At 36.4% G+C, this 72,089-nt stretch overlaps 1 protein-coding gene across 1 annotated transcript; it reads right to left on the bottom strand.

Annotated features, from left to right (window-relative positions):
• Positions 1-55,426: 55,426 nt before the first annotated feature.
• On the bottom strand, positions 55,427-57,049 carry LOC127795977 (acyl-CoA--sterol O-acyltransferase 1-like). Its single transcript, XM_052327982.1, has one exon. It carries the CDS (start codon positions 56,873-56,875, stop codon positions 55,766-55,768), a length of 1,110 nt encoding a protein of 369 aa, XP_052183942.1. The 5' UTR covers positions 56,876-57,049; the 3' UTR covers positions 55,427-55,765.
• Positions 57,050-72,089: the final 15,040 nt, after the last annotated feature.

Here is a 72,089-nt window from a genome sequence, read left to right as displayed (position 1 = left end):
AGTGTAAGTGGGACACTTGGCATGATCTTGTGAAACAAGAGTGAGATTAAAGTAAGTCAAAAAGAAAAGGGAAATAACCTCTCAAGCATTAAGTGAGAGTCATCATTAAAGTAATTAAAGAAAATGAAAAAGGAAATTAGAAATTAGTCAATCTTGAAATTAGTCAATATTTCTTAATTTTGAAAAGTGGGAATTATGGGAATTGGAGCTTTGATCCAATGGTTGAGGATTTAGCTTGGAAAGGATCAAGATCTAATGGCTACAATTGATTCTTGAAAGTGGCATGATTACTAAATTTGCAAATAAATAAATATCTAATAATCCTAACAAAGGAAAGGATGATGGAGATTTAGTCTCTAGTTTATTATCAAGGGTTGAGATTTAAAGAGGCTAGATAACAAGGATTGTGTTTTTCTAGAGAGTAGAGATTAGTTCTTTCTAAATCAAAGGCTAGGATTAAGTTTATCAAAAGCACAAGGATTGTGCTAGTTTCAAGAGTTAGGATTTGTTCTTCAAAAGATTGATCAAGGGCTAGAAATTAGTATTGAACTTGTGAGATGTCAAGACATTATATATAAAGGAAGAGAAATTTCTAAGATGAGGTTTTGCCTGGTAGAAGAAATTAGAGATCAAGGAGAGTTCTCTTCTGAGCTTCCAAATGAGAGAAAGGTAAGTCTTGATTTAAATCTCTTTTAGAAAGTAAGTAAGTCTTCATTCTCCTTTCATTTCTCTAGTCTTCAAGATCATTAATGCTTTAAGAATTCTTTTCTTAAGGTGGTTGAAAGCCAAAGAGAGAGTCTTGGCAAGTGAGGGCTTAAAGTTTCAAGGAAAAAAAGGTAAGGGATGACCCCTACTGGTGGGGTTTGCTTGCATTTGTAATTGTTTGTATGAGTTGCATGTAATGTTCATATTTGCATGATTTGTGTTCTAGTATACCTATGGCCATATGGGGGACTAGTGATGTGGGAGGGGTTGGTTGGTGCCTTAACCTATGTGGTTATGAGGGCATGGAAGACTACCCATTATATGCATTGCATTTGCATTACATATTTATTTCTCATGTTACATTTACTTTTGCATAGCACCTTTACTAAGCATTGGCTCATAAGCTCCTTTGACCTCTATGTAGGTGGGGAATCTTCTAAAGGAAAAGGAATTTTGGAAGGTTGAAGGTAATGAAGCAAGAAGAATGTATATGTTGGTGTATGGTTTGTGTATAATGTATTTATTTTGTTAAATATGTATGAATGCTTAATGTGGATGAATAGTGGCAAACTTGGATGTTTTAGAAGGTATTTAATGTATTTAAGCATTTTGGAAAGTTTGAGTTAAAAAAATATATATATATATTTTTTTTTAAAAAAAAAAAAACAAAATTTGGAGGCAGTGTGCTGGGCACCAGGGAGCGCATGGCAGCCAGCCAGCGCACTCACGGCCAGGTCGTGCCCGCACGCTGGGCGCGGTTGGCTGTCGCTGCCCGCCCCCCTGTTGCTGTTGATATTTTTTTATTATTTTATTTTCATTTTCTATTTATTTAATTATTTATGATATTATGGGAATTTCTGAAATAAAGTATGTTTAAATAATTAAATAAATGAGTATTTAAGCCTTCAAATTAATTATTAAATTAATATAAATTTTGAGGCAATTGTGGAAAAATTCCTATATTTTGGAAAATAAATAATGGAGTATTTTCCTTAAATTTTGAGAAATGGATGAGGATGCTTGATGTTTGTATTTCAAAAATTTATTTCCTAAGGGTTGAAAATTTGAGGTATTTTGAAATAATTAAAAAGAATAATCTTTGGAGATTTGATAAGGAAAATTTTATTAAATTTTTCCAAAGAAATATTAATCCAAATATTTTCTAAAGGATTTGGAAGTGAGAAAATGGATTAATAGTTGGGGCAAAGAAAAATTATTTTCTTATAATTAATAGTTGCCATAATTTATATGAAGCAAGTGAGTTAGTTTATTTTGTCAAATCATGGGAAGTCATCCTTAGCTCTTTATTAAGAGCTTGAGAAGGGGTGACACTTTGCGAGGTTTCGGGTTTTATTTTCGCGAGGTCGTTTCGGTATTTCCCAGATCCTTGAGTGGAGCAAAGAAAGGGCAAGGTCTAGTTCTCACCTAAGTCGTTTCTCATTGAAACGTAGCTGTCTCTTTATCTTTGCCCTAGCGTGTGAATAGTAAGTTAATTATTCACGAATAATACCCGTAAGTGGGAGCGGGGGGTTACAACCGGCGGCTAGAATAATTCGGAGAAGACAATTGAATTCGAGCGCGTGGTGGGGGTGCGTGCTAGTCGTGCAACTTGAGGAAAAATAGGAAAACAATATGCAAAAGGGCATAATATATAAAAGAACAGGAAAAAGTATGAAATATTAATGAATATAATTTTTTTTATTTTCCTTGAATTTTGGTCATGAAAGATATCAGGGCATGAGCCTTGGCAATTATTATATTGTATTGCTCATAATATTGTGGGCATATTGATATTTATGTCATCCATGTTAACCATGGTGAGATGGGATGTTCCCCTAACTAGTAGTGAGACCTACATTTCCCCAAGTAAGTTTTGCCAGAATTATCGTAGAAGTATCTCGTGCCATGTGTGTTTAAAGACTGACTATCGAGGGTTCTGTGTTTGGGCTACAATGCTACCGAAAGCTGCTCTAGTGTCTTAGTTGATTTATGTCCATGCATCATACAATTATGAATTTTTTTTTAAACCCTTATTGAGAAGATTTTAATCTTATAATTTGGACGTTGTCCATAAAATATTCAACATTGCACCTACGTCGAGCATTAGAAAAGTAAAGGAGGTTGTCGATACATGAATTCAATTGCATTTATATCCTACACTCATAACAGGAAGAGTCATGGGATTTCTCCATGGATGGTGTTTGTTAACTAAGATATAGGGAGAAAAAGCCTAAATTATGGAAATCATTCCGGAGTTTGTCTTTTCTAATTAATGTCAGTTAATACATTTTTAAATTACCATATGATTAGGCAATTTTTAAAATTTAAATGACATTATTCCTGTCACTAATTTTAAAATATTCTCTCTCTATACATATGTTATTATCTAATTCAATTTCATTTCATCAATTTTTTTAAATGATTTGCTTCAAATTTATATTTTATTATATATAATGAAAATATGTTTGGGTAATTTTTAATTATTTAGGTGAAATTATTGCAATTCCACCAATAATTATTTATATTTTTGGAGTTTTGTTAGAATTTATGTTTGAACATAGATTTAGCAACAAAAAAAAAAAAATACTATTTATATGCCCTATTACCAAATTTATCTATTGACAATTCACGTTATTCATAAAATATTTTTTTAATCATAAATTTGTTATTGAAGTTAACATATAGTTTTAAATGAATTTGGTAATAGGGATTATTTTGTTAAAAAAAAACCTTATCTTTGTGCTTATCACATGCATTTCACAAACACATGAAAAGAAAAAGTATAATTATTAATTAATTATAAAAAATTTGACAAACAATCTAATAAAAATCTCAGAATACTTTTCCATATCTTCGTCTGAAATGCTTTCCAACCTTATATTCATAATCCCTTATATTGCTCATTTTAACAAACGCTACCTTGGGAAAAAAGTGTCGGTGGAAGGCTTGTATGTTGTCGCTAGGTAAGCTTCAAGTTAATGAAATTAAGGAAAAATCGTGTGACAACTGCGGGATTACCAGAAGTACAGGCAAAAATGAGTAATTGTTTGATATTTAATCATACACTTGTTGATGTTGTTCATATTTCATATGTTATCTCCCAAAATTAAATGTTATTTGGAATGTCACGACATGATGATGACTTATAATGAGCATTGTTTCAATTTTTCATCGAGATATGCTATAGGTTACCAAATTTATCTTTTTAAAATTGTTCATTTACAATCCTCAATGTCCCGCTCAATGTTATCCCTAAGAGACCCCAATCTCTCGTCTAATGTTATCCCTCCACTCTCTCTCTCTCTCTCTCTCTCACCTCCTCTGATGACCCATATACCCATCTCCCGCTAGCCACCCGCAGTCCCTCACACGACTGTTATCCCTCTAGGCTATCCCTATGACAGCTCGTGTTTGTCTTTCTCGATCATGCCCTCCACCAATGTCACCCTCACTCGCCATCTGTGTCTCTATTTTTTGCAAAAGCCCTATCGGCTCTCCCTCTGACAATAGTGTATGTCTCCGACAGGCTACGGTGGACGCTTTCAGTTAATATAACAGCTCTTTAACAGCGTCAACGGTGACAGTCGTCCCATATGGTGTACTTCAAAAGTATTTGGATAAGCCTTGCTTCAGCAAATGGGCTTACAATATAGATATGGCATCTCATCCTTTAAGGTCATTTGTTGTATCAAGGCTTCTCTAACCCTGTGGGAGGTTTGTGAAGAATTTTAGTACTATTCTTGCTCCATTAATTGAATGCATCAAAAAATGTGGTGAATTTAGGTGGAATGAGGCTACCCAAAGAAGTTTTGAGTTGATCAAGGAGAAATTATGCTCCGTTTCTATTTTAGCTTTCCCTGATTTTTTGAAAACATTTGAAGTGGAGTGTGATGCTTCGGGAGTTGGAATTGGGGTTATTTTTATGAAAGATAGGCGTCCCATAGCCTATTTTAGTGAAAAGTTAAATGGAGGAAGTTTAAATTATTCCATATATGATAAGGAGTTCTATGCATTGATTAGAGCATTAAAGGCTTTGTAGCATTACTTACTACCCAAAGAATTTGTCATTCACACGAACCATGAATCTTTGAAGCACTTAAAGGGGCAAAACAAGTTTAATCAAAGGCATACCAAATGGGTGGAGTTCTTAGAAGCCTTTCCCTATGTCATCAAGTACAAAAAGGGAAATTCAAATGTAGTGGAAGATGCATTATCATGGAGGTATTCTCTAATCACCATGGTGAATGCTAAACTACTAGGGTTTGAATTGATTAAAAATCAGTATGTGGATGATTCAACCTTTGCTTCTACTTACTTGGCTTGTGAGAAATGGGTTGTTAATGGTTACTATAGGCATGAACGGTACTTGTTTAGATCTGGGAGACTTTGTATTCCTAATGGGTCTATAAGGGAACTCTTGGTGAGGAAAGCACATGGGGGAGGTTTAGTTGGTCATTTCGGTGAGAAGAAGACTTTGGAACTGGTTAAAGAACACTTCTATTGGCCGAGAATGATTAGGATGTGCATTGAGTGCTAGAAAGGTGTGTAGCTTGTAAGAAGGCAAGAAACAAGGAAGTTGCTCATGGGTTATACATGCCATTTCCTATTCCGGATCAACCTTGGGTTGATATGAGCATGGATTTTGTGCTTGGACTGCCAAGAACACAAAGAGGAAATGATTCAATCATGGTGGCCGTTGATAGGTTCTCAAAGATGTCTCACTTTTTGTCTTGTCACAAAACTGATGATGCTTCTCATGTAATGAACTTATTCTTTCAAGACATTGTAAGATTGCATGGAATACAAAGGAATATAGTGTCTGATCAGGACACAAAATTCTTGAGTTACTTTTGGAAGACATTCTGGAATAAGCTTGACACAAGGTTGCTCTTTAGTACACTTTCTTCTTTACTTAGAGCTGTTATTAATAAAAATTTGAAGAATTGAGATGAGTGCTTGGCTTTTGTTGAGTTTGCATATAATAGGAGTGTGCAAAATGCAACCAAATATTCTCAATTCGAAGTGGTTTATGGATTTAATCCCATTACACCACTTGATTTAACACTACTTTCGCTTAATGAGCGAACGTGTTTGGATGGAGAAAGGAAGGCTGACTTGATCAAGAAGTTGCATGAAAGTGTGAAACAACAAGTAGAGAATAAACGAAAGGCAACCTATGAGAAGGTAGCAAATAAAGGAAGAGAGCAAGTTCCATTTGCTCCAGGTGATCTTGTGCGGATTCATCTTCGAAAAAAATGATTTCCAAGCAAACGGAGGTCCAAACTTATGCCACGAGCAAATGGTCCTTTCAAATTATTAGAAAAGGTGAATGACAATGCATACAAAATTGACTTACCAGATGATTATCAAGTATCAATTACATTCAATGTAAGGGATTTAACACCGTATTTGGAGGAAACCAAAGAGTTGATTTGAGGGCAAATCCTATTCATTAATTAAAATGTGTTGCAGTTGTGGAATTTTTGTGTTTGGTTTGGTTGGGTAGAATTAAAGATTTATTCTTTATTTTGTGTTGTCTTGAGGTTCATTATTGATGAGAAAAGACTACATTCCTAATTTGTTCTCTGGTTCCAAACTAGGGTTTAGCTTCCGACTTCATTTATAATCAACTGATATGCATGATTTATGTTAATCTATGTAAAATTAAAAGAACTCACTAGAACTAGAATACATTTAATTGAAAGAAAAGAACTCACTAGAATTAGAAATTAGGGTTTTCTCTTCTGCTTCTGTTTTCTTTTTTGGTTCTCTTTCTCTCTCTCTAGGTTATCATAACAAAATACATTTAATTAACAACACTATTTAATTAAGTTATTAATAGTAGAATAATTTAATTAACAACAGTATTTTAATTAATAGCATCATCAATTTATAACAGCAGAATATCCTTGCACAGTTGCACAAAATAGACTAAATAGTATACCACTTATGAATATAGGTTTCTATGGATGCTAGTGGTGTATTATTTAAACCCCACTAAGGTTATCCTTCCAATGTCATTCAAATAATAGTAATGACAACATTAATATTATTTGAAAGAGACTAATTTTGATAATATTATTGTAATATAACAAGGAGTATAAGTGTTATTACACTGTTACTTCATTCGAAATGGTAGCCTCAATGTCCTCATCTTGCAATGTACGTAAAGTCATACTCCTATATGATATTTTTGTAATTGATCCTTGTTTTCATGTGTTGGGTTTCCTAATTTATGTACATAGATGCCCCTTCCAACTATAGTCTTTAGTCTTTAAAAATATTTAAATTAAATTAAAATTACAATTGTTAATTGTATTAATCTCATTTTAGATGGCAAGAGAATAAGACATGACTCACACCACAAATATCCCTAGTGTGGATGATAGTTCAAGGCCTACACCAATAGCACCAACCCAAGATAGCATACTAGAAAATGATAGAGGTACAACATCACTTGGGAAGGTAAAGAGAAAACTAATAAGAGCTAGGTCAGAGGTTTGGGTTCATTTTACCAAGTTTACAAATTCAGAGGGTGAGATTAAAGGGAGATGTAGCTATTGTTCTAAGGAGTTCCACTGTGATCCAAAAAAATGGGACCACAGCTTTAAGGAATCATATGGGAAATTGTAAAAAACACCCTCATGCTGTAGAATCTTGTCAAATGGAATTATATTTTCAATCAACTACAACAGGGGGTGAGAGAGAAGGGTGGTGATAATGTTGCTTCAGTGGTTAATTGGAAATTTGATCAAGTGCTCGCAAGAAAGGCTTTAGGTCATATGCTGATGGTAGATGAGCTACCTTTCAAATTTGTTGAGCGTGAGGGGTTTAGACACTTCATGAATGTTATTTGTCAAAAATTTTGGTTTCCTTCACGTTGGACTATGGCACGTGATTGTTTTGAGTTATTTAATGAAGAGAGGTTGAACATGATGAATGAGTTAAAAAATTCTTGTCAAAGAGTTTACTTAACCACTAACACTTAGACTTCAATTCAAAGGATGAATTATATGTGCTTGACAGCGCACTATATTGACAACACTTGGAGTTTGAAAAAAAAAAACTTAAACTTTTGTCCAATATCTAGTCATAAGGGTGATGCCATTGCTATGGCAATTGAGAAATGTCTCATAGGATAGGAACTTGATAGAGTTTTTACTTTGACAATGGATAATGCTAGTTCAAATGATGTTGTTGTGGCTAATTTCAAGAAAAAAAATGGCAAAATGAGATACTAGCATTATGAATGGGCAATATTTGCATATGAGGTGTGTGACTCACATTATAAATCTAGTTGTACAAAATGGGTTGAAAGACCTAAATGAATAGGTAACAAGAGTTAGGGATGCAATGAGATATGTTAGACAATCCCCAACAAGATTGAGAAAATTCAAACAATGTGCTGAAATGGAAAAAAATGAATATAAGGGCTTGTTATCGTTGGACGTTGCAACTAAATGGAACTCTACCTACTTGATGTTAGAGACTGCTCAAAATTTTGAGAGGGCGTTTGAGAGATTTGATGAAGAAGATCCTTGTTTTAAACTTGATCTTAGTACAAGTAATTGGAATACTGATTTGAACCAAGTTATTGCTATAGATGGGAGACCGAAGCCAAAGGATTGGAATAAGGTCAAACTTTTTGTAAAAGTGTTGAAACATTTTTATGAGCTAACTTTGCGAGTATCGGGTTCATCATATTTCACCTCCAACACTTTTTTTTTATGAGCTTGGTAAGATGCATTGTCTCTTACAAGGGTGGTTGGAGAGTAACAATTTTGAAATGGTGGAAATTGCGATAAAAATGAAAGAAAAGTTTGATAAATATTGTGGGGATCCTCACAAAACAAATCACTTAATTTATATTTTTGTGGTGCTTGATCCGAGGTACAAGTTATAATATATGGAATATGTACTGAAAGAGATGTATCAGGGTGAGAGAGGAGTTGGTATAGTTTTGTTATTAAAAAATTCCCTACATGCTTTATATGAGGAATATAAGAAAAAGTTGGGACCTCGTGGTGATGCTGGAGAGCCATCTGAAGTGTCTACTCCAACTATTGTGGTGGATGACGAGGATGACTTTGAAAATTTATTTTTTTCTCACTTCAAAAAACATAAATGTGGCGGTGGTAGTGGACCTAAATTTGTGCCTTCGAAATTGGATAAGTATTTTAGTGAAGTGTGTGTGTAACGCCCTACTTTCTCAGGCGCGATATAAATTAGGACAATTCCGGGACAATAAAATTTTTCTTTTCAAACTTAATTCTAAATCACATCATACCTCGAATCTGTCCAAAAATTCCCAATCATTTTTCTAGAAAGAGAATCATTATATACATCAAACACGGAAGCAAAGATCGAAACCTGATATCTTAACATTAATCATAAATAAATTCTTACATCTTCAACATTCCTCAAAACGTTCAGAATTTAAAGTAGCAGAACTTAAATACATGGCTACATAACATACATTTCATTCTTCATGCACTATGTTAAGTGTCTTATCATGCCTCATTTATCCTTGTATCAGCTACAATCTCCACCTGGAACGTTTGAATATTCCAGGGGCAAAGCCCAAGTTAGATAATGAATCATCTAAGTAAGGGTACATAATGTTATGTCATGTGTGTATGCAATGTATTTCATCGTAGGTGTCAACTGCACCCCTCATGCTACCTACCATTTTGCGGCCCCCTCTTTCAAAGCTGAGGTGTATGGGTGCACCCTTGGTAAAGTAGCGGTGCCAGTTCGTACTCCCTACGGCCTCAAATGCGAGTGATCAATAATATCAACGTGCATTCATACATTTCATAGTCATGTTATGTATGCAGTCTATGTGATAGATACATATCAGGGCATGTCAATAAGATGAAAACATTTTCGAGGAATATAAACCAAGCATTTTCCATAAAACTAACTTTAATTGGGGAGTACCACTTACCTTCTAGAGCTTATTGGGCTACCTCGATATTCGTGCCTTACCTAGTTCATCGCCTCGACTTGCGTGCCAAACTCAAAATTTAACAAGTCACTTCAACTTATTCCTCAAAGCATCCTAATCATCATAATTATTTGAATAAACATTAAAATCTATTTTTCCATAATTTCTGGTATTTTCTATAATTTTCTCTCTATTTCCTCCTATTTTTCCTCAATAATTCCAAATTAAATATTTCTAAAATATTTTCTCAAATATTTCTCTACGAAAATTCATAAAATAATATTCTTGAATTTCTGAAATTTTCTAGAGAATTTTACTCACCTTAACTTAGCATCTCTGGCTTCCTCGGTATCCATGCCCTAATCTCGAAATGCGTGCCCGAGCTGTTTTTCTCACCAAAATCTCCGGGATATCACCGAAACATAATTTCCTATTTTTTGAAATTTTCTAGGATTTTTCCCATCAATTTCCCCTTTTTTTTCTTCTTTTTTTCTTCATTTTCTTTCTTTTTTTCCTCTTTTTCTTTTTCTTTTTCTTTTTCCTTTTCCCTCCACTTCATCTTCTTCCTCCAGCTGCTCTCTCTCGCCTGCAACTCCCTCTCCTCTTTTCTTTCTTCTTCTTCTTCTTCTTCTTCTTCTTCCTCTTCCTTCTCTTCTCTTCCTCCCCTGCACCTGTGCGAACCAGCCTCCGCCTGCGCGCTGCCGCTGCCCATGAGCCGCCGCCGCCTTCGCCAACTCCCTCGGCCAACCTCGCCATCGCCGAACCCCGCAGCCTCCACCCGCATAGCCTCCGTATCGCGGCCAGCCTCCCTGCGTCGCGACGACCTGCTGGAGCCGCGGCCATGGCTGCCATGGCCGCGGCTTCTCTTCTTCTAGCTGCTTCCTGAGCTGCCTTAGGCACCAACGAACCCTGATGCAGCTGCTTCAAGTGTTGGCTGCCCTCCGCTTGCCGACCAGTCGTTTGAGAGCTTCAAGCTCGGGCTACCATGGCCGCGGCTTGCGGCCATGATTGCTGTTCGCCTCTTGCGGCTAGCTTCGGCCGCCTTCACTGCTTCCTTGCGCCTCCCCGAACCCTCTTCCATCTCTCTCGAGCTCGAGCTCGAGCTTCCTCTGCCTTTCTCTCGGCCGAATGCATCCTATTTATACACCCCCTGCCTTAGCCACCACTCCACTGTGTACATATATATATATATATATATTACTGTTATAAGCTTGCTCCCCATGCACTTCATTTAATCACAAATCTTGCTCTAATCCCTCAAATCTCGCTGACATTTTCTTCCAGATTGCAGCAAAATCTCGGCCAAGAGATGGCCTCACACGCACACGCGCACAGCCACTTATATCTATATAAACTATATATTACATCTAATATATATATAAATTATGCACTAACCCCAAATTTTATCTTAAATTCATTAGAATAATTATCTAATTACAATAATATCCTCAAACACTGAATTAATTGACATTACGATACCGAAAACACAAAATTAATAACTTGAAGCCTAGTTAAAAAGGACGATTTCGCCCCAGTGTCCTCACCGGTCTATCGATTAATCCCGAAACCACAGAAGGGTTATTCACTACGCAAAACTGGAGCCCCCCTTGGGTTCCGTTGATTTTTCGGGAGTCTCCTACGACAATTCGGTTTTATGGCCTAAATGACAGTTGTATTTTAGCTATACCAAAAACTGTTCCCGATCTGATTTCTTTCGATACCATAAATCTATCTCGATACGCTCGTCGAGACCATATAATTTTCCTTAGATAATTTCACTTCGAGGCATTCCCTCCCTACAGTCGATTCGATACTTGTAACCAATATTTCGGTATTCCAACTTATCGAAATTACGTGGCAACCTCCTACGAATATGGGGTATTACATTCTCCCCTCCTTACAAAAATTTCGTCCTCGAAATTTGCCACATATTCTAAACATCAAAGTTAGAACTCTTAGGCTGACCACATTTATCAATCCCTAGACAACCCACTTGTCAATCTCCCATTCTTTCGGATTTCTCTTTCAAAGCCACTAACCACATAACTTGGTCCTTGGCCATGAGTCTTAACCTGAACTCCTATCCAAGTCAGTACACATATCCTCGTAATGAGCCTGCAACTCTCATATCCACATCATCAATTTTTAATTTTCTTTTCACTAAGTCATCCAATCAATATCCTTAATCACGGCACTTTTCTAATTCAAATTTCCTACGATGTCATCTATCCTAAACTAATCAACCATGCTTTGATGATCTTCCAACCTTAGCACAAAAGTCCCTGATCTCGATACATCTTGACCTTTATCAAATTGATCCTCAAAGAAGTATCAAATTATTTCACGTACCCTTGGATCCTATCACGAATATACGTCATCACATATCTTGTCATCACTAAATTATTTCATAGGATTCCAAACTGCCACAACAAGTCAGTGGTTCTATCTCATCACCTTAGTTATTACATGTCCTCGAATGATTGATTTTTTTTTTTTTTTTGTCCTCAAAACTAGTTATGCCTCACCTTAGGTATCTTGAACTTAGTCATCTTTACTTGTGCTAATCTATCCGAGATTTCTATTGTTTCCTCATTCTTGTAGGTATTCATCACTCGATATAATCTCAAGTTCCTGCCAATTGACCACAATCATCTTCTAATCATGTGACTATTTCCTCAACAATTTAATAAATTCTATTTGTCTCCAAAACTTCCTTCCTTTAATATCGACCGAATTCTAACGTTGTCTTCCAAGTCTAGCAATACTAATATCTTTGCATCACTTGCTCCTTTCTTACTTGGTCACCTATTCATTCATATACCCATAACTCAAATAACTTCTCGCACTTTTCGAAGTGATCTTCAAATAACATTTTATATCATACGATTAATCATTTGATCCTCAAATTTGCTTGAATTTAATCCTCGAGTAATAACGTTTCATGCCAACTAACTTTAATCATGCTCGATCCTTAAGACACCATCCCATGCCAATTGATTATAATCATACTTTATCATAAATAAATCATCTAATTACTTTCCTCGTATCTGACCATCGGCTCCTTTGACTCCTAGTCAACCATAACACAAGTTCACTTGCCAACTCACAATCTCTAGATTTGCTCCCTGACTCTAATGTCTAATCGTCTTGACAATAGTGCTATCAACTTTATTCGTACTATTCTGGACTCTTAGTTCACACAATCTGTGACATCGTTATCATCTAATCAAAATCTCGGAACCATTTACCCTCAAGCATCACAATGAAGAGCGTCACACGTAACCTTAATATTACAAGGGTTTACTTTACTCCTTGATCGAGCATCAACCCTAGAAAATATCATAGTCTCTTGCAGCTAGTTAATAATTCATCAAGTTCGAGGTAAAGATATTGACTCTTAATTATCACCATTTTCAAATCCTGATAATTTATGTCCTCAATCAAGCTATTTATAGTCAAGTATTTAATAACCTTAAGCTATTATTGACAATTTCATCATTAAGAAATAATCCCAATAAATCTTCCGAGAGCACATTCTGATATTTCTCTCAATTCCTCAACTTTCTCATGGCTTCTCATTAACCGCAAGTGCCCGTACCACATATTGACAGGCTCCTTATTTTCATATCTTGCTTATATCACTTTAGTGATCGTCTAGCTACACATCTCCCGATTTGCCCATCAGGGTTATCTAGACTAACCGTTTAACCTAACAGGAGTTTTATTCTCCCAAAATTGAAAATTCTAGATCTCCAATAGATTTCGATCTATTACTAACATCCTGACACATCTGTCATTACCTGTCTCTCTCAAACACGCCAAATATTTTCAAGACATCAATCCGTAACCATCCCGCTAATTGGAGTGGGTAGGTACTTACGTCTCCCATGGTACCCCGATTCTTACTGATTCATGACTTTCACAGCTTAAGAAAATCAATCTCTATTTCCTTAACGAGATTACCTAAGGACCTTCCAAATCTTTTTTGGAAAACTTTAAAGTCTCATCACAAATCCTTAGATTCTCGTCCCTTAGGGGAAATTCCTCGAAAATTCCAAATCAATTCATCTTTGAAGATCCCGGATCAGATCGTGTTAATTGGCTCCAATCATTTCTTATAAAGAACCGAGCCTCAAAAACATCCCGGGACTCTTTACCTAAGGATACCTTAAACCTCAAATAATGATTCAGGTCCCCACACAACCCATTCACATGTCCCTTCTCACAAACTTTCGAATCCTCAAGCCCACTCGGCACACTGAACCGTAGTCACAACCTCTATTAACTAGGTCTCTCATCATTTATTTAGGGTCGATACGACCTATTAAGCAACTTTTTTTTTCCGAACTCTACTTTAAACTGAGGCTACCATCTCATGATCCCATTATCATACTAAATATTGCGGTATTCTATTCCTCGAGCTTCATACTATTCGTCGTGTCACCTACTCTCAAGATGACTGCGAACCACGATACAATTCTTTAAATACGACACTCGGCCATATTCAATCCATTTTATTTTAGGTTAATTCTCGAGTCTCAATGAATCACAGCTAGTGGTACACCTCGCTCCTAAACCATTGGGACTTAGACCCATACAAGGTACAGACTCTACTGGGTTGTCACAGATCTTCAGCATCTGATCGTCTCCCAGGCAGTCTGCGATGGGCTTTCCGTACCTTATTGTAAGCCATCCATCAACTATCTGCACGTGAGTCCCTAGATCCAGATCTGTCACTGCAAACACTGAACCAATAGTGTCATTACGCTGCTAGAGTTCCTTATCCCATCTCTACGAGTCATATCGATTGTACCACCGTCACCTCATCAATTGATGCAACTCATACACCATCATTTGGCCATCTTTGGCATCTTACTTGACCAAGTCCATTGGATCCCTGATCTTTACATCTCATTTTCGAGACATTAATTGATCTTCGAATATCCATTATCATTTGATCCTAACTTAACAACTACGCTATGTCACGCCAGACTAGTAATCCATGACTCAATCATTTTTTATAACTACCAGCTATTCTATCATTTCTCGTAATGATTTCAACTAATGACCTCAAATCGACAGTCTCTAAATCTCTCGGATCCATAATCATGGTTACCGAGTCAACCTTACACCCGAACCAAACTTCAATAGCTAGATCATTCCGCTTGTACTAGCCCCCATCAGGCTTTTACTATTCATCGAGAATAGTAATCGTATACTAAAATAGTGTCTGTACATAAATAGTACACCAGGTAAGTTCCCAGGAAAGAGAGGTGGGTCACAAATGGACACACTTAAATACCAAGTCTTTCCTTAGCTAGAACTTATCTAGACATGCACTTCCACTACACAACACTTAAATCTAATAACCTCTAAGCCTTCAATTGACAATCTTCGAACCTCCAAGCAGGGATTTCGTCTTCCGAACCATTAATTTCTTTCCCCTAAGCCTACACTTGGGGTTCCTACTAACTGGTTCTATCAATATCGGATCCTCTTAAGTCTCCAATTTGCTTTCCCTAATTTCCAAATAGGGTTTAACTCTGACATCAACTACATCAGAATCATTTAAGTCTTCCATTAACTTAAGCTCTGATACCAACTGTAACGCCCCGCTTTCTCAGGCGCGATATAAGACAATTCCGGGACAATAAAATTTTTCTTTTCAAACTTAATTCTAACCCACATCATACCTCGAATCCGTCCCAGAATTCCCAATCATTTTTCTCCAAAGAGAATCATTATATACATCAAATGCGGAAGCAAAGATCGAAACCTGATATCTTAACATTAATCATAAATAAATTCTTACATTTTCAACATTCCTCAAAACGTTCAAAATTTAAAGTAGCAGAACTTAAATACATGGCTACATAACATACATTTCATTCTTCATACACTATGCTAAGTGTCTTATCATGCCTCATTTATCCTTGTATCTGCTACAATCTCCACCTGGAACGTTTGAATATTCCAGGGGCAAAGCCCAAGTTAGATGATGAACCATCTAAGTAAGGGTACATAATATTATGTCATGTGTGTATGCAATGTCTTTCATCGTAGGTGTCAACTGCACCCCTTATGCTACCTACCATTTTTGCGGCCCCCTCTTGCGAAACCGAGGTGTATGGGTGCAACCTTGGTAAAATAGCGGTGCCAGTTCGTACTCCCTAGGGCCTCAAATGCAAGTGATCAATGATATCAACGTGTATTCATACATTTCATAGTCATGTCATGTATGCAGTCTACGTGATAGATACATATCAGGGCATGTCAATATGATGAAAACATTTTCGAAGAACATAAACCAAGCATTTTTCATAAAACTAACTTTAATTGGGGAGTACCACTTACCTTCTAGAGCTTATCGGGCTACCTCGATATTCATGTCTTATCTCGTTCATCACCTCGACTTGCGTGCCAACCTCAAAATTTGACAAGTCACTTCAACTTATTCCTCAAAGCATCCTAATCATCATAATTATTTGAATAAATATTAAAATCTATTTTTCCATAATTTCTGGCATTTTCTATAATTTTCTCTCTATTTCCTCCTATTTTTCCTCAATAATTCCAAATTAAATATTTCTAAAATATTTTCTCAAATATTTCTCTACGAAAATTCATAAAATAATATTCTTGAATTTTTGAAATTTTCTAGAGAATTTTACTCACCTTAACTTAGCATCTCTAGCTTCCTCGGTATGCATGCCCTGATCTCGAAATGCGTGCCCGAGCCATTTTTCTCACCAAAATCTTTGGAATATCACTGAAACATAATTTCCTATTTTTCAGAATTTTCTAGGAATTTTCCAATCATTTTCCCTTTTTTTTTTCTTCTTTTTTTCTTCATTTTCTTTCTTTTTTTCCTTTTTTTCTTTTTCTTTTTCCTTTTCCCTCCACTTCATCTTCTTCCTCCAGCTGCTCTTTCCCGCCTGCAACTCCCTCTCCTCTTTTCTTTCTTCTTTCTTTTTCTTTCTTCTTCTTCTTCTTCTTTCCCTCCTTCTTCTTCTTCTTCTTCTTCTTCTTCTTCTTCTTCTTCCTTCTCTTCTCTTCCTCCCCTGCACCTGCGCAAACCAACCTCTGCCCACGTGCCACCGCCGCCACCTTTGCCGACTGCCTCGGCCAGCCTCGCCATCGTCGGACCCCGTAGCCTCCACCCGCACAGCCTCCGTACTACGGCCAACCTCCCTGCATCGTGACGGCCTACTGGAGCCGCGGCCATGGCTGTGGCTTCTCTTCTTCTAACTGCTTCCCGAGCTGCCTCAGGCACTAACGAACCCTGATGCAGCTGCTTCGAGTGTTGGCTGCCCTCCGCTTGTCGACCAGTCGTTTGAGAGCTTCAAGCTCGAGCTGCCATGGCTGCGACTTGCGGCCATGGTTGTTGTTTGCCTCTTACGGCTAGCTTCGGTCGCCTCCGCTGCTTCCTTGCGCCTCCCCGAACCCTCTTCCATCTCTCTCGAGCTCGAGCTCGAGCTTCCTCTGCCTTTCTCTCGGCCGAATGCATCCTATTTATACACCCCCTGCCTTGGCCACCACTCCACTGTGTACATATATATATATATATATTACTGTTATAAGCTTGCTCCCCACGCACTTCATTTAATCACAAATCTTACTCTAATCCCTCAAATCTCGCTGACATTTTCTTCCAGATTGCAGCAAAATCTCGGCCAAGAGATGGCCTCACACGCACACGCGCACAGCCACTTATATCTATATATACTATATATTACATCTAATATATATAAAAATTATGCACTAACCCCAAATTTTATCTTAAATTCATTAGAATAATTATCTAATTACAATAATATTATCAAACACTGAATTAATTGACATTACAATACCGAAAAAACAAAATTAATAACTTGAAGCTAAGTTAAAAAGGACGATTTCGCCCCAGTGTTCTCACCGGACTATCGATTAATCCCAAAACCACTGAAGGGTTATTCATTACGCAAAACCGGAGCCCCTTGGGTTCCGTTGATTTTTTGGGAGTCTCCTACGACAATTCTCTTTTATAGCCTAAATGGCAGTTGTATTTTAGCTGTACCAAAAACTGTTCTCGATCTGATTTCTTTCGATACCATAAATCCTATCTTGGTACGCTCGTCGAGACCATATAATTTTCCTTAGATAATTTCACTCCGAGACATTCTATGCAGTCGATTTGGTACTTGTAACCAATTTTTCGGTATTCCAACTTATCGAAATTACGTGGCAACCTCCTACGAATATGGGGTATTACAGTGTGAGCCTCCAACTAAAGAATTCAACATTTTGAAATGGTGGGAAGCAAATTGTCATAGGTTTCCTATTCTGTCTTCAATGGCTCGAGATGTATTGGCAATTTCAGTTTCTACTGTTACGTCTAAGTCTGCATTTAGCACTGAGGGTCGAGTACTTGATCCATTTAGGAGCTCTTTCTCTCCTAAAGTGGTTGAAAGCTTGATTTGTACACAACATTGGCTTCAGTCATCTACCACCCTAATAAATGTTGGAGAAGATTTGGAGCATGTTGAACAACTTGAAGAAGGTAAAACTCAGTTTTATTCTTTTTTAAATTTACTCAAGAGTTTGTTCAACACATGTTATTTTGATATTAACTAATTTATTTTGCATATTGATTTTAGAATTGTCAAAGGTTATCATAAACAACAACAGCTCAACGTCCAATAGGGAAATTTAGATTTTTTATTTTGAAGATCTCGTGCATTTGTAAGTATACATGTTTTTTGTGTTTTTTGTTTTCATATATGTTTTTTGTTTCAGTGTTATGGCATGTAAAAGTTGTATTCTTCTAGCACCAATATTTGTTTTTTGTTTCAGTCTTGTGCCATTTTTCTCATCTTGCGCACCAGAATTGGTGTTAATAATTTGAGGTACTGTTATATGCTTTTCCTGCACTTCACATGCCTCTTTTCCTGAAACATCTAATTGATATTGTTCTTAAACTGTTGTTTGTAGTTGTTTCTTATTCTTATTCAAGCTTAGATACTGGATTTGGTTGGAAAAGCTGGAGATAAGGTTTGTTTCGATGTTATGCCATTTTTAATTTTGTAGTTGGCCAATTGCTGCTTATTCTGAAACATTTAACTAATATTGTTATCATTCCATGGTTAAGAGTAATGGGTTCCATAATTTGTTTGTTTAAATATTTGGATGGTTAAATATTTCTGGCTACCAATATATTTGGATGGTATTAGCATCAGTAGAGAATATTTCTCTAAGCTATACACAATTTGTTTGTTTCCTTTTTTAAGGGTTTGGATTATGTATAATGTTAAATATTTGGATGGTTAAATATTTTTGGATGCCAATATGAGTTGGAGTTGTTTGTTGTTCATCTATAATGTCAGTAATGTGATTTGTAGATGACTTATAGCTGGATCAAACTTACTATGTGATCAACCTTGTTTGCTTGGCTATATACTCTCTCTATGAATGCACTGCACAGTTCAGATTCTTTTGGTTGAGCAGCAAGCTTGTTGAGTCAGGGGCTTGTGAGCCTTCTTCATTTTACCATAAATACAGGTTTGGTCTAGTTCTTGTATACAACTGTGATCAAGCAGGTCTACATACTACGTGTACTGATTTCCCTATATCTGTGGTTCTAGATGTTCTCGTAATAGCATTGGTTGAAATTATCTTTGCAAAAAATATTGCCAAAGTAATTTTATCATCTTGGTTTTAGCTTATAGAGAATTCCAACTTGTGTCTGTTAATTACTGTATTTATATGCATCTCATGGATATACCATAACCCTGATTGGGTGGTACTAGATGCATGATAAGCTGTAATTGGTGTTATGTAAGATCCCACCTTATTCGATTTGGTTTTGGACTTTCGGGTGTGTTTTCAATTCGGTTAGCTCAGTGTCAAACTCAGTTAGTTCGGTTGTTGGGTATATTTTCCTGTTCGATTATCAATTCGATTAGCCCAAATTAGAAATCAGTTCGAATCAGTTCAGTTATTTCAATTAATGTTTTCATTTGGTTCGGTTCAGTTCGGTTCGGTTATATATTTAGAAGCGGTTCGGTTCGGTTCGGTTTAACCGAATGCACACCCCTACTTCCCGTACCTATGTGGCACACCCCTAATCTCCAACCACATCTCATCCTCTTGGGAATTGGGAAAGGTGACCTCCCTAACCAAGACTTCTCCAACCAATTGTGGTGTAGAGAACTAATCGTGAAGAGGGACCTCCCCAACGGTCCCTCAGTAAATGTATCTAGGACGCGATAACAACCTAAAGCCTCACGAACAATTTCAAGCTGGTGTAGGCCACAGTAAGTAGTGAACTGTGTAGTCGACAGGATTACCTGATTAGCGTGAACGTATGTAAATTTCAACATCGATTGACATCCATCTGATAGGGTTCGAGAAAAAACACAAAGGAAAATGGAACATGAATTAAAATTTAATAGGGCGCACGAACATGCTCTACTAAATGACCTGGGCTTAAATTCGCCATTAAGCCTGGTCTTAGGCTGAAATTCGCAATTAAGCCCAGGAGCGGGATTCAACCGCCAATGAAGGCATGTTTACGAAGAAGGCAGGAGTAGCAAGGACACCTGGCCGCAATGCCACGATAACACCTAATTGGCCATCCTCGACCGACGGAATAAGCCCAGGATGGCAAGCTAGGCTACTTCCTCGGGCGATAAGTAAGCCAACCAGCGATGAATGTAGATAGTCATCATGGCCAATGAGGCTTCATCGCAATGAAGCAACGTCGCCAAGGAAGTCCATCCGCCTTCCTCCCCTCATTGAGTGACATAGTCGAGTGATGAAAAGGATTGCATTTAAACACGTCCATCCCCTCCGAAAAAAATAACACAAAAGGAGATTAGAACTCACTTCTAGATTGTTGGCGGTGACGAAGTTAAAACTGTAATACGGCGATGACTCGCTGGTGATGTAACTATGAATGTGGGGTTTAGGAAGAGATAGATAGCTGGGCTTTAGGAAGACACAGATAGGGAGCGATCGGGTTAGTTAGAGTCATATCGGGTTTAAGTATTATGGGTGTTTTAAAATTGAGGGGTAAATTGGAAGTGGAAGGGGTTTACGTAACAGTATTAAATAAAGACTAATAATCATCTATTAATTGAATTTGGGTTTGTTTTTATTTTCGGGAGAGGGGGATCCTAATCAACTAAGAGGCCAAAAATAAATTAAAATTGCATTATTGTTTAAAAATTACATTTCAAGAATTTTGGGTCATCAAAATTCTCATATCATCATGATGTAGAATCAAGGATTTGTAGGGAAATATATTAATCAAATTAAAAGGTATAAGAATCGGGTTTATTAGGGCAATTAAAACTGTTACGAGTTTAGTTGGCCAATTAAGACCAGCCCTACCGTTGCATTTCAATCAGTCAGTATTTTACACTTTGGTAGCCAATGATGGCCTGCCATTTTCCTCCGGGCTTTATCCTCACGCTAAATAGAGATTTTAGGCCCAGATAATGGACAATGGACGGACAAGCTAAATAGTGAAATTAAGCCCAGAATATGGATGGACAGGCTTTATACCCATATTAGGCCCGGTGGGGTAATTTTATGGAAAACATGAATTTTTTTTTTTTTTTTTTTTTTGGAATGTGAAAGGGTTAATATAAAAGGAATGTTCCTTCTACAAACTATTAATCCTCTAATTCTATCTCAAGACCGCGGTCACGCTCACTCTTTTCCTACATAACTTCTATAAAATAAAGATTTTGAGAAATCCAACTGTTTGATCTTCAATTCGACAGTATTTTCACCATCGAAGCACCCCGATCAATAGGTAGGTAAGTCTTTAAGGTTTTTTCAGTGTCATTTTTAGCATTCATGCATGATATATATTCGTGTTTTGGTGGGGTTGGGTATGGCCGACAGTTTAAACATAGATCTATGAAGATTCCACCGTTGGATCTTCCTAGTATTGGGGTATGTTGGTCTATGGGGATAAGGGTTTTGGGTGGTCACCTCTGATGGTCGGAAACCCTTGCCCACGGTGGTCGGAGGGACTATCTGTGCATTGTTCTAATTGGCCAAAAATTAAGAAATCAAACTCGTTAAACCTATCCCATTGTCTTGTATGTTAACCCTGATGGCTTTGCATTTGTAATGGTAACCTCAGATCATGGGAATGTCCGAATGGAGGTGGTTTCCACTGACCGCTGGCAGAGGTGGTTGTGCCCGGCGACGGTTGCCAAATCCAAGAGGAGCCTTCTACAGCAAATGTGTTGAGGATGAAGGAGATGTCATCAAGGTTCAAATCATGTTGGTATCTTGTTTCTACCAACTAAACTGTTGTTTTCAAATTTTCATTAAATTAGTTGTCATTTTTAAACTATTTTATGCAAAATCAATTCAATTATTGAGCCATTACAAATTGGTGTAATGCCATAGAGGATTTTGTACAAACTTACTAGCTTATTGTGTTCTATTCCAAAGATCTGTGATATGGAAAAAAACTTGTAAGCCATTTGTTTCCATGGTTGTGGATTGGTCTTTGTGTGTACATTTTGGTTCTATTTGGCCAATTTATGTGTGGATTAGGTGAATGTTATTTTTTCATATTTTTTTTTTACGTTTGGTTTGCAGTATTAACTGTGAAAGACTACTTATTTTACTTCATTTGCTGTAATTTGCAAATGGTTGGGGGCGTATGAGAATGTCAGGTATTTGTTGGGTGCCAATTAATTTGCTTTGATTTCAATTTTTCCACATTGTAATTATATGTTCATTACTGGAATTAAACACATTTTGATTGTACATTAGTTGTTTATGCTTATAAGTTTTTGTCTACTATGTATATTTTAATTCCCCAATAATGTTATGCCTGTGTGATATGTCTATTTGAAAACACAAATTGTGTTATAACTTTGTACTATGAAAATTTTCTGCAGACAATCCACATTAGAGTTAGGCAATGGTTTTGAGAGGAACCTTGCATTGCCAGTACCTTGTTAGTGTAGGTGCTCTAGACCCAATCAGATTGGGCATGTTGTACACTGACAATTGCAATCATATTTATTATTGAATAAGAAGTTATTCAATCTTACAAAGAAGTCGTTCTATTAGTTTCTTGTTATTATTGTAATGACCGGAAGAAACTAGATAGAAGTCTATATGATGTATATTGTGATTAATCTATAAAGATGTGAGATGATGCATCACAGTTTCAATACATCATTAAATGTCCCAAGTCGTAGCAATGTCAAGAATGGACATTGACAATTGTAGTAAGACTTGTATGTGCTATGTTTTTACTATGCAATAACAATAGGGGTCTTACACCCATAGGCATACGGATGCCTAGACAAGTACATAGGTGACCAATGTTAGAGAACGTATCACTGGACATGACTCGCCATGAGAATCCATTTTGGTTATATGTTGATGGAATTCTCATACGAGATGAGTGTAACTAATCCTTAGACCTGAGGTTGTTACGGTCATCTCATAAGAAGACCGGTATGCTTTGACATCATTTCGATAGGCCTAGACAAAGGCTGCACATGGGCGATCATTGGGCATATCATGAGGCTTATGGAGATTGGTGCATAACCAAGATGGGACTCGTCTATCCTTGATAGAGGATGATGTATCTAAGGCGTCTTCGGTGGATATTCACTTTAAATCCATGGCCATGGTCAAAGAGATCAATAATGAGTTATTGATTCACTTTCTATTAAGTGAAGATATCCGGATAACTGAAGAAAAAATCATGTGATCATAATCAAGCAACACATTGCCAGACTTAAGATCACATAAGATATATTGATGAGAGAATCGAATTACACAGTAACCATGCTCGTGAAAGGTTATTTGCGAATTATGAATCTTTCTGAATAATTGGGTAGGCATAACGCCTTACTAGAGGCCAATCTTGTCTTATGTGTTCATACCCACACATTGCTAACCTATTCGGAAGCCTAATGAGTCATACGCAATAGATACGGTCCCTGGCTTAAACCAGGAAAGCGGATGCATGGTTAAGTGGGACACTACGTGTGACACCCGTAACTTAAAGACATGCTTAATAATAATATCCATATGAAATTCAAAGTTTAGCGCAGACGAAAACTTGAGAAACCAAACTTTAATAAACTTAAGTAAAGTTTTTAGCCATAATAAGATTCAGAATATCTTTTGTGTAAATAAAAAGTTTGGTACTGAAAACATGGCTTCAATAATATAAAGAAAGACTTAGCAAATATAATAGCATCCATACTGAGAAATCTGGACTTAAAATGAGACTCGGCTCTTTTCATAAGCTTAAATAAGCTTTAAGAACATATGGTGTAGCAATCCTGTACATATATCATAAGAGTGTAATATCGAAAATATTACAAAACATCATTTTGACTATTAAAAGTTATCTTCAAATATCGACCACACTCCACGTCCATGTTCCGATCTCCTCATTCATAATCACCTGGGGGGGAAAATATGGGATGAGATTCTTGCGAGTCTCAGTAAGTACAAGCGAACCATCATATGTATTTAAACAAGTCATGACATAACATAACATATCATATGGAGACACGAGAGGTTCCACCAACTACGGGGGCACGAACCCTTGTGCGTAGCGTTACCGAGCTCCGGTCCCGAAACTTGAGTGAACATAACATAACATGAGGGACCACATAACATAATTCATGGGCATACTTAAACATCATAAATAGTTCATAATGTACTTACTTCAACTTGTTTGGGCAAGATTTGAATGTTTAAAGCTTCACACCTTACTGGGTTTGTTTTTCTGCAGAAATCATGCATTTAAGTGAATTCAACTTTAAATATTTTTATACAGGGTTGTAGGTAATTAAAATAGGAGAACAACAGTGAGAATTTCAGGCTTAACGGAGGTCGGATGCGTCCTTACGGGCCCTCGGAAGGGTGGCCACGCGCTACCCCCTTCTCTATTTTTGCAATCCAAAATTAAAACGGCCATAACTCTCTCATTTTAACTCCGATTTGAGTTCTGTTTGAACCTATACACTCCCCTTTCAGTGTACTCCGATCTTACAGAAAGAAAAGTGACTTACCTTTTAGATTTCTTCTTTTTTTTTGGCGATTTTCAATCTGGTCTCCCCCTTGGCTTCTCTTGCCTTCTTCTTTGGTTTTTTCTTCTCTTGCTTTTCCTCTTCTATTTTTCCTTCTACGTGGTCAAACTCTCCACCCATTTTTATAGTCCTTTTACCTCCAAGCTTCAAGATCACATTTGGTTATTTTCTATCCTAGCCATGATTACTATGTTTGAAAAAAAACTTACCTTGATTCCATGCTTATCCTAGAAGCTTTTCCCTCTCCCAATCCATTCCTTCCATTTGCCCCTTACGTGACCCTTTATTCAACCCATCTTATCCTTATCTTTTAGCAAGCCAATAACATGCTTCCAACTCCATTTACTTTTGAATTAAGGAATGAGTGTAATCATGGTTTAAGACTTTTGAATACAAATCATCCAATAACACTTTACCACCTCAAGGCTTCTTCAATAAGCCTTCCTTATGTCAATCTGTCTCCCAAGTCAAGTCTTCCAAGTTAATCCATTCCAAGACTTTTGATGTAAAATCATCCAATACTATTCTACCATCTTAAGGCTTCTCAAACAAGCCTTTAATTTATCTACTTTTCTTCCCTAGTAATGATGGCTTATTTTGAAATTCTTTCACTTGATTCTTCCTTCCTTTAGAAGTCTTTCATTCTTCCAATCTCATGCCTTCAATTGCTCCTAACGTGGCTTCCAAGATAACCCTTCTTATCCATTTGCTTTGGTGAGCCAATAGAATTCTTCCAAGTTTTACAATTCCAAGACTTTTGGGGTAAAGCTCATCATTACAAAGACTTTAGGAAAAATTCTCAAACAAGCTAATCCTAAGCCTTCTTGAATAAGAATTCATCATTGCTAATATTCCCATTTGTTGGAGACAGGCTATTTTTATTACAAGTTATGATATTTTCTTTTAGGTCCCAAAACACTTTATTGCAACATTCAACCTTTATATTAAATTTTGGATATTACATATTTGAATCAAATTCTCAGGTGTTACACTACGGCAAGAAGTTATGCCATCGTAGGTTCTCACGAAAAAAAAACAAAGAGACATAATGATGTCGATATGACGAGGAGTCGTCATAAAGGAAAGAATTTTCTAAAATGGCAATTGATTAAATTAGGAAAGAGTTTCTAATTTAATAATTTTCTATTTGTTAGAGTGGCAAATAGGAAATAAAATATATTTAGGCTTAAGTTAATATTTGGACTAAATTGAATTTGGTCCGAATATTAAATTAAATATTATATTTGGACTAAATTAGATTTGAGCCAAATATTAAATATTAAATATTATATTTGAACTAAATTAAATTTGGGCCAAATATTAAATTAAATATTATGTTTCAGCTTGAATTAGATTTGGGCCAAAATATTTTATTTAAACTTATAACTAGGTTTGGGTCGTTTAATTATATTTCTAATTGGACTAGAATAAACCCATTTACTTAAGTTCCTAATTGGACTAAATTAAATGGGCCGGCCCAAATCCATTAGGGTTTAAGAAACCCTATGATATTTTTTCTATAAATATCCCTTTATGGGTTGCCCAAAATTAATGGTTGTGTAGTTTTTCAAGAGTTGAAAAATAAATGCCGTTCACTCTTCCCCGTTTCTTTTTGGCATCGATTTGAAATGTGAGCGTTCTTTTTCGTCTATACACAAGCCACAAAAAGGAGAATGAGCTAGCACTCCTATTCCGCTATCCTTGCCAACAAACGCGTGCCGCGTATCACAATTTGATTTATTTTATTTGTATGTGAATGATTTGATTTCGACGTTGATCCAATCAATGGGATCAGGGTAAGGTTCAAAATTTTTGAATACGCTGCTTGTCCCGTAGCGAACTTGCTTTACTTTCATGCCTACCTTACTAGGTGGAAATACTCCTCCACGTTTTATAGGGTATGCAGTTAACATGATAAACATTGGCTTCCATCATATCTATACAAGCATTACAGAGTGACTATCACGGATGGAAGATAGCGGGCACAGTCGTTGAGGAGATATAAGGTGTAGGAGCGGGTGTACTTCCAATAGGGTTTGAGAAGCCTTGCTGCGGCAAATCGCCTTGAAGAAGGAGATGGCATCAAGCTCTAGATCATGTGAGGTAGGACGCCATGAATGGTGATCGTCCTTCCTGGTATGATCTGAAACTTGATGGCATCTCTTTCTTCAAGACAATTTGCTACAGCAAGGTATATTCAATCATGTGTAAAGCACACCATGTGCCAAATTTTGCCAAGATTATGATGTTCATTAATTCCATAGTAGTTTCCCAGTTCTGTAACATATGCATTGCACAATGTATGTTTAAATTCAAATTATTGCATATGATTCTCATGATCATTTTGGGGTGACATTCTATTATAGCAAAATTCAACATCAAACAATGCATGTATTTTCAAAAGTGAATGTCTTTTAAACATAATAAATGAGGATTGGTTCATTCATTTTGAGGTGACATTTCGATTCATGGAGTCTGAAAAATGGAACATGCTATGAACATGGTTCTAATACTATTGATACTAGTGGTGAAGAACAAATTAATCCATAATTAACATAGACTTAGAATAGAGTCTAATACCAATGACATGTGATTCATGCTATACTTGTATTTTTTGTAAGTAATTAATGGTAGAATTGTTATTATATGTGTGATTATATTTTATATTCTAAAACATATATTAACATAATGCATTAATTTATTCTTTTTAATATATTTTATGGGAGGTTTAGTGATAATGTTTTAATTGATTTGGTAAAAATTTTGATACTATATAAATCACTAAATTCATTAAAAAAAAAAATTGACTTGAAATATAAAATAAAAGCAAATTGATTTCTCAAATTAAAGTCTCATAAACAACCGATCGTACTACATACTTAACACTTTATAAGTTTGTACGAGTTTAGCCCTAATTTTAGTGTTGAACCCTTAGATCTGTAGTACTTCATCCTTGGGCATGTGCACAAAAATCATAATTTCACACATGTTGTTCAAAATAAATAATGGAAATCAATTTTAACCAACAAATAGGATAACGCTTTGCCTTAAGAAAATTATATATTCTAATTCAAAAAGTTTATATACATAAATGGTAGTTATGTAGAACAAGTATCATTTTGTTGAGATTTGTTCAAATTAAATAATGAAATTGTAGGTGTTGAAATCTATCCTTTCAAAAGATCACAGCCTCCAAATGCACCCATAAAAGCCATCGACTTGAAAACATCTCTTCCTAGACAAGAAAATGCGAACTCTGCCTTCTGCAGCTTTAAGAACCTTTACTAGGACTAGTAAATGGATATGATGAAGCCACTTCACATCCAGTTGAAATTGTAAAAACAATCATTGAATATTAGCTTTAGCCTATGACCTAAGAAAGGTGAAATAGATATAGCTAAATCACCTTCTAGATAAGGGACCAATCAAGTTAGCTGACATACCCCAGAAGCTAGTATGGTGCAGATTGACCGACAACGATTAAGCAGTTAGTGAATCAAGACAATTGACAAAAGGCGCCAAAATTCAAAAAATCTCCTCACCTAATTAATTTGCCACTATAACCTTTGGATGAAGCCCGATAGGCCTTAATCCCATTATGAAGGCTGGTCAAGCTTCATGATTGATGAATCCCAATGATTGATGATGAAGTTCGATCTATGAAAACCAATCGGACTTCATCCAATCATAAAGTCTGATTCTTTCTTCGGGCTCATACATTTTGTAGGTACATGTAGCACAAACGAATGCAGGTCAGTGGTGTTCGGAGGGCTTAACGAATGTAGTACTAAGTTCGACATTGTCGTCGTTGGGCAAATAAAGTCCAACACAGGTTTCTTCCGCGTTCAACCCCTGGGGCTTTTTAAAATTAAATTTTAATTTTATTTTCTTTTAGGGGGTGTTTGAAAAGCCCAAGGGGGTTAGTGCAACGACAGGCATTTGCCCATCGCAAATAGAAATAGCAACAGGCAAATGGAAGAGAATTAGCGACGGGTGATTGCCCGTCCCTAAATAATAAACTTTTTAAAATTAATATATATTTTTTTTAACTATTTAAAAATATAGTTCTTTTATAGATATTTGATTTTACAATTTCAAATTAATTAGGAAAAAAAAAGTATAAGAGCTAAAGAAATAGGGGGGGGAAAAGTAATAGAAATAAAACATTAAGAGTACTTGAAGAACAATGACCGAAGAAGGAATAAAATTATTTTTTAATTAAAATATTTTTCAATAGTATGCAAGTTTATTCTTAATTATAAAATGGGAGGTAAAGACTAATCTTTTATTTTTTAAATGATCAATAGTTTTTATGTTATAAATAATAATAATTATATAAATTATTTTACTAATTATTTTATAGTTTTAAATTATATATATTCCTTAAACTAAAAATTATTTTTAACAAGTTATATTCTCAAACAAATCTCTTAAGAGAAAAAAAAAATAAACAATCTTCTCTTTAAAAGAGCTCTTTGAGATAAACTTCAAGATCCTTTCATTGATTAAAGAATAAAATTTTGTATTATTATTCAAATGAGTAAAACAATATAGATAGAATATAGCAATAAAAAAGACTTTGCAGTCTTACTTTTATATTTTTTACTAAAAGAACTGAAAATATTATCAAAAATTATTCATCTCAATTATACAATTAATTGGAGTGTAGCATAGTAAAAAATTTAGTTAGCTAATTAAATATATAATTTTGAGTATGATATTACAATTAAAAATATGCACCTGCTAATGGGCACTTCCTACTCCACTATTAAACTCATGTCTAATGTCGATTATCCATACAGTATCTTTTTCTACATGAAAAATAATATGTCAATTAAGTGATTGAGTAAGGCAATTAATATAAATAAGATTATATAAAGGCAACCAAGAATATGCAATATAAAGTTAAAGAGAAAAAGAAAATGTGGACTTTACTATTCCTATGGAATTGGTTGTGAGAATTAGGATTTATTATTATAAATATATTCAGTTGTAAAATTAAGAATACTATTTCTAAGTGAAGATTGTGAAGAATAAGTAATATATAGGATTATGAACGCTGTAGGAAAAATATAATATATTCAAATATATTTATATCTTTTAGGAAATGAGAAGTTTGGTTGTTTATCATTTAATGTAAGTAATGTCTTCTCATTTAAGCACTATGTACAAAATAATTATAATATAAGTGTGAAACAAAATTATTTAGTGTTGTCACTATTTTATCTCGTTTTTAACTTTGTAGTGACACTATTTAATCCACCAATCAAATAGGACATTCAAGTTTTTATCATATTAGTTTACTATGATAAATATATAGGTGAGTTAGATAAAGTGAATTTCATAAAATTACATGAAACCCAGGATAATCAGTACAATGTATGGAATTTAGGGGTTTTTTATTATTTATATATATTATTTTATATTACTATTCAGTATAAATATTATTTTCATGTATATATATTATCTATAATTAATTTAATTTAAAAAAATATTTAAAACTGAACAGACTTAGCGACCGGCATCTACCAGTCATTGTTTGAAATAAATTAACTTTTATTCCATCGCTAAAAAATTTTAATTTTAATTCAAATATTCATCTCTTTTAGCAACGAAACTCTTTTGTAGCTGAAAAATTTAAAATTTAGTTAAATTTTTGTTATTAAAAATTATTTGTATTATAGAGCTAAAATTTATAATTTAATTTTTAAATTCTTTTATTTTATCACCGTAAGATTTTTATATTAATATATATTTTTAATTTAAAATTTTAACTTATTTTAGCGATGGAATATTTCGTCACTAAAAGGGATTTATTTAATTTTTAAGTTTTCTTTTTTAGTAACGGAATTTTTTCGTCGTTGAAAAAATTGAAATTAAATAATTAACTTTAGCGATGGAATTTTCCGTTGCAAAAACTTAAAATTAAATTTTAAAATAATTAATTTTAGCGACAAAATTATTTCATTGCTAAAATATTTTAATATTAATTTATATTTTTTCAAATCTTTTAGCGACGAAATTAATCCGTCACTAAAAAATTAGACATTAAATTTTAATTTTAATGTCTTTTAGCAATGAATCTCTTCTGTCGCTAAAAATTATAATTTAATTTTTAATTTTTTTAATTTTAGCGACGAAACTAATTCATCGCTAAATGATTTTATATTAATTTTTATTTTTTTATTTTTAGCGACAAATTTTTGCCATCGCTAAAAAATTTAATTAATTTAATTTCTTTTTGCAATGGAAAATTCCTCACTAAATTAAAATATTTAATTAAAATTTTATATTAATATTAAATTTTAAAATTAAATTCCCTAAAATTATTTAGTGATGAGAGTTTTTGTCTCTAATTCCATCAGTAAATTTAAAAAATATTAAAAAACATTTAGTGACGAGTCTTTCCGTTACTAAATTATAAAAAAAAATTAAACGGTCTTTTCTGTCACTAATCTGCAGCTAAATTTGTGACGACAACTCCATCGCTGGCCTATCACTAATTAGACGGACTTTTTTCCATCGTTGAATAGTGTTTTTCTTGTAGTGATAGTGGAATGAACTCACTCGCCAACAATGGAAGAAGCTCATGGGAAAGAATGAATGTTGTTTGTAGATAGGGCATCCAATGCCAAAAAGAGTGGAGCAGGAGTGGTGTTAGTCTCCCCCAAAAAGGAAGTGTTGGAGTATTCCTGTGATTACTCTTCTCAGTTCCAACAACATGACTGAATATGAAACGTTGCTGGTAGGGATGAAGCTAGCTAAAAAATTGGAGGTAACCGATGTAACAGCTCACAGTTGGTTGTGCAATAGTTTCAAGGGACCTACAAAGTAAGGGAGCCAGTACTGTCCCGATATCTGCATAAAGTGAAGGAACTGAGACACAAATTCAGCTGCTTTGAGCAAATTCAAATCAACAGGTCCCTCAACTAGCATGTTGATGTGCTATCCAAGCTAGCCTTCACTCATGATACCCCAGGACGGTTGATCCACATGGAGATCTTACAGCAACCAATTGTAGACCAAAAGAAATGGGAGGTACATTGCATTGACATGGCTGATGATTGGAGAGTGCCAATGCTAAAAAACCTACTTGGTCAAGAGCTCTTAGCAACACCTTTGGAGACTAAAGACCAGCGCGGCCAACTTTATGATTATCAGCCGAGAATTATACAAAAGAGGGTACTCCTCACCGCTACTCAAGTGCTTGGGACCTCGAGAAGCAGAACGGGCCTTAGAAGAAGTACATGAAGGGGACTGCAGAAAACACCTCAGTAGGAGAGCATTAGCTAGGAAGATCCTAAGGGTCGGCTTCTTTTTACCAACCTTGAGGCAAGATGTAGTCCAAAAAGTGTGGACATGTGACAGGTGCCAGAAGCACTCCCCTCTAACGTCATGACCCCTGTCGTCAATCCAGCCAATATTCCAACCATTGCCATTTACACATTGGGAGTTAGACAATATGGGTCTGTTTCCAATAGCATTAGCATAAAGCAAATTTCTGTTGGTGGCTACTGATTACTTTACAAAGTGGGTTGAAGCAGAGCCCCTCATAACCATAACAGGGAAGATGGTGGATGGGATGGTATGGAAAGATATAATTTTTTGCTTCGATATTTCCTTGAATTCTCAACACTGACCATGGAATGCAGTTCGACTCTAAAACCTTCAAGGCCTTTTGTCAGAGATGGGGGATCAGTTTGAGAATGACATCTGTAGCATACCCCCAAGCCAATGGGTAAGCAGAAGTGAGCAATAAAACCATCCTACATGGGCTAAAAACCTTATTAGAGAAGGCAAAAGGCAAATAGGCCGACGAACACCCTAGCATTTTATGGGCTTATCTCACGACTAGTCAGGTCTCTAAGGGAGAAACGTCTTTTAGCTTGGTGTATGGGATAGATCACCTCATCCTAGTAGAAGTAGACCTTTACTCGCTTCGAGTTATGAATTTCAGCGAATGGGGGAATTCAAATTGTTTGAGAGAACCTGGATCTGCTAGATGAGCAGAGAAAGAAAGCAATTATACAGCTAGCAGCGTACTAGAGAAGGATCTCCAGCTATTACAATGCGAAGGTTTTCCCTCAAACGTTCCAAAAGGGGGATTTGGTACTTAGGAAGATAGCAATTACGAACGCCTTAAGGGAGGAAGGAAAACTCAAGCCAAACTGGGAGAGGCCATACAGAATCGTAAGGATGCAAACACTACAAGGTGAGGCACTAGGCAAGATGTGTAACACCATGCACATCAAAAGGTACTTTCCAACCATTCCAGTCACAGGAGCTACCAGCAGGAATGATGAGCAAGACACAGGGATTCATGCGCCATGGAGAGCCATTTTAGATTTTCCTATGTGTTGTAACCCCCTTTGATGAATAAAAGGATACACTCCCTGTATTCCCATGGATGTAGGCGTTGTTATTAGCCAAACCATGTAAGTTCACTTGCGTATTGTGATCGTACATATGTATATAGCTATTATAATGTGTGATGCAGGGACCATAATGGGGAGTCAATTCTGGTAACCTAACGCAGCTAAGCTCAACAATAAAAGAATAATGAAGCTTATGTCTCAGAAGGCCCAACTCAACAAGTGGCAATCTGGTGCTAATTAAGACCACGGACTTCCCTAGATTCCCAGATACATTCCAATGTAATGCCTGTAGGCTAACCTGTATCCCTCGCTTGAATCTGATAAAGCCTATAAGCTAACCTTGACTCCTTGGTAGATATGATGCCAAGGCTCCTGGCGAACTTGGAATGACCGGTGGCAATCTAGTGAAAGATCCTAGATCTAGCCTAGAACCCCTACGTCGGATGAACCTAAAGGAGCCCAAGAAAAACATGAAACTACAACTAGCCTTATATGATAAACTCGTCTGGCTGTGATCTAGCCCAATGGCCTCGAACCTTCATCAATTCACAAATGCATTCTGATGCAATGCCCGCAGGCTAACCTGGATCCCTTGCCTGAGTTCAGCTCTAAACCTAAGGGTTAACCTTCACTCCTTGGTAGATCTGGCGCTAAGCCTCCCAACAAACTCGAAAAGTCCGGTAGAATTCCAATTAGCAACCTCGGGCTAAACCTAGATCCTCCATGGAAAACTATAACACCCCCTCAGCTCAAATATCACATGAAGGCATACACATAACTGCCTAAGGGGTGTTAGGAAACCCCAAACAATGGAAGCTATGGATCAAACCTGCCAAGAGAAATGAAAGGTTTTCCTAGGCTAATATAAACACAAGCCTTTCTTTTAGGTAGTGTTTAAGTTTAACATTAAGTAGTACAACCATCAAATTGATACAACGCTTTATTTACAACTCGAACAAGACTACACGTTAGGCCACAAGATCAAAAAATATTAAGCGTCCATAATTTCCTTGCCACTCAACTTGCTTGCTTCCTCAATTCCTAACACGTCAAACATACCTAAAACGTGGGACGTTCCAGGGGCATCAACCCAAGTTAGATAATAAGTATCTAAGTGAAGTGTTTTCGTGAAAGAAGTAAAACATGTATGTTATGCACATATGTAAGGTGAAATCCCCTTTTATGGAAGCCATGCCAAGGTGTTGCAATCACCCCCACGCATGTCATGCTCACATCAAACACGAGTATGTGGCTCCATAGAGCCACCCATGACAGCCACTAGCTTGTCACAACGTCTCGTGCTATGTAGTGAAGAAATAAGTAAAGAAATATGCTATATAAGGAAATCAAGTGAGTAAGTTCACATCCAGCACAAATGACTCAATAAATGATCAACATATAGCAAGAAATATGAAAGAAACCATTCACCTTGGTTGTTGGACTTGTTGGGTTACTGTTCACAGGGGTTTTGGTTCAGTTTTGCTGCAGTTTCACAAAGTTCGAGTTATCAATCTAAAATATTTTTACATAAGACGATAGGAAATAAATTAAGGAAGAAATCTGGGAAATTCCAAAGGGAAAGGCCCTCTCACATACCACCACTTGCCACCAGAATGGTGGCCACGCACAGCAGAACCTGGCGTGTACGATGCACGCGCCGCCTTCTTTCTCGCGACGGATCCTGCTACCCAAGTTTAAAAATGCCATAACTTCCTTATTTTAGCTCCGTTTCACCCCCAGATTAAACCTACGAACTCCCCTTTTCGTGTTCTACGACCCTAGAGAAAGAAAATTGACTTACCTCTTTGATTTTTCCACTGTATTGACTGATTTCTAGTGAGATGTCGATTACTCGCCGCCACCTTCTTTCTTCTTTGCTTCTCTTGATTCTTCCTCTTTGTTTCACTTGGAAATCTCTATACTTGCCACACTCCACTTGCACAGAAAGTATCCCCCTTTTATAGGCTTTCAAGATATCCATATCTCCTTAAGTAATCATGACATGATCTTTCATTATCTCTATAATATCTCTTAACTCTAAATTTCTATTTTTCATCCAATCCTAAGCTTCCAAATCATGCCCCATGTGTCCTTAAGATAAGAACTCATTATTATCATCATTACCTTCTGTTAAGAACAAACTAACCTTTAACAAGTTGAAATATTTACATTTAGGCCCGATTTCCTTCTTTCTCTTATTACGTTAACGCCCAGAATCCACTTCTGATGACATTTTAACCCTCAACTTCCATTGGAAACACTTTTTCCACCTTAAACATAGGATCCTACCTTACCAACTCTTTCCCCCAGGTTACTTCTGGCCCCTTTTTACATTCACAAGATAATAAAATCAAAGGTTTCTCCCTTTTTTCCTGAATCAAAATACCATTCATTTCGTCACTTCAATTTTCATTGCAACATCCAAGCTTCACATCAAGCTTCGGGGTATTACACAACAAGTCTAAAAAAAGGGCATAACAATAGGAGAAGCGTGTACAAGGCTGAATGATTGCCCCGGATACCTGAAGGTGATCCAGCGCAATGCCCCCAAAGCCAACTTAGATTCACCAATGTAGCTTGGTGTTGAAGCGAGACTAACCTGGATCCCTTGCGTGAGACCAATGCTAAGCCTATGGGCTAACCATAACTCTTTGGAAAATTCGGCACTAAGTCTCCCAATAAACCTGAATACATGACTAGAATCTGGTGTTAGGACTCTTGGCAAACCTAGATGTGTGGTGACCATCCGACGTAGAGCCATTTAGCAAGGAGCAGCTGCGGGGGAGACCCATGAAAGCCTCGAAACTACAAAATGAGGCAAACACTGACTCCTTATCGAACGTGGGTCTCGGTGAGTATCTCTCAGAAAATCTAGGTACACAATGAGGCAGGTAAGTAAACTCCCATTACGGGTAGCCCGCACACACCACGAGAATAAAGAAATAAATAGAAAGCACCTCACCTCCCCAAGTTGTAACATGGTCGGTTCATAAAGTAAAAGAAGCTAAAGTTACAAATAAGATTGACAAGCAAATGAAGAGTTAAAGGCAATAATATAAGATGTATTGAGCACAGTAACATATCCAAAAGTCATATACATCCAAAATAAGAGAATCTGATACACAATATTCAAAAATTAGTGTTCTACACATCTTAAATTCAAAAAAGGAATATAATAACAAGAAGGCCTACACTAATCCTAATCGAGGGGACAATCAGATGGTCTCGAGCTTTCCCTCTGGAACCAACTTTGCAAAGCTTGGTTGGCAGCATCCACATCTAGGCCATGTTCGATCAAAAGAATAGTGTTGGCCATATCGGTGGAGACATCGACGTTGGTCGGGCATGTCAGGAAATCGTCCTCCTCAGGGTTCGATACGTAAGGACTCTAAGGGCCTAGCAGGTTACTCAAGTCATCCTCCAAGGCTCGCCTCACACACCCATCTGAACCTGTATCATTTGGCTCATACTTACGCCAGTCTTGAGAAGGGACAGAGCAGATGGCATCCTCAAAAATCATGTCCTCAAACGACTCATGCGATCACTTTGCTTGCAGGAAGGTACGACCACGGTAAAATTCGAACTTCGAATAGCACGAGGCATATTCGTCCTTCCAGCAGAAGCAATCCGCATAGAGTTGGTAGTCTTAGATTGCCTTCTTCATAGCCTTTTCAACATCCCGTTGTTTCTCGCCCCCTGCCCGATCAACCTCCACCTTCAGTCTTCCCACCTCTTACTGTGCCTCAGTCGCCTGCTCCTCGGCATTGGCTAACTCAGTCCGTAAGCAAGAAGTTTTCCCTTGGTAGGTGGCATGGTTGTGCTCCATCTCCACTCGAGCCTCTTGGTAGCTCATTTTTAGGGACCGATACGAAGAAGCTAGTTGCTCATTCTTCAAACAAAGCCCCCTCTTTCTTGAAGCCCAAGTCTTGGGTGCCCTGGTTCAGGAGTTGTCACTCTTGGTTCCAGGAGGCCGACCTGTTCCTCTAGTCATTCAGCTTGAACTCTTTGGCTGCCAAGAAGGCTCTATTCATGGCATTGGCCACCACGGCTTCCTACAAAGGACGAGAGAAATATTGTAAGAAACGGGCCATAAAGCAAAGAAAAGAGCACTAAAAATCCAAAAGAAATAACTTACGATGGCCAGGTAATGCTCGAAGTTGTTTTCTAAGCAGGCTCTGTTCATGGCATTGTCCGCCACAGCTTCGTACAAGGGACGAGAGAAATATTGTAAGAAACGGGCCATAAAGCAAAGAAAAGGGCACTAAAAATCTAAAAGAAATAACTTATGATGGCCAGGTAATGCTCGAAGTTGTCTTCCAAGCAGGCTATGTTCATGGCGTTGGCCGCCACAGCTTCCTACAAGGGACGAGAGAAATATTGTAAGAAACGAGCCATAAAGCAAAGAAGAGAGCACTAAAAATCTAAAAGAAATAACCTACGATGGCTAGGTAATGCTCGAAGTTGTCCTCATGAGAGTTGCCAAAATACCGCCCCTCATAGTGAGGGAGAATGGTAGAGTACAGCAAATGGGACGCAACACTAGGTGTGTCGATTGTGTCAATGTCCAGGACACCCAACTGAATTTGAAAAGGTATGCCTTCTCGACGGGAGGAGGCAACTCCAACAGAAGAGGATTGATGCTCCGCTGAGGATCTTCAATGTTCAAGACCCGACAACCAAGGCATTAGGGATTAATCACGGCCAGCCTGAAAAGGCCGCGACCCTGTCCTTAAGCAACATCAACAGCCAACTGGTCTAGCCTTGAAGACACCTCCACGTCCACCACACTGATAGGGCTGTGACTTGTTCCCGCTTCGACTACCGCGGGTCTTCTGCGTCCCTGATCAAGCCCCTTGTGACCAACTTCACTCATTTCACCTAACGAAGCCCAGGATTGAGACGCAAACAATCGAGGAAAAGGTTCATCAACAGGCCTGAAATCAGTAGCAAGAATCTCCCCCTCCTCAGGAATGGTGAGGTCAGTGATCGGGTAGAACATGGGAGCACCCCCTTTTGCCTCATACCTACTCCTTCTCTTCTTCCTCTGTCATGGTGCGGTCATTATCTCTCCAATCTCTTCCGCCGGCTAGAGGCATGGGGCGGTCGGTTCATGGGATGGACCCTCAAGAACACTTATGGAGCCTGCCCTTATCTATGAGCCTAGTGCGATTCGCCTCATCGTTGCATGCAAAGAGAAGAAATAATGAGTGCTCGAATAAAGAGAAGGAAATTAAGTAAAGCAACAAGAAGTTGTGCACATGAATATAAAGGAATGAAAAGGAAGAGCGAAAGTGAAAAAGCAGTCAAGTGGATCCACACCCTCAGGGGAATGCTCCTCCTGTAGAGGGATGTCCCCTTTCTCTACAGTCATGTGGGCAATAAACCGGAGATGTGATACTTCTTAAGGGACCCGGTGATGGGATGGCCCAATGGGCCTTGGGATCCATTTGACCCGTATTAGCCCGTCGGTCATTAGATAGTCATATAGGTACGATGGGCCAGCTAGAAGAAGAGCATGACTCTCCTCACAGTATTGTTCCCAAAGGTCGTAAGCGGTGAACCCGCCCAAGCGTGATTTCGCCACCCTTGCCGGTCGATAACCCACTTGCGAGAAGGGTTCCACATGTCGATCGATGGCAGGAATAAAAACCACCAAGTGTCAAAAGAATTGGTCTTAGCTAGAGTCATAGAAGATATGATCCTCTGGCAAGGATAATGCAGGTATAGGTGGTATCTATTCGTCACCAAACGAAGGTAGAAAAAATAGAATAGGAGTTTGAAGGAAGGGACTACTTCCTTCTCCAGGTAACGCACAAAGAAGGAGACCAATTGGGCCTAACCGTTAAGGTGTAGCTGGGTCGTGGCTAAGCCACTTACTCTAAGGAACTTAAGTCTAAAGTCTTGAAGATGAAGGTTAAAGCCATGGATAAAGCTGGCCTAAAAAATGCTCACCCAACCCTTTTTCGCGTTGGCCACACAATTTTGGGCTTGTTGGGGAATCCTAGTTTGGTATCGAGATGGTATCTTATTGTTACTACGAAGAAGGGCAACATCATCCTCCGACATACGAGAATGTGTGCCCTTAAGGTAAGCTCAAAAAACCCCATCCTCGTCAATCTCCCTATGGTATACCTTGGCGCTTACCATGATCTTAAGTCAAACTAGATAGGATAAGACTGGCAGAAAGGGAAGCAAATTTTGTAACACCCCGCCTCCCCAGGTGTGCCACTATAAGGGATTCACGGGGATTTCTTTTCCATACACCCCTCGACACACACAGTGTTTCAAAAAATAATCTTCACATGCTCACGAAACCCCAAAAAAACCCCAGTCATGCCTGTTTAACTAACGAGGTCAATAGACTTAAGCTAAACAAGGCATAATATTACGTAAAGGATAAAAACATTACTGAATATCATAAAATACTACAATCGTTCATACATAGTGTCTTCTCATCAAAACAAGAATTACATAACTTCAAAAATGTAAACTACAATTGTTATGCTCATACTCCATTAGCTCTAACTGACCATGTCCTCGCCCCTACCGCAACCCTCTTCTGGAACGTTTAAATGTTCCAGGGGCATAACCCAGATTAGATGCTGAATCATCTAAGTGATGGCATAAAAATAGTTTATAGAATGCATGTATATTCATGAGCATGGCATGTAAAAATGACACAACACGTCAATCCTGAGAAATCTCCCAAACATCCACAATCTCTCGAGGAAAATCCCATTTCCCATCGTACGAATACATTCCACATCATACAACTCATATTGACCTTGTTGTGGCATACTTAACCTCTAGGTGCACATCAACGTCACCCCTAGCTGAGATTAACCTTGCCCCATTCTCAGGATGACCTCGTCCCGTCCCACCGAACATCATAATAACGACACGATTTTAGAAATAATAATGTCATGAAAGACTCGCATGCCATGCATTTTTGTAAAGCATATCCAGTTGATTCGACATGCAATAGATTCAACATGTACAATATGCTGATAAATTAAAGAAATTTAACAAAACATACATAAGGATCAGGCTAAGTTCTTGAGGGTAGAACCGCTCACTTGAACTAACCAATCACATGCCAAAAGTCATTTATGAATATCAAATTAAGTATTGGAATCGGACCACTCACCTTAACTTAGCCTCATAGGCTTTCTCAATATGAGTGCCTTGACCTCGAAATGAGTGCTCTCATAATTTTCCTAATTTTGACATGTTCCTCTATCCCCAAATTAATTCTTGGAATTTTTTGGAATTTTCTAGAGGATTTTTCTTATTTTTTCCTCATTTTCCTCTATTTTCTTCTACTTTCTCCATTTTCCTTTTTTTCTTCAATTTTTTTCTTTTTCTTCTTTCTTCTTCTTCTTCTCCCCTGTTTCTTCTTCCCCGTGCCCGACCTATGCGTAGCCTCGCGACCACCACCACTCGACCCTCCATCAGCCTCCACCTGGCCCTCCGTTGGCCGTCGCAGCCTCGCCAAATAGCCGCCACCCTACTGGACCATCACCACGACTGCTACCGGTCACTGCCCGGCCACAACAGCTTGCGGCCATGGTTTCCGCTTGCTATTGTGGTCCATCTCGGTCACCTTCGGTCATCCTCGCAGCTCTCTCCAGCCACCAGCACTGCTCCCATCTCTCTCTCTCGATCCCTCAAGCTCTCGGCCACTCTCTCTCTTGTTGCAACTCTCAGCCACTTCTTTCTTCATTTTTTTTCCATTTTGCTCTCCACTTCTCTATCTATTTATAGCCTCTGCACCACCCCCACCACCTTTAGCAAGCTTAGCCACCACCCTTCCAGCAAGACTTGGCCACCACTCCAAGCAATTCGGCCATAAATCTTCTCAGAAGGTGCCACCAGCACACACACACGTATGTTTGTATTTATGTATATATATATCACATAATACACTATAATACAGGAAATTACACATTTAAACCCCAAATTTCATCTTAAATTCACTTGGGTAAATCTCTAATTACAATTATATTCTCAAACCCCAAATTAATTTGCATTACAATACCGAAAACGCAAAATTAATAATTCCAAGATTACTCATCAAGGACAATTTTTCTCTAGCATCCTCACCGAGCTGTTGTTTCATCCCAAAACCACCTCAACGTTGATCCTTACATAAAATCGGAACCCCCTCAAGATTCCGTTGATCTCTCGGAGGTCCTCTATGACAACTCATTTTTTAGCTTGAACCAAAGTTGTACCGAAAACTGTCCCAGTTTTGATTTCTTTCAATACCATAAATCATCTCTCGGAACCCTCGTTAATGAGATACCTTTTTCCTAGGGTATCTAGGCTCCAGAGCACTCCCTACAATCGATTCAGTATTGATAACTGTATGACATTATACTTAAGTCTCAAATGTTTTGAAAATGTCGCATATGGCCTAAGTTAAAATTATTCTTGAGTCATTTGAAAATTCTTGGGTATTATATTCACCCCTCCTTAAAGAAATTTTGTCCTTGAAATTTACATCTGATCGATCAAGTAACAAAGACATATCATAGCTCATTACTTGAACACCTCAATCATATATTTTTCAATCCTTAACAAACACTCTAGTTTGTGTTTATTACATGGCCAATGCTTACAAGCATGTCTTGCCATTTACAGGATTCCTCGTTGTAGCTCATTTACAAGTAACCATACATATCCCAAAATTATTCCATGAGTCTATCTATTCCGAAAATATATCATCAACGATTCTTGGTTACCAACTATAACAACACATATTTTCATCCAAACATAGTCCAATTACACAATTCCTAAGATCCATAAATGGTTCTAATGCATTGGTTAAACCCAAAGGCATCATCGAATGCTTACTTTTACCATATCATGATCTACACGTCATTTTAGGATGGTTTCATTCCCTTTTCCTCAATCGATAATACCTCGATCGCACATTAACTTTAGAAAAAATATCTCAGCCTCTTGCAACTAGTCACGCAAATAGTCAATTCAGGTCTATCAAGAACACAATTTCTTCTACGGTAACCTGATATCCTGACATGTTACTAAAACACTATCCATCAATCATGACCATTTTCTCTTAACACAGTATTCTCATTTCATTCTAATTCATTATTCACATTACCACAAAAAAAAAAAAAAATAACATTCCATAATTACACTATCAACTAGAGCACTTAGACCCATACGTCATTCATGGCACCTCAACCTAGTACCACCAAATGCTCTATCTTAACTAAGTAATGCTTTCCATATCCATCTCAAGTGAGAAAAATATTACTATTTAGTCAAATAAGGTCTCCGTCATCCCCAATTCTAGGAACAAATTTTACTCATTCTTTACTAGGCGATCTAGTTCTCACACAACTACCTTACTCGAATTGACCTTGTCGTGGCATACTTAATCTCTAGGTGCACATCAACGTCACCCGTAACTGAGATTAACCTTGCCCCATTCTTAGGATGACCTCGTCCCATCCCACCGAACATCATAATAACAACATGATTTTAGAAATAATAATGTTGATAGGGCTTAATTGTATATATATTTTTATATAATTTTTATCTTAATCTTGTATTATTTTTCTTTGCATAAAATATGTATTTATATGGATTTTATATTATTTTAATCATTTTTTATAGAAACCTAGTAAAGGACATTAATTGAAGATTTGGACATAAAAAAATAATATTATAAAATTAATATTATAAATTAATATAATTAATAGTATATTATATTATATTATGTTATTTATATATATTTTATATTATATATTATACTAAAGCGGCGTGAGCGTTATATATAATATATTATAAGATATTGATGATATTATATATAGAATATAATATTATTATTATTATTATAAAGTAAAAGTGAAGTCCATGTCGAGGAAGGATTGAAGCAATGCACGGAGTCCAAATTCAAAGTCTAGGGCCACGCGCATATATATATCTATATAATAAAGGAGGAAGGTTTTTGAATTATATAACACAGATGTGAGGGGGACATTTTTTCAATGGTTGAGATGAGTTTTGAAGAATATAAATGGTTGAGATCAATTTATTTTTCCCCCCAAAACCATCCCATCCTCCACGCGCACGCGCGCGCACTCATACTCCCTCTTTGCCCACCACTGGTCGTTTTTTCCTCCATTATCACTGTCCACCTCATCACCCATAATTACTGGAGATTCCATTATCACTGTCCGCCTCATCATCCTCAACTTCGCAAGCACCCTCGACCATAGCTACGATGAGAATCAACCCATGGCCGAGAAAAATGACTCAATCGATCGGCCACATCGAACCCACTACGACGACCATTACCATGGCAAACACACAGGGAGAAAACGGCCACGACGAACACAAAGGGAGAGGGTCGCAACCATGGCCGTCGGTGATGGGGAAAGCTTTAAAATGATCAGCCATGGCAGACACCTAGCGAACGCGACAAACGACCTTTCATCGCTGACCAACCAACCAAAACAATGAAGAAGGAAATAGGTCGGGACTCATGAGGAAGGCCATGAAGAGAATACTCACAACGGAGAACACCCACAAATCGCGCCCACAGAGACCCACAGCGGAGAAGAAAAGACCCATCACGTGACCCATAACCGACAACATCACCAAGCGAACAGCCACTGCCATGGCCGGAGAACACCCACGTCTCCCATGTTTGCCGGCGACGTCGATCGACCTCCTCCAGATCTGCTTCCTCGCTCTCGCCATTGACCTAACCTTTATAATCTCTATCTCTCTTACTCAGAGACCCAAATAGATGAACAGTACTCAAGAACATATTTTCAATGACAGAGAGTTGGGATCGGCCATTTCAAACACGAAACCAACGTTGAGGCAAGACCGATCAAAGAAGCTTTGGGCAACGACCATGGGGAATCGACCAACCAAGTAAACCCATGCACCCGCGTGATCGGCGATGGCGAATGATGCCATGGCCACCACTGCCACTGTCGTTGTCGTTGCTGCCGCCTTCTCCCTTTTCTGTCCCAGCTGCCTCTTCCCCCTTCTCTTTTTTAAAAATTTATGATTTTAAAAAATTTAATTGAAGATATTAAATTTATTATATTTTAAATGGGAAAGGGATCAGAAATTGTAAGAAACTGGAATCTGGATTAGTATATATTTAATTATTGCAGATATGTATCCGGAGGTACCCTGGTGGCTACGCATGCGCAAGGCAGGTCTTGGGTTCGATTCTCTGTGGGAGCAGGCTTGGGGCATGAAACGGTCTGCTGCTGCTGCCACCACCTGCTGCTCTCCAGGCACGTGAAATTGAAACGAAGTTCTCGGGTATGAAATGAAGGAATTCAGTGGGCCTATTAGTAATAATAAGGAGAAGGCCAACTATTGTGTGAAATAAGCTGCCAACATTTATGAGAGAAATGTGATCTTCCAAGACATTTGTGTGCATCACAGGATATGAAATAAATATACAAAAATGTTTAAAAATAATTATATTAGATGTTTACTTACTATTTAGAAAGTATTTGTTAGGTAGTCAATTGTAAACCTTCAATTATCTCAAGAAGATGTTAAAGAAAATAAGTTGCGTTCTGTTTATTGTTTTTAAATTCTTTTTGTTTTAAGTTTTTTTAAATAATAAAAATATAAAAAAAATTAAATTATTTCACCCAAAAAAACAACTGATCCAAAACACGAGAAAAGTTTGCATCTAAAATGCATTCTCTTTTCATCAGAGGGATTGAGGGAGCGAGAGGGAGGCGAGGATTTCTTGGAGCAGTGAGATTGTCAGAGAGATTTGGGAGAGGGAACGTTTCTTGAACAGAGAGATTGTCAGAGAGGGGAGAAAAAGTTTTGAGGGGTGAGGGTAATCTGGCAAAATAGTTTTTGAAAATATCCAAAATGTATCAGATACATTTTGATTTTATGACTGATATGAGTTTTGAACATCTATCAATGGCTAATATCAAATATCCAACATGTTTTGTTTCCCCCAAAATCATCCCATCCTCTCTCACCTCACAGGCATCAGAACCATTATTAGAGAGACAAGTGGCCAGACACACAAGCAGTCACTTCCCCAAATCCATGGCATGGTCACTTTCCCTTCAATTTTTTCTTTCAGCTCCCTCTTTATTTCAAAGGTCTCTTACCACAACCACAACCACCAAGTTCTCTACAGCCAACGCTTAAGTGGCTATAAAGTTGAAGGCCGAATAGTGGAGTCGATTGCAGCAGCGATCGGCAATCGACGATGGAGCCTGAAGCAACGAGCAACTAGAGATTGCGGACGACGAGCTGGGCTCACGGAGGACAGCCGATGCAAAGGCTGGGTGTGGCGGTCAGAGGCGCGGCAGCGGCCTGAAGCCGCAATGGCGTCGGATGCTGTGACGCTTGGCGGCCAGAAGTAGTAAGGTTAAACTGCGATGGAAATCGGAGGCGAGCATTGGCGAGAGACGGTAGGTGGCTGTGTTGGCTGCGATGGTGTCTGATGGTGGTTAGTAGGTGGCAGACGGCGGTGGGGAAGGTCGCGGCGAGGGCCTAGGCCAGTGGCCAAAGGCAACTGGCGCAGGTGGTTCGATCGTGCGTAAAGGAGATACATGAGGAAGAAGAAGATAGGAAGGAGAAAAGAAAAAAAAAAAAAAAAAAGGAAAAAAAGAAAAAATAAAATAAAATAAAATAAAAAAATATAAAAAAAAAAAAAAAAAAGATAGGAGAAAATGGGGGAAAATGCCTAGAAAAATCCAAAAAATTAAGAAAAAATTTATAAATTATTCTGGAGCTCGAGAAGCGTGTTAGAAGCGCAAAATGACATTTTTGGCTCAAGATAAACAGCCAAATAGGCGACACAGGTGTGAGTTTTTGTTGGGTTTCTTCTCCAGATTGGTTGATATAAAAATAATTATTTTTGAATTATTTATATTATGTGGTATAATGTAGATTAAACCATTGGTTGGTGTTGTTTGAAAATTGTTGGTGGGTGGGTTTTGTGGGTTGGGCTCTCTTCCCGTTTTTATTTTTTATTTTTTATGAAAATATTTTTAGATAAAATAGTTAAAGTTAGAAACATTAATTGATATTTAAAGTTTAAAGTAAAATTAAAAATATTACACTTATAATATTTTTAGATAAAATATTTAAAGTTAGAAATATTAATAGAAAGTAAAAATATTTTTAGATCAAATTATCTTAATATTTAAAATTAGAAACATTACACTTATAATTTGTGTCTATTTACGTATGTCTGTTAATAAGATAAAATTACAATTATAATTTGTGTCTACTCGACCACTGTATAATTTGTATCTATTTACGTAGGCCCAATGACCCGGGCCCAAGCTCGACCCAGTTCAATCAAAGGATCATTGATTAATGCATAATCTTAAATAGACAAATTATAAATATAATTCAAATTATAAATGTAAAAATATAATTAAGACTGTGAATTAATGTAAAAATATAATGTAAAAATGTAGATTATAAATGTAAAAAAATGAAAATCCTAATTGCTAATACAGTCAATCTCATGATCAGGGAAACAGGGGGTCCCCGACCCCAAGCGACCGGGGATCCCCCTTCCCAATGAATCTTATATGTTCGTTTCTTAATTTGCATTAAGATTAATTTACATTAAAAATGACACAATCTTTATCAAAAAATGAAGAGAGTAATATTTTATTATTTAGGATATCAATTTAATCTTAATATTATTTACACCGTGTGAGGGACATATAATCTTAATATTATATCAATCTATATAATAAAGTAAGAAGGTTTTGAATTGTCTAACACAAATGTGAGGGAGATATTTTTTGAATGATTGAGATGGGTTTTCTAGAGATTCAATGGCTCAAATCATTTTTTTTCCTGCCCAGTCACTTCCCTCTCTTTCCTCTCTCCCTCTCCCTTTGTGGCTCCCTCACTTCCCCTCTCTCCCTCTGCCTCTATTTCTCTCTTTCTATCCCACTCTCCTTCTCTCTTTCTCCCACCCACCTGCCTCTCTCACTCACTGCTTCTCTTTCTCCCTCGCTCTCCCTCCCACCCACCCAAGTCGAAGCTGCCCGTCGTTGCCGCTTCCTCTTTCCCCCATCCCCACACGACCCATCTCCATCATGAGTAGCTCTCCATCAAGCAGCGGGCAGCTCTCCATTGTAGCCGGCCACCTGAAGCTCTCCATCGCCTCAACTTCTATCACCGTCTCCTCGCTGCCCCGCCGCCTCCATCTCCATCTCATCCGCCTCTATCGCCTCCGTATTTTGTGTGTGTATGCCTGTGTATGCCTGTGTGTGTGTGTGTCTATGTGTGCGTGTGTATGTATATGTGTGTGTATTTACATTCTGTTGTGTGCGTATGTATATATGTGCGTGTGTATTTTGTGTACATTCTGTGTGCGCTGTATTTTGTATTTTGTGGGCGCCCTATAGTAAATTTGTGTGCGCTGTAGTCAATTTGTGTACATTCTGCTGTGTGTGCGTGTGTATTTTGTGTGTATGTATTTAGCTACTGTGTGTGCGTGTGTATTTTGTGCGTATGTATTTAGTGTGTGCGTGTAACTGCTATATATTATAACTGATGTAACTGTTGTTCAATGGCTCATTTAAATCGAGTTATCTCCTACTGTAACTACTGTATAGATGTGTATATTATGCACATTATAATTTTAACAAAAGAAATTTTATACGCGTTGTAGCAAAATTTTTAGTGTGTATATTTATACACATTAAATATACACATCTATCATCAATGGCGCTTAATTTTTAGATATGTAATTGCTATATGTATTTTGTGTGTACATTCTGTGTGTATACGCGCTGTAGCAACATTACTTGCATTAGATATTTATTTCTCTGTGTCTATGTGTGTATACATATGAAAGTATATTTTCATATAAATTTTAGTCATTCAATCGCAACCATTAGCAAAGCATGATGATTATCAGGAAATTAATTATTGGCATTTTGGCTTTTGGATAGAAGAGGCCCTCATTGAGGGGGAGAATTGTGAGGCAATTAACACTTCAGCATTCATACATGTGTATGTCTGCAATATCTATCATCGTCATGGTGAAGGTGTTACAGTTCTATGTATATTTGTGTATTTTGTAGTCATTTTGTGTGTGTGCTGTAGTCATTTTATATATATTTTATACATTTTGTATGTATTTTGTGTATTTTTTAAAATAGGTGTGCTGTACTCTAAAGGCATTTAATATATATTTGTACATCTATATAATAAGATAGCAATGTCTCAAAAGATAAACATTTCAATGGTTGGATTATTTCTAATACATTTGATGGCTGTGATTAAAAATTTTCCCGCCGCAGCCATCTCATTGTCTCTTTCCCTCTCCTTCTGTCTTTCTCTCTCTCTCTCCTTCCCATCCACCCATCCCCCTCTCCAACCCCTCTCAAGGGGAATAAACTTTAAGGCAAAGCTTATGTATTTATGTATTTAACAGAGCTTCCACCTCAGCTCGCTGTGACGTCTGGGCTCTTCAAAGAACGCCAAGATCAAAAGGAACTCGGCCACCCCCGACATCGCCAACCCTCCGACAAGACCTGTGCCCCTCCACCGCCCCCGCGAATTGTATGTTGATTTTCTCTTTCTCTAAGTGTTTATGCGCCTCTGCTGCTTCTGTGCATTATTTGAAACCGCATAATGAGAGAATAATAGCGCCTTTAGCAGCCAAATTTGAGGCCTCTCAGCACTAACAGAAACAACCTTACTGCAAATATGCATATATATATTATATGCATAATTATATAGATAGAAGAGAGTAGAGAGAGACAACCGTGAAGCAAATTGCAGAGGCTTTATTGTATTTTATTTTATTTACCTTTTTTGCCTGCGTATAGGGTTTGATTATTTTGAAATAATTTTTTCTTTTTTATCAATTATTATTAAGAATTATGTAAAAAAAATTACCCATAAGCTGATTTATGGTTGGATTAATAATATTATTTTTTAACTGTGTGTGATTATTTAACTGATTATTTAACACTGTGTGTGATTATTTAACTGTCTTTGCGTGTGTGTGTGTTTCTCTACCATGTGTGTGTGTGTTTATATTATGTATATGTGTGTGTTCTGTGTGACGATAAAAATGGGTGTGCGAATGTGGGTGTGTATATAAAAAGTGGGTGTGTGATTTGATCTGCAAGGTCAGAGTAGTTTCAGATTCTGCTCAAAGTATGTACAAAAAACCTTTCAAGATTTACGGTGTGTGTATGTATCCATTTGCTTAAGATTTATTGTGTTTAATATAAGGGATGAGAGAGAATGAGAGCAAAGATAATAGATAAGATTGACTGTGTGTCTATGTATCTCTCATCCCTTCTCTCTCTCTCCTCATTGTGCGTATTTATATATTGTATGTAATATTGTATAGTCCCTGTATATAGTTCCTTTAGTTTGAGGCCTTAAGATTAAAATGATGGTGGAATAAATATTTTAGATCCTGCATATAGTTCCAATGCATATCCAATGTTCGTGTATAAGTCATTCTGTTAGTGTAAATACAATGATTTTAATATTAATATAGTATATATAGTGATTTGTTAATGAAAAACGTATAATATAATGGTTTTTTACCTTTTTTTAACAAAAAAGTGGAATATTATATTTGTTAATAATATTAATACAAATACAATTAGTTTTGATTTTAATTAGGGTAAAAATCTCATTTTTATTCAAAAAACAAGGGGTGTCTTTTTTTCGTTAAAGAAAGCAGTAAAAAAACAAGCCAAAGATATTTTGAAGAATAGATCAATCTTCATTTGATGCTATGTTTTACTCTATTATTTTAGAACAAACAAATTACATATTTGAAAAAAATAAATTTTAAGTTTTCATGAACATTTTTTTTACTCCCAACTGAAAATTTAACATTTGTTTTTACCTCCAAACTTAATTATATATGTTTAATTAATGAGATAAATAGGGGGATATTCCTAAGAGCAAGGAAGGAGAGGGGAAAAATAGGCAAGAGAAAGAGAAAGTAATGTGAGAGAAAAGGGCTGAACAGTGGGTTAAGAAACTTAGAAAAAAAGGGGGTGCGAGCACAAAGGGAGGGGTGACGGGCCGGTGCTCGCGGCGAAGGGGCGACAAGGACGATGCTCACAGCAGTGGCAGGGTGAAAGGAGCGATGGTCGGCGAATGGTGCTCTTTGGTCAGTAGTGGTGGTGGTGGGACGAGGGGGGAGATGACAGACGACAGTGCTTTTTGCGGTGGAGGGGTACGAATCTAAGTTCAGTGCTTAATTATTTCGCATTCAAATTCAATATTTAATTTTTTTTAATTGCACCATGTCTTCAGGCACGGATTATCCCTAATATATATATATAAGAAAACAGGAGGATATTGGAGGCACCAGTGAATGAGGCTTCTGGCTTAAAGGGCGCAGTCAAGAAAAAAAAATAAAAGAGAAGACAATGCAAAGAAGGAGAGGAAGGGTGCGTCCAGAATAGAAAATTGGAAATAGCCTCACGCACAGCAGAGCCCCTTCACGCCCAGCAACAGTAGCACTCAGATCTGTTTCAGATTTAGACAAGAAACTCATTTTCTCTATTTAATTTCTATTTTATTTTTATTTTAATAATATCTAACTAAATTATTTTAGCTAGGATTTGGATGGATTTTAATTTTAGGATTATGTGATTCTTTGTTTAGTTTGATTCAAAACCCGATTATTATTTGCATGAAAAATTTATATTATTGCGTTTAATATTTTAAAAGATTGGCTACCTTTTAATAATTTAATAATTTATGCATGACTAACTAAAGAATTGTTATAAATTAGATCCATAAATAATATAAATCACATGTTTGATTATGAGATCGAAAGATGATTAACTCATATGTGGGAATTGAAGAAGTTTAGTGAGTCAAATCTCCTTCCGAGATTAGAGATTTTCAAAGAACTTAATACTTATTTATTTCGTTGATATATGTTCAGAAATCTGACGGTGAAATTGAATTAATAAATGATTAATATGACTTGAGAAAGTTTATTAATTAATTAGGAGAAATCCACCATCACATGCAAATAATTATAAAATACTGTAAGGGTATTTGTGGTTTTGAATCAGGTTGAATAGATAATTACATGACCCAGATTAAATGAAATCTAAATCCTAGTGCATTCATTAATTAATTTTTCTCATAAAGAATTCAATTTTCTATTTATTTTTTTATTTATCCAATTAATTAATTAGTTCAACTTAGGTTAATTAAAATTATTTTAGTATTATGATATAGTTCTCGTGGGATTGACACTCTTTTCAACACTATATGCATATTTGACTAGGATATACTTACCCGAATTAATTATGCATAAATCACACATCAAATGTCATAAAAGACTCACATGCCATGTATTTTTGCAAAGCATATCTAGTTGATGCGACATGCAATAGATTCAACATGTACAATATGCTGATAAATTAAAGCAATTTGACAAAACATCCATAAGGATCAGGCTAAGTTCTGGAGAGTAGAACCGCTCACTTGAACTAACCAATCACATGCCAAAAGTCGTTTATGAATATCAAATTAAGTACTAGAATCGGACCACTCGCCTTAACTTAACCTCACAGGCTTTCTCGATATGCGTGTCTTGACCTCAAAATGAGTGCCCGGATAATTTTCTTGACTTGGGCATGCTCCTCTATTCCCAAATTAATTCCTAAACTTTTTTGAATTTTTTTGAAAGATTTTCCCTAATTTTCCTCATTTTCCTCTATTTTCTCCATTTTCCTTTTTTATTCTTTCTTTTTTTCTTTTTCTTCTTTCTTCTTCTTCTCCCCTACTTCTTCTTCCCCGTGCCGGACCTGTGCGCAGCCTCGCAGCCACCGCCACTCGGCCCTTCACCGGTCGCCGCCCTACTGGACCATAACCATGACCGTTGTCGACTACCTCTGCTTGCTGTTGCGATCCATCCCGGCTGCCTCCGGTCATCCTCGCAGCTCCCTCCGGCCACCGGCACTGCTCCCATCTCTCTCTCTCTTGATCCCTCAAGCTCTTGGCCACTCTCTTTCTCACTGTAACTCTTGGCCACTTCCTTCTTCATTTTTTTTTCAATTTTGCTCTCCACTTCTCTATCTATTTATAGCCTCTACACCACCCTCACCGCCTTTAGCAAGCTTGGCCACCACTTTTCTAGCAAGACTTGGCCACTACTCCAAGCAATTCGGCCATGAAGCTTCTCGAAAGCTGCCACCAACACACACGCACGTATGTATATATTTATGTATATATATATATCACATAATACACTATAATATAGGAAATTACATATTTAAATCCCAAATTTCAGCTTAAATTCACTTGGGTAAATCTCTAATTACAATTACATCCTCAAACCTCAAATTAATTTGCATTACAATATCGAAAACGCAAAATTAATAATTCCAACATTACTCGTCAAGGACAATTTTGCCCCAGCATCCTCATCGGGTTTTTGTTTCATCCTAAAACCATCTCAGGGTTGATCCTTAAGTAAAATCGGAGCCCCTTCAAGTTTCCGTTGATCTTCTGAAGGTCCCCTACGACAATTCAGTTTTTCATCCTAAATCGAAATTGTACCAAAAACTGTCTCGATTTTGATTTCTTTCAATACCATAAATCCTATTTTGGAATGCTCGTCAATGAGATACCTTTTTCCTAGGGTATTTAGGCTCCAAGTCACTCCCTGCAGTTGATTCGGTATTGATAATTGTATGAGATTATACTTAAGTCCCAAATCTTTTGAAAAATTTGCATATGGCCCAATTTAAAATTATTCTTGAGTCATTTGAAAATTCTCGGGTATTATAAATTTCCTCTCGGAAAGAGCTGATGCAGAAAAAACTCTCTCGGAGTGACAAAACAATCTCTTAGAAGAAGGGAATTATGTCTAAAGAATGGTTAATTCCTTTCGTAGTGAAGTGGCAGTCATTCGGAGGGAAGTTGAAGTCGTCCGGAGAGAAAATGAAGTCTTTCGGAGAAAAGAGTATGCCTTTCAGAGAGAAATCCTTTCAGATGGAAACCTGATTCTTTCAGAGAGAAAATTCTTTCGCGATGGATTTTCTTCCGGAAAGGAAATTGCAGAGAGGACAATGAGTCAGGTGGAGATATGCAATAAGCGTAGAAAAGTTGTTGCAACAACGTCCTATTTATAAGAAGACCCTCAAGAAGCCGAAATGGCACGGCTCGCGAAGGCAGATCTTTCAAAAGGAACCTACTTTCTGGATTCACCTAAAGGTAAAAGAATAGAGTGGGGGATAATTGTGGTACCCCACCCCTCGAGAGAGTTCTCTCCGAGAGAACTCGCAGGAAGAGGATTCTATCGAAGGTTGTCTCCCTAAGAGAGTTCTCTCCGAGAGTATTCTTTCGGAGAAGAAATCTCTAAAGAAAAGTACTCCCTCGGAGAGGATTCTCCGATTCTCTCTCAGAGAGCCTCTCCCCAAGGGACCAGAAAAATGTCGTACATGTGCCTCGATCAACCATTGAGACTTGGACTTCTGTAAAAGGCAAGGCACAACACGATTGGTGGGATCCAAAGTACTTACTTTTCCTTTTTCGAAAAGACTTTTATAAATTTGACAGTTGATTCTCCCAAATTTTCTTTTCCGAAGTACTCACATTTCTTTCCGTGGCTTTTCCTCTTTCTGCATATTGACTTGACCGTCGGAGGGTCTTCGCAAGAGATCCTTCTCGCAAGTTTTCTAAACCTTGTATCGTGTTATAGCTCTTTCAGAAGTCGAGATCAAGTCAGTTGTGTCCCTCTGAGAGAGCATCTATTCTCTCCAAGGCTCTCAAAGCACCTTCCCGAAAATGGCATCTTTCTTTTTCGGAAGTCGATCCACTCCTCTCCGAGAGGTGTAACAGACCCTCTTCGGAGCCATCCACAAAATCGAGCACCAAGCTAGTCGATATCCAGCTCTCTCCGAGAGACCAACTCCCTCCGAGAGGTTTCTTTTCTCCAAGAGATCTCTGTCCATTAGGCTCTTTAGGCCTTTCTCTAGCCCTTTTCTCTCGAGAAGCCCTCTCTTCGAGAGAGCTCTTTCGATGGCTATACTTCCGTACACAAACATCTCGTGCGACTTCAGACAATGGTTTCCCTCACTCAAAATAAGTTTCTATTATTGTATTTTTTACAACAACACATATATTATTATATCTAATTGCTAATTTCTAATTTAATCAACTTACAAGTTAATAAACCGAGCTTTATTGAGCTCGATTTCGCTCATTTACAAATCGAACTTCAAAATTAATTTTAAACTCGACTTGTTTAGCTCAATAAACGAACTAGAACGAATTTTTATCGAGTCAAACATCAAAACTCGATTCATTTGTAGTCCTATCTCTCTTTGATTGTCCACGTTAGACAATTAATATGGGGCAATAGATCAACTTTCCATATAATATATATTTATATATATATATATATATATAGCTCACGCAAATCAGACGGTTGATTAGAGGAGAATGAGAAATTGGGAGTAGGCATGGCGACGGATGATCGGAGGAGAATGAGAAATTGGGAGTAGGCACGGCAGCGGAATCAATTGCACTCTCCTCTCTTTTAATCTCTCCCAGACTTCTCCAGGCGCATTTAATGCGCCTCTCCCATCAGCCGTGAGCCAATTCCTTTGCCTGCCAATTTCAATGTCGCTTATTCCGAAGACCCAAGTCTTCGACAGAGTCCCTAGTCCAGATGTAGCATCCGAAGACCCAGATTTAACACTAGACTAGATACTTATCCGGAGACTCACATTTCACACGCATTCTACCTACTACATCATCATGATATTATTTGACATTCGTATATGAGAGTCCGCGTTAAAAAATTTCTCATTCATTTTTTAATTATTTTTTACCACAAATTCATTCAGAGACCGCAAGATATACCACCTCGAGGAGTGCGACTTTGTTCGCTCCTTCAACAGGATGACTATCACTCTCACTATTTTTATAAAAATAAAAAATAATAAAACGACAATCAAATATTAACCCATATAACTGTTATTTTTTATTGTCGTTTCATTATTTTTTACCCTCACAAAAACAGTGAGGGTGATAATCACCCCGTTAAAAAAGTGAACAAAATCGCACTCCTCTTAAAGACTCCTCAACTCTCCCGAGCCTAATCATCTGAAAACTATCCAACCAAAGACTCATAACTCAGGGCATTCATCTATTTTCCAGAACAATGGATCGAGCTTAATCCTATAAATTTTGTTCTCTCGAACAGCGAATTGACCCATTCTCCTAAATATAAAATTTAAAATGAAAGATCCTGCGTGTGTGATAAAAGAAAGACATTGATCTAAATTGATTTCCAGCTGTTTAAAATTCAAGTGTAAACTAACATTTTTGTATAATTTATATATTATTAGAATAAATTTTAAATTAAAAAAGTAACATCATTTTTAAATTCAGTCAATCCGAAACTGCCTTCTTAAAGCCAATCACACTTAATAATAATAGTTGTAGTTGTCTGACTAGAACTAGAATACTATTTTGCTATTGAATGGAGATTTAAATAAAAAAAAGAAAGAAAAAGAAGAGAAGAAATTGAAATTGAAGAACGCCAAATTGGATTTGGAGGGACAATTGGATACCTCCATCTCTCTCTGACGCAAAAAAGTAAGGTGGGGGGGAGGATGAGATTGTAATGGAATTGGAATCTGGAAAGTCCTTTAAGCCGCCGTGGCGGCGGAGGAGGATGAGGTAGAGACGTTGAAACGTGGCAGCGGTAGAGTCCCCTTGAGAAACGCCCACGCCATCGCGTACTCTTCAAATGCCCGCACGTCGGCCTTGCACCGCAGCAGCTGCGGGAAGAACAGCCAAAACCCCGTCCCCACCACGAACCCCAGCGTCAGCGGGGTCGCCACCACCCTCGGGAGCCCCCACCTCCCCCTCGCTGCCTTCTTCACCCCGTTCTCCGCCACCAGGCACGCCCCGTGGAGCAGGAAGAACCACGTGATCTCCCAAGTGGGCCTCGTCCGGCCCAGGTAGAAGAATATCAGCTCGTGCATCAGGGCCGACACCGCGAACGTGCTCAGCACGGCAGGCACCATAGCCCACTCCCGCCCCACGAGCCGCGCCGCCACCCCCAGCACTGGCTCGTACACGGTCGGCCGCAGCGTGCGCGTCACCATCAGGTTCCACCGCCTCCCCCAGAAGTCTTGCAGCGACGTCGAGAGGTACGGCTCGTTGAACTGCGGCTCCAGCTCCGATCCCAGCGTGGCTCGGGCCAGAGCCGCCACGACGGCCAGCATAAGCTCCAGCATCAAGTATATGTGTAAGCAATACACAACCAGTATGATCTTGTGATGAATCTGGTCGCCGTAATCGTAGACACGCAGAAACAAGGCGATGAGAAGGGCCTTTATGGCGTAGTTCCAGAGAGATTTATGGGCTTTTCGGGTGCGATTGTTTCCGGGTACTTTTTCTTGGAGCTTGATGGGGAGGCAACCAATAGCGATGAATTGGGGGAGAGAGAGAGAGGCGTCGGAGAGGGGGCCCCTGTGGAAGGCGAAGAGGAGGAGCTTGAAGTTGGCGAGCCATACGAGGAAGAAGACGGTCATGCCGCCGAGATGCATGGAGTGGAGATTGAAAGGGAGGGCCAGGAAGAGGCAGATCACCGGAAGAAATGCGAGCAATCGGGGCAGGCCCTTGGGGAGAAGCTTGGCGGTGAAGGAGCAGTAGGTTAGGGATACGATTACTGAAAACCAGACCTTGACGAAGTTGATGATCTCCCCCTCCATGCTGTAATTCTCGTAATAGATTTCCCTAGCACCATCCATTAACTCCCTCTCTCTCTCTCTCTCTCTCTCTCTCTCTCCCTCCCTCTCTAATTAATTTGGATGAAGAAGATGGGAAAGTGGAGAGGGAGAGAATTGGGGAAGCTGATGAGCTTTACAAAAAGGTCAAAAGGTAGATTTTTCCAGCAACCAGCAGCCGATCAGAATTGGTGCAAGATGATCATTTATATAGTCTGCTCCACCACCGAATTCTTTTCGGTGTATTAATTCCACACTATTTTAATTTAAAAAAATTACTTTTAATCCTATACTTCATCAAAAGAATAAAAAGAATGTAATAATTAATGGTGGGCATCACATTCACATGGAGAGCAGCTCAAGTTTTCTCTTCTTTTCTTTTTTTTTTTTCTTTTCTAAAAAATGAAAAATTTAAGAGACGTGGTGCATTTCAAGCTTCTTTTTTTTTTTTTTTGCTCCTTTTTTTTTTTTTTTTTTGATAATGGTGAAATGTAATTTCTTTGGTTAGTTGGTGTATTGCATCCTCACAAGCCCCACAGATTCAAAAAGTCAAAGGAATGAGTTGCAACTTGCCTCCCAATTGGGGAATGCACCAATTGAAAAACATAAAATATATAATCATAAATAATGTCATAAAATATATAATGTCATAAATGTCCAAACTCAAAATAGTAAGTCCTAAACTCGGTACACTCATAAAATATATAATCAATTTACCTTCAAATTGTAAAAAAAAAATAAATAAATAATGTTATACTCTCAAAATTGGAACTCTGACCATCCACCATTAATGACTTTTAAGCTACCAAATTTGTGGCACGTAGAGAGCCCCGAAAGGAGATATTTTCATTAGGGAAAGACGGGGCGAGAGGTTGTTGGAAGAAATAAATTAAAATGGGTCAGAACGCAGAAGGCACTGCATCTGCGTGTGCACGCGCGGAAGCATAACCAACCTTGTGTTCGTCTTCAACACAAATGACCGCCGCTTGTTGCATTGCGTTTGCGGCCACAGCCGTAGCCAAGTGGGAGGAGGCCTCCAAAATCCGGAATCATCATCGTCAATGGTCGAGATCTTCTCTCTTGTCGGCAACCGCACCACAGAGTAATAGTACCCAGTCTTGTCTGATTTCCTTAAACTGAGTGAAAGCCTTCCAAATTTGAAATCCAACCCAATGGAGACGTCGATGTTGACTCCGCCAGGCAAAAACTATGTTCTTATTGGGAGGAAAATTACAACAACAACTAATGAGGTTTGTTCTCACTGTTAAGATTATTTTTCATATTTTAAAAAATAATAATTTTTTAATTAAATAAGGGGATAAAATGACTATTTTTATTCCTTCATTCTCTCACATCTAATTTAAAAAGAAAAAAAAAATCATTAGTGGTTATCGCTGATGACCATCAAGTTATTGAGAATGAACCCCTCTTCACTTGGGTTCTTTGCGATGGCTTCATCAAATGAACTTAGAGATTTAGTTTAAGCCAAGCCAATGAACCCAAATGCTTCAGATCTCATCGAGTCAACCCAAATATAAACCCAATGAATCCAAATGCATCCGATGAACAATCTGATAATTGTGATCGAAAGTTCAAATTCATCTAAGATTAAGACTTTTAATTTGACTATAATTAGGATGTCAAATTTAATTATGATTGAAATTTATCTCAAATTGAAGACTTATCTTTTCATATTATCTTATGATCATAATATAATTTTTAATGTATATCTACAAATGAATGTTAGGTCTATATATAGGTATCCAATATCTTGAAATTATTATACCAATATCTTGAAATTATTATACCAATATCATCACAGTAATATTTTGTTCTTTTTACCCGTAATTTTTCTCGATTTAAGTTTTTCACATTAAAATTTTGGTTCATTTGTGTACTTGATGGTTTGATTGTGGTTTATTTTCAATCTAAAATCCTAATAAACTCAAATGCTTTAGGTTTACTAGGTAATATGAGTGTTCATTTCGTCTAGGTTAGGTTCATCCATTATGTTTCTATTGCTATAGAGAGAAAAATGACAAGATGATGATGATGAAAAAGAAAATTTACCTACCCATATTGTTTGGAGTGTGCGTGCGTGAGTGTATGTGTGCGTGCGTGTGCGTGTGTGTGAGAGAAAGAGACGGTATTGCCACCATTGATTTGGGTTCGAGGTTTTCGAACCCTTAAAGATCTAGATTCTATGGTAGAGGGGAAGACAGAGAGACTTGTTATCATTATCATCTCCATTAAACTATCGTCACCATCTCACTATTTAAATCATTCTGGTTCGTTGATGGTTCCAATCTAGAATGTGGAACAATTCAAATCCTTTCAGATCTAAAATAACAAGATCAAAGCTTCAAGAAAGAATAGGAGGGAGAAATGTCACTCTCTTTATTGTCGTCATTGTCAATTAAGGAGAGAGAAATGTCATTCTCTTTATTATCGCTATTGTCAATTAAGAGAGAAAGAAAGAAAGACAAATAGATGAGAGCCTTGTGAAGAAAAAGAGAAAAATAAAAAATAAGAAAAGTCTTTAAATATAAGGACATTTTAGATATTTTCTAATAATTACTTGAGGTTAACAAATGACGATGGAGGATTACAATATAGTATTAAATCTCATTAATACTGACTGTATTTTCTCAAATGTTAAGCATAATTTTTGCAATTATCCTAAACCCCCATGGCATTTTGTGTTATTTTCCCACGTATTGTGAAAATTTGAAGATGAAACTTTGTTAATTTGTGACAAAATTAAAAATATAATTAATTTTAAATTAATTATAGTTCTTATTTTTATTCTTTTGGCCGTTGATAAAAACCCACAAACGCTATTTTTGATCGTGCACTTAAAAAAATTCATTAATGTACAATAGTTTTATGAATTAGGACCCGTAATGATATAGAAAGCGCTCTAATCTCTTGATTACCATTAAATTAATCCCATAGTCTAAACAAAGTTCTTTTAATGCAAATTTCAAGTTGATAATTTTGTGTCGTGATGCCCTTAAATTCACGAATTGGTTGAAATTATAATGAAAGTTACAAATGGATTTAAAATTTTAAATTCATCCAAAATTTGGATTAAAAAAATAAAAGAATTTAAAATAATACTTACATAAAATGTCATTTTAAATTATAAAATATAAAAATAACATTAATTAAATCAATTTATCCAAAAATATTGGGATTAGTTCTCTTAATATAGCCTTGAAAGCTTAAGTTAATAGAATAAATAAACAGTAAATATGTAATGAACACTATAAGTGTGTTGGTTTATTTTTGAAAACCTTAGGTTACGTTTTCTTTACTTTTTAATTTTCAGTTTTGAGTTTTAAACTCATTTTCAGTTTTCTGTTTTGATAATTTATTTTAAAAAAATTAAAAACACATTCTCTTTGTCATTTTGAAAAATTATTTTTCAAAATAAAAAATTAGAAAACGCATTCTCTTTGAAAATAATTTTTTAATAATATTTTATTCAATAAATTATAAATATTTAATGTTAATATATTATTAAAAATATATATACATTTTAAAATTAATGAATTTTATAATATTTTTCTATTATAATAATAAAATATGAATAAATAAATAAATGTATTTTGAGTTTAGAGTTTGTTTTGAATGAAAAAACTCAAAACAACTTTTCGTTGTTTTGAATTTTCTTTATAATTTTTTTTTTGTTTTTAAAAATATATTTTTAAAAACAGTAAAGAAAATGTATTTTCATTATTTTAAAAAATTAAAAATGACTTAAAAACAATAAAAAGAACGCAACCTTAATTTTTTCGTAGCCAAAATAAACTGACATACTCATAATTATTCCCAAGACTTTCAGACTCAGGTATCTTACATTGGCGACAAATTTGTTAGGCCAAAATTATCTTTAAGACTTTCGGATTTGAGTATAGCTGACAGCAAATTCGTCAAGCTAAAATTATCTCTATGGCCATCGGGGCAAGTTATCTCTAGCTATGTTGATAGGAATCGGGATTTTTGAGATTGGGATTTTTTAGATTAGAATTCATAGTTAAATTTTGTGCACTCATCTTTTTACACGTATAATTTTTATTATCTTCCTCATCATTGAGAACAGTGGCAATATGAGATTCATTGTTGGCAATATGAGATTCATTTTTGGTTAATGCACCATCACGAGCTTTCCTGTTCGGTCTCACGATTTTAGCAGGAGAGCTAAATCATAAAATTCAACAGATAAGTTTCGACCCCTAACACAACCGCAAATGTAAGGGCGGCAAGCATTTTTTATTTTTCAAGGTCGCTCTTTGTATGCTAAACTATCTCTTAGACATGGCGTGAACACAGAACATAAAGACCCAAAAAATAACACCCGAACACATTTTTCCTTTGCTAGTTAATCTATGCCTTGGAGGCTTACGAGATTCATTTCTTTTTAAGAGATGTTGGTGCTCCTAATTATTAAATATTATATTATTTCTTTAAAATTTATCAACTGTTTCTATGAAAAATAAAATATTTTTTCAATAAATAAAAATAAATTTAGCATTACACCAATAATGATCTTCAAAATGAATTAGTACAAGATTCAGGCCCATGCCATTTAAAGGAGGAACTTAAATTAGGACCACCCGACCAAACTTATCACCTTTCATTTAAGTGCTAAAAGGTTAGGTACATTATTAACGTGGCGATTATTACATTGTAGAGATAATATATTTCGGGATTATCGTTCTTACACGCTCTTTCATTACTCGTGTTTTTAATTTTAGTAAAAAAAATAAATTATAAGTAAAGACTTTGTCTCATTATATAAGAGAAAGAATTGAACCCACAATCTAATAATATAAATTTTAACTTATTATAATTTAATCAATTCAGTTATATCGTTGGACACAGTGGTGATATGCTTTGTAGTTTGGGGGCGGTGGTGTGGTCACGGGCGGTTGCAAAATTGATTATCAGTTACGGTAGAAGTAGAAGGGATAGAAAGTCATTGCCTCACAAGTTCAACAGATAAAAAGTCACACCCTCTTGGCGGTCGGTAAGTGTCTGTCTTCCAAGTCCAATGTGGAGGCCATCTCATCTGCCCAACTCATCTCCTATTGGTACCCCTGCTTTTTATTTTTTTTTACTCGTAAATGTCACAAATAATTGCTGAGATTTTATATATATAAAAAAAAAGACATTAATCATCTTTGCATTTTTTTTAAAATATAATTTTTTTTAATTAACGCACTATCAATAACGCCGCTTGTTGTTCGGCCCCATAACAGAAAATGTAAATTAGAGAACTCAACGGTCAGTTTGATCCCTAATCCTATCGCAAATGTGAGGACGAAAAATAATTTTTAACCTTCAAAATCGCTTTAATTGCTGAACTTCAACACTTAAACTTTGAAACTGAAGATTTAAAGAGCGAACACTTCAAAATATACTTCATTTACCAAAAAAACTATGATATGGGATAACATAAACTGAGTGCGATTTTGTTCACCCCCTTTAATGGGGGTGAACGTAACCCCCGTCAGTGGGGGTTAAAAAATAACTGGTATATGTTGAAAATTACAAAAATTAACCATATTTAAAAAAAATATTTTTAGAATTTAACTGAAAATATGACAAGATCAAAACTTGATGGATTAAAACTTATAAAAAAATGACAGACTTATAAAAATAATTGACAGGATTAAAACTGAGTCAAAACTGAAAAGTGACTGTTTTCAACAATTAGTTTGTTTGAATGGTTGAAAATGATTTTTTTTAAAAAATAACTAAAAATAATTTTTTTTTAAAACATGATTATTTTTTTAACCCTCACTAACAGAGATTACGTTCACCCCGTTAAAGGGGTGAACAAAATCGCACTCACGTAAACTTCTCTTAAATTTTAAAAGTATGGATTAATTTACAATCATTGTTACAAAATGGTTGTTAATTTTCTTTTAATTGAAGAAAGGACTTTTTAACCTTTTTTTTTTTCCTTTTCTCTCAATCTTATCAAAACTCATCATTGATGTCTTGTCGTTGTCAAAACTCATTGCCGTCCTCTATCCATCTCTATTCTCTTCTTCTCCTTTTCATCGAGTGCAATTTTGTTCACCCTCTTTAACGAGGGTGACCTTAACCCCCAGTGCTCTGGGGGTTAAAGTTAACAGAGGGGCAACCATTTTTGATATTTTTGGGTTGCCCCTCTGTTAACTTTAACCCCCAGAGCACTGGGGGTTAAGGTCACCCTCGTTAAAGAGGGTGAACAAAATCGCACTCCCTTTCACCCTTGCTGTCAACGACATTCATGAGGGGGAGGTACCAAAACACCTGAAGGGGAAAGAAACCCCTTTGCGATGCTCTAGAAGGGTTTAGTTGGTAGGAATTGAATCAAGAACTAGGTTCAATATGGAGTCATCGTTAATGTTCATCTTAATTAAGGAAGGGTAAAAGTTTACTTTCTCTTATTTAATCGAATCGAATCGATAGAATTTGTCAATTTAATTTGATTAATTTTTTTAAAAAATTTTAACTTTTGATTTTCAATTCAATTTTTTGGTTTGAAGAACGAAACGAACCGAATCGACTAAAATTTAAAACGATGTTGTTTTGATGTTTATAAAAGAATGTTGTTTTCTTCAATTTTGTGTGTTTTCTATCAATTTTTTTAATTTTCTTCAATTTTTTATATTTTTTCGATTTAATCGGTTCAGTTCAGTTTATACGATTTTGGTTCGATTTTTTTGATTATCGGTTAGTTTAATTTTTTCGAGTTAATCGGTCGATTTAGTTCAATTTTACTTCTTAATTCAGTTTAATCAACTAATGAATTTTAATTAGTTTAATAATCAAATTAACCATTTGCATACCCCTAATCTCAGTTGAGTGTTTATTATTCATTATATAATCTAGGTTTGTTAATCCTTTTCTCCTTTCTCATTTTGATCTCTTGTTCGGTACCATGTCCAGCATCAGTTCCATGAAGAAATGAGTGAGATTAGAGATAAAAAGAAAATGATAATATAATTAGTATAAGAAATAATATACACTCAAAGAGGGTAAATTAAGTGTTTCAAATTTTTTTTTTTTAATTTAAAGTCCCTTTATACAAAGAAAATTATTTGACTAGGTCTTTAAAAGATGTAAAAGAATTTATTGAAAGGCTGAGGGCCTGTTCTCTTTCCCGTTTTCGGGCCGTTTTCTGTTTTTAATTTTTGAAAACACTGAAAACGCGTTCTCTTTGTTTTTTCAAAAACGCGTTTTCAAAAATAACTAAAAATTTTGTTAAGGAAACCCTTTGGGCGTTTTCAGTGAAAATACACTGAAAACACAAAACAAATGCAAAATGTGGAAAACAGCCCCCCTCCCCCCACTCGCACATGCACAGACCCACTCATCTCTCTCTCTCTCTCTCACACACACTCTCTCCTATCTTCTCTCCATTCTTCTCTCCTCTTTTGGCCATCGATAACCACCGCCACCACGGCGACCAGCGCCCCCTACCGCAACCACAATCATCAACCTGGCCCCCCACCGCCACCACGACCAACACCCCCTATCGCCACTACGACCAGTACCCCCAATCGCCATCGCGACCAGCGCCCCCCACCGCGACTGAGACCAGCAACCAGCGCCCCCTATCACCACCGCGACCAATACCCTCCACCGCCATCGCGACCAGCGCCCTGCATTGCCACCGCAACCAGTGCCCCCCACAGAAAACCCTAGATGAAGAAGATGGGTTGCGGCTCCCTGATTTGATTTTTTTGTGTGTGTGTTATTTGATTTTTTTTATTTTATTTATCTATTAAACTGAGTATCAGATATGTTTTGTTTGTATTAATTTTTTTAAATGATATTTCTCAGGTTGTTGATTTTTTTTATTTGAATTTTATTTTATAGTTTAAAGTATTTGAATCAAAATTATAATTTATTAATAAATATTTATTATTTGTTTTAAATTAAATTTATTAAATAAAATATCATAATAACAAAAAAGAAACTATTTTTAAAATTTTAAAGTAAACACTTTTTCTAGTTTTCTGTTTTGAGAAATAATTTTTCAGAATAACAAAAAGAATGTATTTTCAAAAATTTCAAAACAAACATTCAAAACACAAAACTCAAAACTCAAAATAAATTCAAAACTCAAAACATAAAACTGAAATACAAAGAGAACAACACTTTAACTATTGTTGCTTAAATAAATAATGATGCAAATATGATTTGAATGAGAATAACCTTTACAAGATCAAATTTTGTAGCTGTGACTGCAAATCTTAAATGCTGAAAGTAAAACTTAACTTACTAGAATGAAAAGTAAAAATAAATAAATCCAACACACAAAGATTTACGGTGGTTCAACTCACCTAATTTAGTCCATTATCTTGGTTCCTCACTAAGGATTTCAACTAACTCAATAAATAGTTTTTTAATTAAGATTAACTATAACTACTTTATAATGGTGTTTTAAGAATCAACCAAAATCACTATCTTTTCAAGGATTAGGGGTAACCATTGTCTTTTCAAGGATTAGGTGAAACCTCTTACCTTTTAAGAATTAGCTAAAACCACAAGTAGCTTACAAAAAACATAGATTAAAGAATACAAGAGAAGTTTTATAATAATAGTTTACAATAGAATAAGACTTCTCTCAATTAACAAAGATTTAAGAATAGGAATGTGGGTTCACTCTATCTATTTTTGCAGCCACTTGAAAATGAAAACTTGAAGGTAGGACCGGCTTAAGGCATAAGCCATCAAGGCCTATGCTTAGGGCCCCAAAAAAATTTCTAGCCAGCTTTAAGTTTAGGTGGCCCCCAACAACCGACCACGAAGGAGGAGGAGACAAGATTGGCTAAGGAGGCCCCCAAAAAATTTCGAGTCCAATTTTAGGAATTAGGTGGCCACTGTAGGCCGACCACCTAAGAAGAAGCGGCGACGAAGACTGAAGGAGACGACGGGGATCGCTAGTCAATTCATCGTTCATGCAGACGTAGACGACGACCGAAGAGAGAGATAGAATGAGGGTCGCCTCGCTTACCTCTAGACCGCACCGCTGCTTGCTGCCAACCACTAGCCTCCCGCTTGCCTCTAACCACCAAACTACCATGCCATCTCCTTTTCTCCTACTACCAACCAGGGCTTGTCACGCCTAAATTAGTTTTTGCTTAAGGCCCCCAATACCCTTGAGTCGACCCTGCTTGAAGGACTTCTTTGGCTTAAGGCAAGACTGAAAGGTGTTTGAACCGAACATTTTCTTTTGCATCTTCTTCTTTTTATACTTTTTCTTCATGGCTATTTGACTGTTGTCTTAAGAATAAAAAAATGCAATATCTTTATAAAACATGCTTTTTTTTCCTCAAATTAATTATTAGAATACCCAAAAGTCAAGAAAAAAGAATGATATAAAATTTAGAGCAATTTTTTTAGCCTTAATGATAAAAAAAAAAAAAATGTGTATTAAATGGACTTACAATAGATAGTTTAACAATTAGTTTAACGATTAAATTTTTTTAATTTAGCAATTAATTACTCGAGTAAAATTTCATATTATTCGATTAATTTTGATAATCACCCGAGTGCATACAATTTGTAATCAATTAATTTTATATTTTACTTGATTGCAAAATATTTGAAATCAATTACATTTTTGAGACCAAAGACTTGAATTGTCTTTGCAAATTATTAGTTGATTGCATTTTTTATTTTTATCGAGTATGCTTTAACATCTATTCAATTACATTGAAAGTCTAGAGACTTGACAATTCACTTGAGAGATAATACTCAATTAGAATTTAACTTATAATCGATTACTTTTTTTATGCAGAAATGATTTACTCAAATATGACAGAATTTACTTGATTGATTGATAAGAATACCCAATTGCATTCAATTAAGCTTACTTACTTACATGAGTGGGATTATGCTTACTTAGAAAATTACTACTCGAATAAAGTAATATATTACTCAATTACACGTTAGAGTATATGAGATATACTTGATTATAATTCATTTTTTACTCGATTAATATGATGAGTACAAAAATTCAATTGCATAGAACAATATATTCCTCAAGTAACATGGAATTTGTACTCAATTAATATTTTGATATACTTAGACACAAAAACGATATGTATTTGAGTGATATAATGATATACTCAAATGATACAATGCCTTACTTGATTAGGAGACTATTCTACTCAACTTCCAAGCACAAAATGCTTCGCATTGAAGCTCGTTTTTCTTTCATAAATACTATGGTGGATCACTCATTTTGAAACTTACAAGATAAATATAAGATTAACAAGCATGAACTTGATGAAGTCTTTTAATGCTCTACAATAAGCTCAATTACTAACATATAAACATGCAATAGCTTGTTGTAAAAGTTTAAAAATTAACTTTCTAATTACATTCACTGTGATACTTAGGAAGCTTTAAAAGCACAAAATAATGAGATACTCTAATATACATAATCTTGCAAATAATAATAAGTTCAGTATTATATCCACTACTCAACTAAGAATTTTCCTTTTTAAACTAAAGGAAGATCATTCTATCAAAACACATCAAGGAAGCATCTATATATATGAAAAATGATTTTATCCAATCAAAATCACACATAAATCAAATAACTACCTGTCACTTGATTGAATCGTGTCTAAATCCTATTCTTTATGCTCTTAAAACATTTCATTCAATTACTAATATTGAAATTTTAAGATATGCTTGAAAGATAGCTATATCTAGATATTTCAAATCAATACTTACTTAATTGCATCTACTATATTCAAGTAATTAACCATCACTTGATTACCAGATTGAGGGGGTTGAATTCTCAGCAGCTTAACCAAATACTATTTGATTCAACAAACTCTAAAATCTATAAATACTTGAATGATTTACTTTCATTCAACTTATAAAATCTTTCAAATGATCTTCTGTTAAGTTTCAAAATATTGAGGATCATAAGAATTTGATACTTAAATATCAAATAGACAATTTAAGTTCTGATGTGGCATCAACTGAAATTACTAGAATGCCCTTACGCTCTGATAGTCTCACCTGCCACGCGGACCACCTGAGAGACCGACACGTGGCAAGTCAACACTCCGGAGCGGAGCCCGGGAAATCCGGGCCGAACCGCAAGACCCGTTCCAGCTCGACCGGGATTCTCGGGGGTCGTGCCCGCTCATCTCGGGTACCCCAAAACGGTTTCGCCTATAAAAGACAAGGACTCTCGCCAGGTATAGACAAGCTCTACAGCTCTCTCACTTACTACTTCTTGCTTCACTCTACTGATTTGAGCGTCGGAGTCCACCCCGGGGGATCCAAGCCCCGGCCCTCCATTGTCTTGCAGGTCCTACACCCGAGGTCCGACATCCCCAAGTCCGAGGTTCCATTCCCGAGGTCCAGTCGCAGAGGTGGCACGTGGTGGTCGGTCCCAAAAACCATCATCAAGTTCTATGAATCAGAACTTATGATCACTGCCTGAGTATATAAACATTTATTCAAGAGTTTTGATGTTTGACACTTAAACATCAAATAAAACACATTATTCTTAAATTTGAGTAATGCTTCCACATATTTTGGAGCATTTAAGATATTTTTTAACTTTAAGTTTATTCTAATTATCATGAGATTCACATGATATTCATGCATGACACTTATGCATTATGGATATTTAAAATATCCCTTAAAATCCTAGACCAACATATTAAGAGATAAATCCTATCAAACTATTAAAAGTTTTCAACCTCAACTCATCAAAACAATAAAGCTCAACTTATCAGATATGAGAGAACAAATATATAAAACTATCAATATAAAGCACATTAACAGATGTATAAAAACAATCTTAATACAAGTAGATAAAACATATTTTTAACATTTTTTAAAAAATATGAGAATTTAATATATGAGAAACATTAAGTTTTGACATCAAATAATCATTACCAAAACATTTATAATAAAAAACTCAACAATTAAGGATAAAATAATCTTCTAGTCTTTTTTTTTTTTTTCCCTAACAATAAGGGAGGTAAGTGTCACCATTTTCGAAAACATACGGGCAATCAATACTTTTTTATCAAATCTCAAGGGTTGTTTATAAAATTTCTCTCTTTTTATTCAATCTGTCTTAGAATGGACACTAATTTTTATGTAGTTGGCATATTTGATTTATAAATTATTATTTTTGCTCGATGAGTTTATCCAACGCATACTTGAAAAGTACTGATTTGATTGCAAGTTATTATTAACAAACAAAGAAAAGCAGATAAAGGGCTTTTTATTTTGCTAGGGAAAGAAAGAAGGAAACCTCGTGAATATGGCCGATTCCGTAAAGGCCGCCGTTCAGTTGTTGCTCTAGATGACAGGTACACTAAGTTTTTAGGGCGTGCTTGTATTATTCAATAACTCAAATTGGACATTTGACTATTTATTAAAGTGGATTAAAAATCCTTTATTAGAGACTCCTCCAATAATATTATAAACTTCTACTCCGTTAAATTTATGATCTATATGATGAAAATACTACCAAGCCACGATAAAAGAGAGTGAGGGTGTTTTTAAGTAGAATTGAAGATTGTTCTTGTCAAGATACAATAATTAATTTATAATGCAAAAAAATGTGATATTAATAGTCCTATGCGAGGATGATCAAGAGACTTGGGGACCTTGTTGCAATAATCAGGTGGTTGCTAATGAACGAGAGACGTGAAATGACGGAGTGCCCTCCAATGATTGAGTGACTTCCAATGACCGAGAGACTTGTTGAGACGAACAACCACTTAGGGGCACAGAAAGAGTTCCTCGCGCAAATCGTCTGATATTTAAGTTAATCTTTAAGTGCTCGTGCGTAAAAGATAAAATTGGAGTGGCACAATGAGCTTACTTAGAGATGAGGTGGTCCTCCTACTTATAAAAGAGGGAGAGGGGGATACGTAGCAGCCATCTCAAGTTTATCAAGTGACATATTCTGAGTATATTCTTAGTATATTTGAGAAATCTCAAAATATTCTTATGGGTCCTAGAGAGGATCCTGGGTTCAGTTCAAAGAGCACCCCAGAAGGGTCCGTTGGCTACAAGAGAGGCTCGCAGGGGGTGGATTGTTGCTTGGCCATCATGACCAAGTGGCCACTTGGTCATCACTCCATCACCTATTTGCTTTGGTTTTTTTTGTTTTCAATTTTGGGTTGTGTTTCAAGTTATTTAGGTGTACTTGATCTAGATCTATTTATCGAGTCTGACCCATGTTTGGATTATCTACTATTTATTGGGTATATCAATAGCTTCCTACTCTTTTAATCGAGTGACTCGAGCAGAAGAGTATTATGTCCTACAAATTTTGTGTGCACCTTCGGCTCAATTTTCCCCATTATTCTTCACGTTTTCCTGACTTTGTCATTATCGCATTCATGGATTTTTTGTTTTTGTGCAAACTCCTGTGCTCTTCAGTTCCTTTGGACCACTATAAATGGGGTCTTGGAGTTAATTTTTCCTTCACTTCCTCCTTTGAAGCTTTCTTTCAAGTAATAATTTTGGGTGTATCTCATTCTTGCATTTGGGCTCGTGGTCATAGGCACTACTTGGTCTTCAGAGGTGCACTCATTAGGAAGCCATCCATCCATCAACAAGTCATCCGTTCATTAGCTAGCCATCCATTCATTATTGTCAAGTCACTTGCTCAAGGATTGTCAAGACCATCGTTCTTGTATTATAAATTTATTGTTATATTTTGACAATAACAAAAACTAAACATCGAAAAGTAAAAATTGAAAACACTAACACACCAACTGATGTAACACCCTTTAGTGGTTGACAAAAGTGCATTCAGAAGGTATGAGAATTCTGTTATATACAAACAACTCATAAGGTAAATCATTACATAACCAATTCAGAATTCAGACCAAGTAGATGAAATTCCAACCCCATCGTATTTCCACGTGAATTTTCAAAGAAAAGGACTAATGTAGAACCAAAGATATCCACTCATCCTCGTGAATATATATATATATATAATAGAAAGATCAGAAAAAATAGCACTAAAACTTTAATAATACTGCTTTTAGTCCTAAATTAAAATAAAATTAATGGTGAGATAAAATAATGATAGAATTAAATAATATTATTTCATGTTTGATAAAAAGAATATAACCTAAAATTATATTAATCTCATATTTGGTATGTTAATTGTGAATGATTAATTGTCAAAAGATCAATTTTACCCCTTTATCCAAATAGATTATAATAATAAAAAAGATATTTTTTGTCCTGTGAATAAAAATATTTTTAAATTACATGAAATATATTTTAATTACAAATATATATATATATATCTAAATAATACATCAAAATTGATTATCTGTTAGGGTAGAAGAGATAAAAAGTCATTGCCTCACAAGTTCAGCAGATAAGAAGTCAAGTCTTCCAAGTCCAATGTGGAGGCCATCTCATCTGCCCCAACCCATCTCCTATTAGTACCCCTGATTTTTATTTTTTTTTACTGGTAAATGTTTCAAATAATTGTTGAAATTTTATAAAGAAAAAAAAAAAAGACATTAATCATCTTTGTATTTTTTTTAAAACATATTTTTTCTTGAAATGACCACCTTATGCGACCCCTGTTGCTCGTGCATTCGATTTCGACAGAAAAAATAAATCATAAATGTGAGATTTTATCTCACTGTAAATTTTAAAAATCGAACTCATAATCCACCAATACAAACTTGACATATCACTTATCCGATCACTTAACTTATATAGTGAAAACAAATATACACTTCTTTTAACTTTTAAAAGTATAGATTAATTTATAATGATCGTTATAAAATGATTGTTAATTTTTTTTTAATTGCACAAACTAACTTTTTTATCCTTTCTCTCAATCTTATCAAAACTCATCATTGATGGCTTGTCCCTGTCAAAATTCATTGCCATCCTCTATCCATCTTTAATCCCTTCTTCTCCCTTTCACCTTTGCTGTCAAGGACATTAATTATTTTTTTGAATTAAAAAATAAAATAATTTAAAATAATACTTACATAAAATGTCATTTTAAATTATAAAATATAAAAATAAAATTAATTAAATCAATTTATCCAAAAAAAAAAGAGTGGGATTAGTTCTCTTAGTATAGCCCTAAAAGCTTAAGTTAATAGAATAAATAAACAAAAAATGTGTAATGAACACTAAGTGTGTTGGTGATATGCCCTAACTTTGTAGTTTGGGTTGCAAAATTGATTATCTGTGAGGGTAG

This window comes from Diospyros lotus, chromosome 2 (genome assembly GCF_014633365.1).
Source record: "Diospyros lotus cultivar Yz01 chromosome 2, ASM1463336v1, whole genome shotgun sequence".
Taxonomy (NCBI): domain Eukaryota; kingdom Viridiplantae; phylum Streptophyta; class Magnoliopsida; order Ericales; family Ebenaceae; genus Diospyros; species Diospyros lotus.
This window is presented reverse-complemented; position numbering and strand designations above follow the sequence as displayed.

Coding starts and splice junctions, on each gene's coding strand:
- LOC127795977 (XM_052327982.1), bottom strand. CDS start 56,875: ATGGATGGTGCTAGGGAAATCTATTACGAGAATTACAGCATGGAGGGG.